At 40.0% G+C, this 72089-nt stretch overlaps 1 long non-coding RNA gene across 1 annotated transcript; it reads left to right on the plus strand.

The window, feature by feature from the left end:
* The first annotated feature begins 40294 nt into the window (after positions 1 to 40294).
* LOC147359031 (uncharacterized) lies at positions 40295 to 47508 on the plus strand. Its single transcript, XR_015140143.1, has 3 exons — positions 40295 to 41003; positions 46709 to 46825; positions 47210 to 47508. It is a non-coding gene; the product is annotated as an uncharacterized LOC147359031 (long non-coding RNA).
* The last annotated feature ends 24581 nt before the right edge of the window (positions 47509 to 72089 follow it).

Genomic DNA, 72089 nt, shown 5'->3' on the forward strand with positions numbered 1-72089 from the left:
CATGTGCTGTGAGTAGACGTGAAAAATTCACTCTGCAAGTGTGAGCTGAGCACCTATTATGTACAGTCACTATGATAGGAGCTTGCTGGGGCCAGGAGATCCAAAGTCAGGGTCTCTGTTCCCAGGGGAAATGCCACATGCTGCAGCAGCCACGTTAACCATGAGTAAGTACCCAAAGTGCTTGCCAAAAACGATAGCCCAGAGGTGGAGAGGGTGATCAGCTCCGAATAGCAGATTCCTGGATTGCATTTGAACTTGACCGTGAGTGTGGGAAGGGTCCCTAAGGTTGAAGGCCTTTATTTATAAGTTTGCACTTCCCAGGTGGCACTGATGATAAAGAACTCATCTGTCAATGCAGGAAACAAGAGACGGGGTCAATTGCTGGGTCAGAAGGATTCCCTGGAGGGCATGGCACCCCCTCCTCCAGTATTCTTGTCTGGAGAATCCAGTGGTCAGAGGAGCCTGGCGGGCCACACTCCATGGCGTTGCTTGGCCACAGTCTCAGTTTTCATTGCAGCACAATGCCATCATGTACTGCTCTAATCATTCCTAAAAACGTCCTTGAGATGGCTCAAATCTGCTTCCTCTCCTCCATGCATCCCACTTCTGTGGGTTCAGACGCCTTCCCATTGAATGACCAAAATAGGGCCCTAGATGTTCCTACCACTTCTAGGTCTTCCTGCTTATTTTCCAATATCTTCTCCCCATCAAAGAGCCACTCAAAGAACTTTCAAAAAGTGAACATCTGATTATATCATCCTTCAAATTTCACTGGCTTTTCATTGCCGTCACACACAAAAAAATCCAAAATCTGTATGGCATAGCTTGTCTGGTGTTTTATCCCATCCCTAAATGACTTTTAAACTTATTTCTTGAAGTTCCTCAACTTACACTATGTTAAACTTGCACAAAACTGCGCTCAAGGACTTCAATGATTCATGCTGCTCTAGATCTTTGCTCTTTCACTCCACTCCTTTCCTGACTAAGTCATTTGTCTCTTGGGTCCTTGTTTGGATGTTGCCTGATCTTAAAGGCCTTCTCTGGCCCCACACCTAGATTAAATTCTCTTTCTATGAATTCCCACAGCCCCTATAATTATCACTGTTGCACTCAAATTGCTCTGCATTACTTTGCTTGTTTACTTATCTATGTCAGACTAGGACTGTGCTCTGTGAAAGATGAAAGGAAAGAAGGAAGGGAAGAAGGAAGGAAAGCAAGAATTTAGGCAGTAGAAATTAGAGTCATCCCTCCTTACTGAGAAGGCAATGCAGGAATAATATAGCAGCAGTAGATGCTACATGAATGCACATCTGATTTAAAAAAAAAAAAAAAACACTCTCCTGTAGAGAAACATATTTCACTGGAAATTAGTTGTCAGGTCAGACTTTACATTCGAGGGTTGAGAGTGAAATAAGGGTAGATATGTCTATATGTGTTGGTTTCCCTGGTAGCTCAGTTGGTAAAGAATCGCCTGCAATGCAGGAGACCTAGGTTCAATCCCTGGGTGGGGAAAAATCCCCTGGAGAAGAAAATTGCAATGAACTCCAGTATTCTTTCTTGGAAAATCCCTTGGACAGAGGAGCCTGGCGGGATACAGTCCATGGGGTCACAGAGTCGGACACGACTGAAGCAACTAAACCACCACCATGTCTATATGTATAGCAGTAAAAATCTGCCTTTAATGTCTTATCTAGACCTTATGCCGTAACGTAGTATATCTCCTCCACCCCAAGAATAAATTTCCTAGCCCCAGTAGAGAGAACACTATATGGGATGACCCCTTGGTGTAAGGGCTTCCCAGGTAAAGAACCTGCCTGCCAATGCAGAAAACGTAAGAGACACAGGTTCTGATCCCTGATTGGGAAGGTCCCCTGGAGGAGGGCATGGCAACCCACTCCAGTATTCTTGCCTGGAGAAACCCATGGACAGAGGAGCCTGGGTTCTGAACACTGAACAAATTAGGGAAAAGGTATTTGTTTTTGGAGTATGTGCTGACATTAGATACAGTTGGTAGAAAAAATGGGACATTTATACTCAAGAGAAAGAAACTTGAAACTTAGATTAAGACCTGTCCTCTGCTGCTGTTGCTGCTAAGTCACTTCAGTCGTGTTCGACTCTGTGCGACCCCATAGACGGCAGCCCACCAGGCTCCCCCGTCCCCGGGATTCTCCAGGCAAGAACACTGGAGTGAGTTGTCAATTCCTTCTCCATTTATGAAAATGAAAAGTGAAAGTGAAGTCGCTCAGTCGTGTCCGACCCTCAGCGACCCCATGGACTGCAGCCTACCAGGCTCCTCCACCCATGGGATTTTCCAGGCAAGAGTACTGGAGTGGGGTGCCATTGCCTTCTCCGAAGATTTGTCCTCAGTGAAGCTCAAATCCCTAACTGGACAGTGGGGTATTTTCAAAAGTGTTAATATTTTAAGAAAATATTGAGAAACATCCACTCTCTGAGCTTTATTCATGGAATAGGACTGAATTTAGTAAAGTTTATCATCACCCATCAAGCAGATATTATTTTTTTAAAGAATCTTTCCTTTAAAATATTTGAACACCACCTTCGCTCTTTTCTTCATAGCATTTGCCTAAATTCTATGACTCTTTCATTGGTATCTTTTCGCATCTAGGATTCTAGGCCTACATTAACAAGAGGTTTGTGCCGGCTCTTGGCAGATTTTATTATGTAATGTTTTTTAACTACTCAGTGGCTTCAGCTTGACTAGAATCTTAGCAACCTCTCACTGTCTCAGTCGGCAATGCCTTTCATCAAGAATAAGGACATTAAAGGAGTAAAAAAAAAGAAAAAAATTAAATGAAACATGTGTTTTAAGAGATTTGAATAAGATATTTTAGTAAGTCAATTTCATGTCACCATCTTGAAAATTTACAACAGTCAGCAATGTAAACATGCACTTCACAAACGCCAGCAGTTGCAGACTGCAAAGTTCATCTACTCATTCAGTGAGGCAGATGTTTCATTTAATACTCTTCATACTATAGATTAGGATTATTTTTTTCTTTTCCTCTTTTTTTTTTGAAAGGAGTGGGAGAAAAAATTCCCTGACATGCTACTAATATCATCTCACACTGAAGGCCAGATGGCAAAAATGCAAAGGCTGCAGCTTGGTTTATGTACTATATTGTAGGGGGAAAGGAATTTTGTTTCAGAATGAGTTTCAGCTTGATCATTTGTTACTCTAATCTAAACACGAGTCAATGAGTAAAGTAGTACCAGCCAAACTTCAAAAAGTTCTTGAGAGTAAGTGCTTTAAAATGCAATACATCTGGAAAAAGCGCCTTACAGCATCTCGACCTACCCCATCCGGAAGAAACAGAACATAAAACTTGGGTGGCTGCTTTAGTGAGAACCCTTTACAGAGACACTTAGTCAAAAAAAATATTATGTTGTACTTTGGTCACTTTTTTTTTTTCTGACCCCATCCTGGAGCTTGGGGAATCTTAAGTTCCCAACCAGGGATAGAACTTACACCCCCTACAGTGGTAGCATGGAGTCTTAGCCACTGGGTCACCAGGGAATTTCTCCTGTCACTTGCCTTCACGGAAAATTTGGAAACGCTTCTGTTTATAACATTGTTTGCATCATTGGCATTTTGTGTTATGACTAACTTTAGAGTTACATCCATTTATCCACATTTGTGGTTTTTATTGGTCAGTCATTCAGTGGTATCCAATTCTTTGCAACTTGGACTTGGACCGCAGCACACCATGCTTCCCTAACCCTCACCATCTTCCAGGGTTTGTCCAAACTAATGTCCATTAAGTCGGTGATGCCATCCAACCTAGAGGAGGCAATGGCACCTCATTCCAGTACTCTTGCCTGGAAAATCCCATGGATGGAGGAGCCTGGTAGGCTGCAGTCCATGGAGTCACTAAGAGTCAGACACGACTAAGCTACTTCACTTTCACTTTCATGCATTAGAGAAGGGAATGGCAACCCACTCTAGTGTTCTCACCTGGAGAATCCCAGGGACAGAGGAGCCTGGTGGGCTGCTGTCTATGGGGTCACACAGAGTTGAACACAACTAAAGTGACTTAGCAGCAGCAGACATCCAACCAGCTCATCCTCTGTCAGCCCCTTCTCTTCTTGACTTAAATCTTTCCCAGCATCAGGGTCTTTTCTAATGAGTCGTCTCTTCGCATCAGATGATGAAAGTATTGGAGCTTTAGCTTCAGCATCAGTCCTTCCAATGAATATTCAAGGTTGATTTCTTTTAGGATTTACTGGTGTGATCTCCTTGTTGTCTAACGGACTCTCAAAAGTCTTCTCCAGCACCACAGTTCAAAAGCATCAATTTTTTAGTACTCAGCCTTCTTTAAGGTCCAGCTCTCACAACTGTACATGACTAATGGAAAAACCAGAGCTTTGACTATACGGACCTTTGTCAGTAAAGTAATGTCTCTGCTCCTTAATTCGCTATCTAGGTTGGTCATAGCTTTTCTTCCAAAGAGTAGGCGCCTTTTAATTTCATGGCTGCCGTCACCATCCACAGTGATTTGGAGTCAAGAAAATAAAGTCTGTCACTGTTGCCCCATCTATTTACCATGAAGTGATGGGAACAGATACCATGATCTTAGTTTTTTGAATGCTGAGTTGTAAGCCAGCTTTTTCACTCTATTCTTTCACTGTCATCAAGAGGTTCTTTACTTCCTCTTGGCTTTCTGCCATAAGGGTGGTGTCATCTGCATATCTGAGGTTGTTGATAGCCTCCCGGCAATCTTGATTCCAGCCTGTGCTTCATCCAGCATGGCATTTCTCATGATTTACTCTGCATATAAGTTAAATAAACAGGGTTACAATATACAGCCTTTTTTTTTTTTTTAAACTTTACATAATTGTATTAGTTTTGCCAAATATCAAAATGAATCTGCCACAGATATACATGTGTTCCCCATCCTGAACCCTCCTCCCTCCTCCCTTCCCATACCATCCCTCTGGGTCGTCCCGGTGCACCAGCCCCAAGCATTCAGTATCGTGCATCGAACCTGGACTGGCATCTCGTTTCATACATGATATTTTACATGTTTCAATGCCATTCTCCCAAATCTTCCCACCCTCTCCCTCTCCCACAGAGTCCATAAGACTGTTCTATACATCAGTGTCTCTTTTGCTGTCTCGTACACAGGGTTATTGTTACCATCTTTCTAAATTCCATATATATGCGTTAGTATACTGTATTGGTGTTTTTCCTTCTGGCTTACTTCACTCTGTATAATAGGCTCCAGTTTCATCAACCTCATTAGAACTGATTCAAATGTTTTCTTTAGCCTTGATGAACTCCTTTCCCAATTTGAAACCAGTCTGTTGTTCCAAGTATGGTTCTAACAGTTGTTTCTTGACCTGAATACAGGTTTCTCAGGAGGCAGGTAAGATGGTCTGGTATTTCCATCTCTAAGAATTTACCGCTGTTTATTGTGATGAGCACAGCAAAGGCTTTAAAATAGTCAATGAAACAGAAGTAGATGTTTTTCTAGAATTCTCTTGCTTTTTCTATGATCCAACAGTTGTTGGCAATTTACCTCTCATTCCTCTGCCTTTTCTAAATCCAGCTTGTACATCTGGAATTTCTTGGTTCACATACTGTTGAAGCCTGGCTTGGAGAATTTTGAGCATGATCTTGCTCATGTGAAATGAATGCAATTGTGCAGTAATTGGAACATTCACTGGCATTGCCCTGCTTTGGGATTGGAATGAAAACTGACCTTTTCCAGTCCTGTGGCCACTGCTGAGTTTTACAGATTTGCTGGCATGTTGAGTGTATCACTTTAACAGCATTTTTTAGGATTTGAGATAGCTCAGCTGAAATTCCATCACCTCCACTAGCTTCATTTGTAGTGATGCTTTCTAAGCCCCACTTAACTTCACACTCCAGGATGTCTGGCTCTTGGTGAGTGGCCACACCATCATGATTATCCGGGATATGAAGATCTTTTTTGTATACTTCTGTGTATTCTTGCCACCTCTTCTTAATCTCTTTTGCTTCTTTTAGGTCCATATCATTTCTCCTCTCTATTGTGTTCATCTTTGCATGAAAATTTCCCTTGGTATCTCTAATTTTCTTGATGAGAACTCTAATCTTTCCCATTCTATTGTTTTCCTCTGTTTCTTTGCATTTTTCACTGAGGAAGGCTTTCTTTTCTCTCCTTACTATTCTTTGGAACTCTGCATTCAGATAGGTTTATCTTTCCTTTTCTCCTGTGCCTTTAATTTTTCTTCTTTTCTCAGCTATTTGTAAGGCCTCCTCAGACAACCATTTTGCCTTTCTGCATTTCTTTTTCTTGGGGATAGTTTTGATCACCACTTTCTATATAGTGTTACGGACCTCTGTCCAAAGTTCTTCTGGCACTCTGTATATTAGATCTAATCCCTTGAATCCTTTTGTCTCTTCTACTGTATAATATTAAGGGATTTGATTTAGGTCATACATGAATGGAGAAGGCAAGAGCACCCCACTCCAGAGCTCTTGCCTGGAAAATCCCATGGATGGAGGAGCCTGGTAGGCTGTAGTCCATGGGGTTGCTAAGAGTCAGACACAACTGAGCGACTTCACTTTCACTTTCATGCATTGGAGAAGGAAATGGCAACCCACTTCAGTGTTCTTGCCTAGAGAATCCCAGGGACGGGGGAGCCTGGTGGGCTTCTGTCTATGGGGTCGCACAGAGTTGGACACGACTGAAGTGACTTAGCAGCAGCAGCAGCAGCAGCAGCATACATGAATGGCCTAGTGGTTTTCCCTACTTTCCTCAATTTAACTCTGAATTTTGCAATAAGGAGCTCATGATCTGAGCCATAGTCAGCTACAGGTCTTGTTTTTGCTGACTGTGTAGAATTTCTCCTTCTTTGGCTACAAAGCATATAATCAACCTGATTTCAGTATTGACCATCTTGTGATATCCATGTGTAGAGTCATCTCTTGTGTTTCTGGAAGAAGGTATTTGCTATGACCAGTGCACTCTCTTAGCAAAACTCTGTTAGCCTTTGTCCTGCTTCATTTTGTACTCCAAGGCCAAACTTGCCTGTTACTCCAGGTATCTCTTAACTTCCTGCTTTTGCATTCCAGTCCCCTATGATAAAAAGGACTTTTTTTTTTTTTTTTATGTTAGTTCTAGGTTTTCTCATGGTTAAAAATGATAATTAATTTTACAAACTAAAAAGCTAGTTGTTAAGCTCCTAGTTCATTAAACATTGGTACTTGAAGGGACCAGCTCCACTTCTTATCTTCAGGGTTAAATTCAGAGCAAAATTCAGTTAAATTGAAGAAAGTAAGAAAAACCATTAGGCCCCTATGGCCTAAATCAAATCCCTTACTATTCTACAGTGGAAATTACAAAAAGATTCAAGAGATTAGACCTGATAGAATGCCTGAAGAACTATGGACAAGGTTTGTAACATTGTACAGAAAACAAAGATCATGGCATCCGGTCCCATCACTTCATGGGAAATAGATGGGGAAACAGTAGAAACAGTGTCAGACTTTATTTTTCTGGGCTCCAAAATCACTGCAGATGGTGACTGTAGCCATGAAATGAAAAGACGCTTACTCCTTGGAAGGAAAGTTTTGACCAACCTAGATAGCATATTCAAAAGCAGAGACATTACTTTGCCAACAAAGGTTTGTCTAGTCAAGGCTATGGTTTTTCCTGTGGTCATGTATGGATGTGAGAGTTGGACTGTGAAGAAGGCTGAGCGCCAAAGAATTGATGCTTTTGAACTGTGGTGTTGGAGAAGACTCTTGAGAGTCCCTTGGACTGCAAGGAGATCCAACCAGTCCATTCTGAAGGAGATCAGCCCTGGGATTTCTTTGGAAGGAATGATGCTAAAGCTGAAACTCCAGTACTTTGGCCACCTCATGTGAAGAGTTGACTCATTGGAAAAGAGTCTGATGCTGGGAGGGATTGGGGGCAAGAGGAGAAGGGGATGACAGAGGATGAGGTGGCTGGATGGCATCACTGACTAGATGGACATGAGTCTGAGTGAACTCCAGGAGTTGGTGATGGACAGGGAGGCCTGGCATGCTGTGATGCATGGGGTCACAAAGAGTCAGACATGACTGAGCGACTGATCTGATCTGATCTGATCTGATAGGAGATGGTGATCAAAACTATCCCCAAGAAAAGGAAATGCAAAAAGGCAAAATGGTTGTCTGATGAGGCCTTAAAAATAGGGAGATACCTATTACAAGTGTAGTCTACAGAAGCCTAGAAGGGATAAAAGTCTGGCAGTATGTGCCATCTCTGGCAGATTGGAAAGTAAAAGAGACAGAAAACAATCTTTTCCTTTACCTGTAGTCTAGTATGGCCCTGAAACTCCACTGCTTTTCATCAGATTTTTAAATGAACCCCTGACTCTAATAAGATTGAGAATAAACAAAAGCCTACTTGGAGAAAGCAAGGGAGTTCCAGAAAAACAGCTACTTCTGCTTCTTTGACTATGCTAAAGCCTTTAACTATGTGGCTCACAACAAACTGTGGACAGTTCTTAAAGAGATGAGAGTAGCAGACCACCTTATCTGTCTCCTGAGAAACCTGTATATGGTCAAGAACAGTTAGAACCAGCTATGGAAAAACTGACTGGATCAAAATTGGGAAAGGAGTATGACAAGGCTATGTATTGTCATGCTGCTTTTTAAACTTAAATACAGAGTACATTGTCAGGGAATGTTTAACAGTGCGATTCCTGTGTGCTGTTTCCTATCTCTCTTGAGCCCTCTGTTCCTTATCAGTTCCTGATAGGAGCCAGCTGAGTGGCAAGCCACTCCTAGGACTGAGATCAAAGAGAAGGGATTCTTGCATAGGATTTCCTTCATTAGCTTTTCCATATGGTGAAAGGGATTATCTACAACCCTCTTTTGATATGGATTGTCTTTTGGCTTTATGGCCTCTATTACTCCTCTATTACTTCCACATCCAAGGTAAGAGAAATCCAAGTAAGACAGTAGGTGTTGCGAAAGGCATCAGAGGGCAGACACAGAAATCATAATTCACAGAAAACTAGGTCTGTCTAGTCAAGGCTATGGTTTTTCCAGTGGTCATGTATGGATGTGTGAGTTGGACTGTGAAGAAAGCTGAGCACCGAAGAATTGATGCTTTTGAACTGTGGTGTTGGAGAAGATTCTTGAGAGTCCCTTGGACTGCAAGGAGATCCAACCAGTCCATCCTAAAGGAAATCAGTCCTGAGTATTCAATGGAAGGACTGATGCTGAAGCTGAAACTCCAACACTTAGGCCACCTGATGTGAAGAGTTAACTCATTGGAAAAGACTCTGATGCTGGGAGGAATTGGGGACAGGATGAGAAGGGGACGACAGAAGATGAGATGGCTGGATAGCATCACCAACTCGATGGACATGAGTTTGAGTGAACTCCGGGAGTTGGTGATGGACAGGGAGGCCTGGCGTCCTGCAATTCATGGAGTCGCAGAAAGTCGGACACGACTGAGCGACTGAACTGAACTGACTCCTTGTTTCCTTGGTAACTTGTAAAGCTTGGTCTTTTGATCTTTATCTGAAGAAGCTACCTTGTAATATGGTATATATACCCACACAGAATTCAATAAACCACCCTTGTTCCACAGGAGACTTGGGTTCCCGTGTCCTTCTTTCTCTCTCTCTATCTCTCTGGTTGATTCCCTGGAGCACAGAGGCCTGCTGAGCTCATTTTCCTGCCTGGGCTTCCAAGACCTCTCAAGACTTCTTGAGAGGGCACCCTGAGCCTACATGAGTGGTATAAGCTCTGTCCAAGGGCTTTGTTGGTTTTCAGCATAACCCAGGGAATATTAGCCTCTTTCTTTTCTTTCTTTCACATTCTTATTGTCGACTCCGGACCACCAAGTTCCGGTCCATTGAAGGACCCCAACAGTACATCATGTGAAATGCCAGGCTGGATGAATAACAAGCTGGGAATCAAGATTGCCCCATAAAATATCAACAACTTCAGGTAGGCAGATGATACTACTTTAATGATAGAAAGTGAAGAGAAACTGAAGACCTTCTTTTGAGGGTGAAAAAGGAGGCTAAAAAAGCTGTCTTAAAACTCAAATTTCAAAAAAATGAAGATCATGGCATCCAATCCCACCACTTCATGGCAAATAGAAGGGGAAAAAGTAAAGTGTCACATTTAATTTTCTTGGGCTCCCAAGTCACTGCAGACAGTGATTGCGGCCATGAAATTAAAAGACGCTTGCCCCTTGAAAGGAAAGGTACGACAAACCTAGACAGTGTATTGTAAAGCAGAGTCATCACTTTGCCAACAAATATCAGTATAAAAGCTGTTGTTTTTCCAGTAATCATGTATGGATATGAGAGTTGGCCCATAAAGAAGGCTAAAGTGAAATCGCAAGTCATGTCCAACTCTTTGCGACCCCATAGACTGAAGCCTACCAGGCTCCTCTGTCCATGGGATTCTCCAGGCAAGAATACTGGAGTAGGTTGCCATTTCCTTCTCCAGGGGATCTTCCCAATCCAGGGATCAAACCTGGGTCTCCCGCACTGCAGGCAAACACTTTACTGTCTGAGCCACCAGGGAAGCCCAACGAAGGCTAAGCACCACAGAATTGATGCTTTTGAACTGTGGTGCTGCAGAAGACTCTTGAGAGTCCTTTGGGCAGCAAGATCAAACAAGTGAATCCTAAAGGAAATAAACCCTGAGTATTCACTGGAAGTACTGTTGCTGAAGCTGAAGCTCCAAGACTTTGGCCACGTGATGCACAAGAGTCGAATCACTGGAAAAGACCCTGATGCTGGGAAAGATTAAAAGCAAAAGAAGAAGGGGACAATAGAGGAAGACATGGTTGGATGACATCACCAACTCAATGGATGTGAGTCTGAGCAAACTCTGGGAGATAGTGGAGAACAGAGAAGCCTGGCGTGCTGCAGTCCATGGTGTTACAAAAAGTCAGACACAACTTAAGGACTGAAAAATAACAACTACCTGCATGTTTACTTTAGCTTTCCAAGAATGCTTTCATCACCTATAGGATAGGAAACAAACAGGTACATGTCAAAGGGAACACTATATTTTATCTAACTGAAGATTTTAGTTTAATTGGGAAAGTGGGGTGTATTTCCATTGTTTAAATGCAATCTTTCTTCTGGGAACAAGTTTATCCTCTGGGTCTTTACCTAAGTATGTGTCAGAGTGCATCCATTCAAGTTGATTGGGCAAGATGATATTCTGTCTTGATAATCTTATGCCCTAAACTACCAGTGCTTTTTCATTCTGTTTGATCTTATTCTTCTCACCTTTATTAGGATCTAGGAAACTTTCAATAACATACCACTAGCCTTTCCCAATTTCCCCCCCTCTCAATCCTAGCTATAGAGAACTGTGTCTCTTGCTACTCAGCACCCCCACACTCCTTTTTCTCTTAGTTGAGTTTTGGATTTCCTGGGGTGATTCTGAGTTTGTAATGCTGAATCACAAGAATGGGAAAAGAAGTACAGAAACAGAGAGAAAAGGAAAAAATGGATAAGAACTCTGGATGCTGAGTTTTGTCCAGACTTTGTTCTATTGAAAACAATCTGGATTATTGGAATGTAGAGAGGAAATTTTGAGGAGATCCTGGAGGCTAAAATGCCTTACATAATGAAAGAATAGGAATGGAAAAAGATAGAACCATGGCAAAAGTGAAAGTTCAAGTCACTCAGTCCAACACTTTGCGACCCCACGGACTATACAGTCCGTGAATTCTCCAGGCCAGAATACTGGAGTGGGCAGCCTTTCCCTTCTCCAGGGTATCTTCCCAACCCAGGGATCAAACCCAGGTCTCCTACATTGCAGGCAGATTCTTTACCAGCTGAGCCACAAAGGAAGCCCAAGAATACTGGAGTGGGTAGCCTATCCCTTCTCCAGTAGATCTTCCCGACCCAGGAATCAAACCGGGGTCTCCTGCATTGCAGGCAGATTCTTTACCAACTGAGCTATGAGAGAAGCCTGAACCATGGCAAGGTGTTCTGGAAAAATTGACAAGGAGCAGCTAGTGAGAAGTAAGAGAACTGGGGAGAGAAGGAGGTAGTTATGATAAATGCTGCTATGATTTTACACCATATTATATATAATAATTTTAAGCAGATGTAAGTAAAAATTGGAAATGTTTTTAAGAAAATTTCCTCTGGTTCCTATACTCTGGATACAACTCAGTATGAATACTAAGGCACATGGAATCCCACATCTAATGAGGATTTCATTTGTTCTTTTTTCCTCTTTGGTTTTGTTTTCAGTGTTGTGCACTAGAGAGAGATAATGTATAGGTGTCTTAGAAACAATGAAAGCCTGATATAAATTCAAAGTTTTATTATCAGCATCAATGCTAACTTTTGAGTGAAACATATATTCTTTTGAAATAATTACTCACATTAATTTCAACTCCCTTCACTGATAAACATATATGCAAGCATTATAGCAGTTTTATCAGTGGCTAGGAGCAGTAAGTCCCTTTCAAATTTGTGAGAAGTTTTATGAAAATGTATCTATTTCCCAATACTTCACACATTCAGGCTGGTTAAACAAAGTCAGGGGTCATTTAGGGCAGCAGTTTTCAAAGACTAGTCCATAATAAAATTTTTACTGACTCACAGTAAAATGTAAAACATATAGGACAGTGTAGGAAATGTATCCAAAAGCTAAGTGCATTCAATATAAAGAATCAGATAAATAGAGATTTTATAGTAAAATATTATTTCTTCTGTGAATGACAATGTTAATATTATTAGAGCAAAATATATGTTAATCACCCTCTTTTAAGTGGCACACATTCTTTGAAGCTTTTTCTGATGTATGAACCCCAGAAAGAAGCCTAGGAACTACCAATTAAGGGCTCCAAGGCTGTAATACCCTAAATGCTCCCTATAGACACAAAGGAACTTAACTTTATAACTTCTAGTCATTGACAAAGCTCTGGTTCAACAAATCACATTAGCACAGACATACAAAAATAAGGGAACTATTTTTGGTAGATAGATAGTGTCTTTCCTAAGTGCAGCCATAAATTTGGGGCATATGAAAATTTTAAAGAATAGTAAAAGGTTTTTGTATAGTTCATTAGCTGAACTGGAAGCCTATTGAAGGCATTTTCTTTGACTATTTAGAGTGCAGCCCAATGCTCAGAGGAGTACAGTTGTTCAGTAAATATCTATTTATTGAAAGAATAAACAAATGAAAACAGTTGACCTAGGGAACGTACTGGTGGTGAATGTATGGGAAAGATATAACCTGTGGATTTCATTAATAAGGTACTTTTACTATCAAAAATATTTAAAACATACATAAAGGAAACAGCAGACAGCAATTTAACAAATACCCATCTATTTAAAACAAGGAACTATGAATATTAATATTCTGCCTTATTTCCTTGAGAACTGGTTTTCTTTTAGAATTAAGAATAGGGCTTCCTGGTGGCTCAGTTGATAAAGAATCCTCCTGCAATGCAGGAGACGCAGGTTTGATCCCTGGGTGAGGAAGAGCCCCTGGAAAACGAAACGGCAACCCATTCCAGTATTCCTGCCTGGAAAATTCCATGGATAAAGGAACCGGGCAGGCTACAGTCCACCGGACTGCAAAGAGTCAGACATGACTGAGTGGTTGAGCACACACACACACACACAGCTGACTAACAGTGTTGCTACTGTAGTAATCCTTCTGAAGTGGGTTCTTTAGATGTCATTTAAAAATCTATTAATGTTGAATGTATAAATCTAGTTAACTCATTTTAACTTGTACAGAATATTCAGTAGTGCGCATATCTTTAGTTATATTACACATTGCCAAATTACTCTTCCAAATGTTTCAAAAATTAAATTTCAAACAATAGTACGTCTGATTTTATGTTTCCCCACATCTTTATCACTATTTATTATTATTGAAATTTAACACTTTTGCAAATCTAATTATTATGAATTTTTGTGTGTATTGCTTCCAAAGGTGGATAGAGTTTTACAGCATAACTCAGTCCTATTCTTGCTCATTTTTCTCAATTCCATAAAAGCAAAAGAGCCCCCAAACTATTTGTGGATCAAATCAGCTGTCAGAGCTCTCAATTATTTAGTTTAACAACTTGAAGATACACAGTAAATAATATCTTGAGGGTGGTTTTATGCTGTCTTGTTCTTTGTTGAAGCTGTTATAAACAGAATGCGCACACTTTTTTATATGAAAAGTGTAGACCACAGATAACAAATTGATTATTTTCTGTATGATTTGTAAGATAAGCTTCTAACATCTCTTTTTATTACTTGATTAAGAGATAATGGGCCAGATTACTCAAAGCAAGAATAGATTCTTTTCAGATTTTAATAAATAAAGTTATCTTAATGATGATTACCACATTTTATATTTGCAATAAAAAACAATGCATAAATATCAAATTGTACTATTATTAACATAAGCTTCAGTTTTCTGCCAATGTAAAAATCTGGTAATTATCACTAGAATCATTCTCTGAAATTAAGAAGTACTGTAGATAAATAGGGATTAAGAATGCCATTTATTTCTTAACATTCTAAAGGCAAATATATCCACCTATTATCCTTTTCAATAACCTGACATAATGACAATGGAATAAAAGGTTGTCACAGCATAATAGTACCTGACTGAAAAATTAATACTGAGGTGAAGCTGGAGCATTTATCAAAAATAAGTGTCGAAGTGGAAGGGAAATGGTTATTTTTTTCAAAGTAGGAGACATTGATCCTGTGATAATGTTCTATGAAAATAACTTTATTTCTGTTACACCAATTGACTGATTTTGACACAATTATTTTTAAAAAATAAAACTTGATGGGCTACAGCTCATTTCGTTTCTTAGGGATTTATTTGCTCACCTGTGCTTCTGTATAGGACCGACATGCATCTTCAAAGCCTTGAATGCAATAAAAATACAGCAGCCCTATGCATTCCTCACTCTTTCCCTATCCCAGCTCTGACCTTTCATCTCCCTTTATTTATAGTCACTGAGTTACACCGAGGAGCCCTAGGTCAGTGATGGTTTTCATAACGGACACCAGCCTGAGCATTTCCTATCCTTTTAGATGTTTGTGGATCAAAACAGTTGTCAAAGCGCCCAATTGTTTAGTTTACTTTAACGACTTTCAGATACATGCTAAGTAATAACTTAAGGCTTGTTTTGTACTATCTTGTGTCTCATCTATCAATTTCCAATTGATGAGGATTTGGAAAGGGTCAAGAGTTCCACACTCCCTTTCACGGTTGCCTCACTGGAGTCTGCAGAAAGGGCAATACTCTTCAGCTTCACTCTCACCCCTGTTTATTGTTACAGCTGAAAATGTAGCATCAGTTCAGTTCAGCTGCTCAGTCATGTCCAACTCTTTCCAAACCCATGAATCGCAGCATGCCAGGCCTCCCTGTCCATCACCAACTCCCGGAGTTCACCCAAACTCATGTCCATCGAATCTGTGATGCCATCCAGCCATCTCATCCTCTGTCGTCCCCTTCTCCTCCTGCCCCCAATCCCTCCCAGCATCAGTCTTTTCCAATGAGTTAACTCTTCTCATGAGGTAGCCAAAGTATTGGAGTTTCAGCTTCAGCATCAGTCCTTTCAATGAACACCTAAGACCGATCTCCTTTAGGATGGACTGGTTGGATCTCCTTGCAGTTCAAGGGACTCTCAAAAGTCTTCTCCAACACCACAGTTCAAAAGCATCAATTCTTTGGCACTCAGCTTTCTTCACAGTCCAACTCTCACGTCCATATATGATCACTGGAAAAACCATAGCCTTGACTAGATGGACCTTTGTTGGCAAAGTAATTTCTCTGTTTTATAATATGCTATCTAGGTTGTCATAAATTTCCTTCCAAGGAGTAAGTGTCTTTTAATTTCATGGCAGCAATCAACATCTGCAGTGATTTTGGAGTCCAAAAAAATAAAGTCTGACATTGTTTCCACCGTTTCCCCATCTATTTCCCATGAAGTGATGGGACCACATGCCATTATAGTTTTCTGAATGTTGAGCTTTAGGCCAACTTTTTTTTTTTTTGGACTTCCCTGGTGGCTCAGATGGTAAAGCATCTGCCTGCAATATGGGAGACCCAGGTTCGATCCCTGGGTTGGGAAGATCTCCTAGAAGGAAATGGCAACCCACTCCAGTATTCCTGCCTGGAGAATCCCAGGGATGGAGGAGCCTGGTTACAGTCCATGGGGTCGCAAAGAGTCAGACACGACTCAGTGACTTCACTTCACTTCAAGCCAACTTTTTAACTCTCCTCTTTCACTTTCATCAAGAGGCTTTTTAGTTCCTCTTCACTTTCTGCCATAAGGGTGGTGTCATCTGCATATCTGAGGTTATTGATATTTCTCCTGGAAATCTTGATTCCAGCTTGTGTTTCTTCCAGCCCAGTACTTCTCATGATGTACTGTGCATATAAGTTAAATAAGCAGGGTAACAATATACAGCCTTGACATACTCCTTTTCCTATTTGGAACCAGTCTGTTGTTCCATGTCCAGTTCTAACTGTTGCTTTCTGACCTGCATATAGGTTCTCAATATGCAACATTTAAACATAAAAATTGAGGGCCACTTCATATTGGCCAGCTGAAGCCTCCATAATTTGCCTTTTCTAAAAAAAGTAAGTAGTTTCACACAGACATCAGGATTTGTATACAGTATGTTTTCAATAAATAATCCTTCAATGAATGGCTAAAAGAATCATGTTCACAAATACATGAAAATTCTATTATTTTGTATGGTATCTGAGCAAGCTGCCTGGGATTCTGATCACTTCAGATTTTCCTTCCATGAAGCTGAAAATGTTTCTTCAGTTTGGGAATCTAGCCTAGGAAAACCTCTGGGTAAGATAGAAATATGTCTATTTTCTATAGAGAGGCTGATCTGTACTTGGATAATCCTTGGAAAGACTCTCATGGGAGTCTCAATTTAAATGATCCTTGTCAGTTCAGTTCAGTCACTCAGTCGTGTCTGACTCTTTGTGATCCCATGAATTGCAGCATGCCAAGCCTTCCTGTCCATCACCAACTCCTGGAGTTCACTCAGACTCACATCCATCGAGTCAGTGATGCCATCCAGCCATCTCATCCTCTGTCGTCCCCTTCTCCTCCTGCCCCCAATCCCTCTCAGCATCAGAGTCTTTTCCAATGAGTCAACTCTTCACATGAGGTGGCCAAAGTACTGGAGTTTCAGCTTTAGCATCATTCCTTCCAAAGAAATCCCAGGGCTGATCTCCTTCAGAATGGACTGGTTGGATCTCCTTGCAGTCCAAGGGACTCTCAAGAGTCTTCTCCAACACCACAGTTCAAAAGCATCAATTCTTTGGCGCTCAGCCTTCTTCACAGTCCAACTCTCACATCCATACATGACCACAGGAAAAACCATAGCCTTGACTAGACGGACCTTTGTTGGCAAAGAAATGTCTCTGCTTTTGAATATGCTATCTAGGTTGGACATAACTTTCCTTCCAAGGAGTAAGCATCTTTTAATTTCATGGCTGCAATCACCATCTGCAGTGATTTTGGAGCCCAAAAAAAATAAAGTCTGACACTGTTTCCACCGTTTCCCCATCTATTTCCCATGAAGTGATGGGACCAGATGCCATGATCTTCGTTTTCTGAATGTTGAGCTTTAAGCCAACTTTTTAACTCTCCTCTTTCACTTTCATCAAGAGGCTTTTGAGTTCCTCTTCACTTTCTGCCATAAGGGTGGTGTCATCTGCATATCTGAGGTTATTGATATTTCTCCCGGCAATCTTGATTCCAGCTTTTGTTTCTTCCAGCCCAGCGTTTCTCATGATGTACTCTGCATATAAGTTAAATAAGCAGGGTGACAATATGCAGCCTTGATGTACTCCTTTTCCTATTTGAAACCAGTCTGTCGTTCCATGTCCAGTTCTAACTGTTGCTTCCTGACCTGCATACAGATTTCTCAAGAGGCAGATCAGGTGGTCTGGTATTCCCATCTCTTTCAGAATTTCCCACAGTTTTTATTGTCCAAGATCAAGTGTAGTATCAAGTGTGTAATGACCCTTGTAGATAAGGGAAATTCCAACTCTATAGAACTTCATTTTTTATGTTATAAAAGGCAATTTTCTGAACACATGAGTTCATCATTATATTTGGTTCATTCTTCCCATATTTTTATTTTTTTAAAATACCTGCTGTCCTTATCAGTGAGGTTAAAAAAAATAGGGCTCATTTTAAAATTATATAACACAATTGACATTGTCCCAGTAAATCTTGACCTGTTTTATGTTTTATGCTTTACACTGACTCCTGTCCACCCACCCCCCCCGCCCCACCTCCCCACCACGAGCAAATGACATAGAAATGTACTTCTAGAATTCCAATTCTGATCTTTGGTTGCTTCTCATGAGTGGAATTTTAGCACAAATCATACAAAAGTAAGGGACAGTCACTGGTCTTATGAAAATACAATAAAAGTGTACAAAGTGTAGTTTACAGTAAGAGATTCACTGTATAATACTCCACCAGCCTTCTATCATATGTACCCAGTGGTGATCAGTAAACATTAATGAATAATAATGATCACTTGAAAAAGCCATTGAAATTGCTTCAAGGAATGAAACTAGAGTAAATGATTGGTATGTAAATTGCATTTCACCTGAGGGAGAAACTGGTAAACAAAGGCAATACACATTGCTTACAGGTGATCATCAGTTCTCTGCAGCTCATAAGGTGGTTTTCTTTCTTCGTACCATGGGGTTTAATATCTTGAGCCTCGCACACCACCCACCTCCTGTGTAAAATTTACACAAGCATTGAAAGATTGTGGAATATCCAAGGAAATCATTTTTCAGTCGATTGAGTTCTTAATGGAAAAAGCTCTCTGAATGCTGTCTTACAAATTAGAAGATCCCCTGCTTTCTAAATAGTTCAATTGAAACCAGCTTTGTATTTATCCTTCAGGTCATTCAGGCTGAAATGTTGTTAAGTCTTAAGACTAAAAGTCAGACTTTAAAAGGTAAAATGTCAAGTCCTTTTAGGCTTCAGCTGACCTTTTAAACCAGATTAGGGATTTGAAGCATTACACATGGATTTCTACATTTTATATCCCCATATTTAACAAATGATCAAATATAACTCCCAAGAATACTATTTTTACAAGTTTGACATTTCAGGTCTGAGAGGTGGCTGGCTGACTCTTTTTACATAAATTTGCTGGTGGGGGAATACTTTAGTTTCAGTGAATACTTTGGTTTATTCTACCCCTATTTCTTTGAAGAAACTTTGTATATTTTACAGTATGGTGGAGAAAAACCAATGCCTTAAAATAGTCACTAAAAGACTGCAAAATGGAGAGGTCTTTGTATATCTTTAGTTCAAGACCTAAAACAGTAATAATAGATACTTAATCCATTCTTTGCACTGATAATTAAGGTGAAAAAAACCAATGCATATCTCCAATCATAAATTTCTTGGGGATTTACTAATGTGTGTGTTCTCCACAGAGTTTTGCCCACCAATAATTTATAGAAGTAGTCCCCAAACATTTTGACACCCTGGACATATCTACCTTCAGCACAATGGCACCTAGCACATTTCAGACTGAAAAATGATTGCATGAACTGAAGTTAGTGAGAGGTGCAATTTCAAATAAGTAAAATAAGTAGAAACAAGCTAACACTGCCTTCCTTGACCCCTACATGGCTTCACACAACTCTGCTCACTCCTCATCTTTTCATGATGTCAAGACAATAATCACAGTGATGGATTAAGTTTTTGCAAGACTATAGAGGTTTTTTTTTTTTTTTGCAAACTTCCTTTTTACCTAAAACTGCAGAACAACTCCATACTGCAGATACGCTCCTGAATCTCCAGGAAAATCTCTCTCCCATAAAATGATTGTTATTTTAATAAAGGAGACTTCTGTATAAAGCATCATGGCCAGAGCAGTGTTTAAGGGTAGGAAATGAGTTTCAGTAAGGGTGAGAAGACTGTTGTTCAGTCACTAAATCATGTCCAACTATTTGCAACCCCATGGACTGTAGCACACCAGGCTTCCCTGTCCTTCACTATCTCCTGGAGTCTGTTCAAACTCATGTCCAGTGAGTTGGTAATGCTATCCAACCATCTCATCCTCTGTCACCCCCTTCTTCTGTCTTCAATCTTTCCCAACATCAGAGACTTTTCCAATGAGTTGGCTTTTCGCATCAATCAGGTGGCCAAAGTACTGGAGCTTCAGCTTTAGCAACACTCCTTCCAATGAATACTCAGGGTTGATTTCCTTTAGGATTAACTGGTTTGATCTCTTTGCAATTCAAGGGACTTTCAACTGTCTTCTCCAGCACCAGAATTCAAAAGGATCAATTCTTCAGCACTCAGCCTTGTTTACAGTCCAACTCTCCCCTCTGTATGTGACTACTGGAAAAACTATAGCTTCGACTATATGGACCTTTGTTGGCAAAGTGGTGTCTCTGCTTTTTAATACACTGTCTGGGTTTGTCATATCTTTTCTTCCAAGGAACAAGCATCTTTTAACTTCATGGCTGTGTCACCGTCCTCAGTGATTGGGAGCCCAAGAAAAGAAAATCTGTCACTGTTTTCACTTTTTCCCTTCTATTTGCTGTGAAGTGATGGGACTAGATGCCATGACCTTAGTTTTTTGAATGTTGAGTTTTAAGCCAGCTTTTTTTATTCTGCTCTTTCACCCTCATCAAGAGACTCTTTAGTTCCTCTTCACTTTCTGCCATTAGAGTAGTATCATCTGCATATCTGAGACTGTTGCTATTTCTCCTGGCAATTTTAATTCCAGCTTGTGATTCATCCAGCCTGGCATTTTTACATGACTTACTCTGCATATAAGTTACATAAGGGAGAAAGGAAAAGCTATACCCAAATGAATGCACAGTTCCAGAGAATAGTAAGTAAGGAGAATAAGAAAGCCCTCTTCCATGAACAATGCAGAAAAATAGAGGAAAACAATAGAATGGTAAAGATTGGAGAAGACTGAATTACTCACAGATGGCATTATTTCTTTAAAGGTAAATCAATAAAAAAGGGCCAGTTGTGGCATCCATTGAGTGTTTGTGGATCATTTTCTATGGCTATGGCCAGACTTCTGGGGGCTACTGAAAAGCCAAAAAAAAAAAAAAAAATCAATTGTTGGGAACCCAAATTATCTGACTTTTATTTAGTGAGGGTTTGAAAGGCTCTGGTTGTGTTTCAACTTCCTGTCTTGCTTAAGTCTCTGTCCTAGAGTATTGCGGACTTTTTCTGGGAACACTAAGTCACACCTCAAAATTCTTTTTGAAATGGGTTATTCATAATTTTTTGATGGAAAAAAAAACAGATATTCAAGTTTTAAAAAACACACGCACATTTGACCTGAATCTTGAAGAATAAAAATTAATTCCAGAGTAACATGCAGAAATGTTTCTTTACATTTCAGGGCATGGGATAACCAAAGATACTTAAAAGTAAAGTAGAGGACAAATTTAAGAAATAAGAAAACATTCATTTGTGGGGCTCTGGCTTAACACAGTAATTTAACAAACCGGAAGCTACAGAAAAGAGTTTTGTTTTACCTTGATGGACATTGTTGAACAAGTGTGAATTATTCTCTGTACATATTATCTTTAGAAAGGACTGAAGAGGTAATCTAGTTTGACACCACGTTTTTGTGAATAAAAATAATGCAAAAAATAATAATAAATGAAATACATATTGAGAATACTAGTTGATGACAAAAACCAAATGCAAAACATCTAAGTCCTGAGTTTACACGTTTTGGTTTTTCTTGTAATAGCCAATCTCAGAAAACCAAAATTGGCTATTTAATATATTTCTATGTTGAGGTAAAGAAGCATGCTTAAAAACTATTTTGAAAGTCATTAAAAATAAGTATTATAATTGGAAAATATCATAAAATCTTAATTTCTAGCAATAACAAGATGGAAAGAGCAACTCAACTCACATGAATCAGATAAATGATTTCAGGTCAATAATTACCTTCATTTTGGAAGCAATTCTCTTATGTAGTATTACTGATATCTGTCTCTGAGGAATGCAGCTACTTTGGTTTTTCTTAGCCTATATTCTTCTAAAGTTACAATAATTTGCTCATTTGAAATATACTAAAGGATTATTATCATACTCAAAAGAATATATATATGTATATACATATATATATATGCCAGTTATGCATCCTTCTTTCTCAATTTTCTGTTTTTCAGTCACAAGTCTTGTCTGACTCTTTGTGCCCCTTGGACTGCAGCCCACCAGGCTCCTGTGTCCTTGCAGTTTCCAGGCAAGAACCCTGGAGTGGGTTGCCGTTTCCTTCTCAAGGGGATCTTCCTGACCCAGGGATTGAACTCGAGTCTCATGCTTGGCAGGTGGATTCTGTTCCACTGAGCCACCTGAGAAGCCCCTTTTCGGTATACCTACTGCTATTTGTTGTTGCTATTGTTGTTTTTGCCAGACTCTTTCATAAACCTGAAAAAAATAGACATTTCACACACAAAAAAAAAGTTTCAAAAATATATTTGACGCACATAGACAGGAATATTGAATAGTTGTTAGTGATCTGTTTTTAATGGATGTTCAAAGCCGAAAAATAGTTAAAACAACATTCATTTGCCTTCAGTGGGACATGAGGATGGAAATCACAGGTTAAATGTAAATAATAACTTTCTGAAAGTTGGAGATAAACCAAATATCTGAGGGATTTTATGGAAATTTCTCTGTTAACCAATTACACACTCATCTTTCCAAGATGATTTACATACAGTCTTGTCTGATGGAATATTAGAACTTGAACTCTTGAGGTGCCTCTCAGAATAGCATTAGAATAATAGATGTTTCAATACTGTCATGAACTTCTACATCCTTTATTTTCTTTGACCAGTATTAAACTATATTTTAGATGAAAAACGAATATTGTGATTGCTATCAAGAATGCAAGTGCTGTATTAGTTTCAGATAACCCATGCAAAAGATAAAGGATTTCAGTATCACATAAAAATAACGTTGGGTATCTATATGTGGAAAAATTAACTAATAATTCTCAGTGTAATGTTTCCTGAGATAGGTGGTGGACAACTGATGGCAGGGAAGTAAAATAAGTCTTCGCAGTTCTCTACTTGTATTTAATGTAGTAATCACTAGGTAAATAACTATGCCTTTAACAGACAAAGCAACAGAAAATGGGAAGAATAACCAACAAATACAATCTATGCTCTTTTCAGTAAAAAGTATGAAACAGTAAACAGAGCATTATTTTTTTATTTTAAATCAAATTAAACAGTACAATGTAGGAGCCATGAGCTGTGCTGAGAACTGAGAACATAAAGTTATGTAAGTTACAGCTGAACCTATTGTGGTAATTATATCACAATGTATGTAAATCAAACCATGATGCTATATGCCTTAAAATTATACAGTGATGCATGTTAATTACTCCTCAATAAAACTGGAAAAGAATTTTAAATACTTAGGCTACATTCCTTGTTCTTAAGAAGCTTAATCCCAGTTGTTGTCATTTATCAGGGGGTTGCCAACAAGTAGTGGTATTAAATGTGATATTAGAAGCCCAGAATTTGAAGTTGGAAAGGGATGGCTCTGCTGGTCACTACACCGATGGCCATGGGCAAGTGGCTTCACAGCCCTGAAGCCCGGTGCCCTCATCTGTGCCACAGTTATGTGAGGAGACCTTTGCCACGGAGCTGGTACTCTTCTAGGAATCTCCTGTGTGCCAATCATTTCAACCTCACAATAACCTTTTCAACACCCTGATTTTTTGTGGATGAAGAACTCTCTAAACTTTAAGTAACTCATTCCAGGTAGGAAAGCTAGTAGGTGATTTAATTAATATTTGAACAAAAACAGTTTACTTCATACCTGCCCCTTTGGTGAGCATAAAAGAAGGTGAGAGCTCAAGTGCTTAAGTGCTTAGCACGGAGCTTGGCACAAAGTAAATACTAAACTCGATCTACTTGTGCCAATATTATTACTGTTGTTGGGGTTACTGATGTTACCATGATTTCTTTCACTATTGCTCCAAATAGCTTGAATATAGAAGAAAATTATGTTGTGTTACATATTAGTAATACAATTGATTTCACTGAGCACACACAATGAATTTTCTTATTAATTAGAGTGACATCAATTTCTAGCAACTAGTAACAACCAACATTTCAAAAGTTGATTTCTTTTTAGAAATTCTATTTTCCTTCAACACTTCTGTTTGGAGGCATTTTTATTTTAATAGCATTTTCACAGGGAAAAAAAAATTAAAGAGAGCTTGAAACAAGCAAGGATTGAATTGTGAAGTGGTCAAGACATAGCGAAAATTATATACGTAAAGAACAAACTCAGATATATGAGTTTGCTGATGTTTTCCAACTTTCAGAATAGCCAAAAGTTCAAGCTACATAAGGAAATGGCAACCCACTCCAGTACTCTTGCCTGGAAAATCCCATGGACAGAGGAGCCTAGAAGGCTGCAGGCCATAGGGTCGCAAAGAGTCGGACACGTATGAGCAACTTCACTTTCAAGCTACATAAAAAAATCACCAAAGTATCCAATCAGTTCAGTGAGAAGGAAGAATAATACCTTCCTCAAATTTGACATGAGTAATTTTGTGTCATTTAGACTCAAAAAAACTGCTTATTTCATTTATTTTAATTTCTTAGCTTGATAAACCTTATTTAGCAATAGAAAGAAAGGCAGTGGGTCTATTTCATTTTACAGTGATAAAAACTTGTGTAGTTAAGATGTTCAATCTTTCAGAAAAGCAATTTTTTACCTATAAAATGTAGCAAATCTCTCCTTCAAATATAGAAGTGGTGTGAATTTTAATTAAATAATATTGGATAAAATACTCTGAGATCTATGGAGGAAAGATGTTTCAGATACCAAGTAATTATTCTTTTATTATTATTATGTCCATCCTGGAAGACCTAAGAGGGTTAATTTTTACTTGTAATAATTTCCATTATTTCCAAATAATTGTTGGTTCAAACGTGCTGGCACCACAGTAAAATGTTACAGTCTGCTGGGAACCCTACTTGACACTTATGTCTTCTCTCTCTTTAGTCTTTAAGCTTCAGTCTATATGTTCCCTGCTGTTTGGGCATGTGATTCAGCAATACGAATTAAAGAATTTCATTTTATCTCTCTAATTAACATCCTACTTCACTTACTATCCTGACTAGTTTTTTTTTTTTTTTCCAGAAAACAAAGAAATTGCAATAAAAGTACCTGTTTATAAAATCTGTAGGAATGAAGATTATAATATTTGCATGAACTCGAAAGCTCTAGCTAAATGTGTGAGCTTGGGAGCAAAGGGGAAGGGATGTGTGGGACACTCAGGGGTGTTGGTCTTGGTGGTTCCCGGTACTGTAGGCTGAGGGACACAGTGTCTTTCGCACAGACTTGGGAACCAGATTCTGGGTTAAACTCTCTACCAGAGAATGAGATTTCCTTGAAAACTTAGAGGTCATTTCATTGGCTGTCAGTGTGTTCATTCTAAGTCACTTCAGTTGTGTATGACCCTATTCAACCCTGTGAAGGTAGGCTGCCAGGCTCCTCTGTCCAGGGGATTCTCCAGGCAAGAATACTAGACTGGCAGCCAAGCCTTCCTCCAGGGGATCTTCCTGATCCAGGGATTGAACCTACATCTCTTATGTCTCCTGCATTGGCATTGGCAGGCAATTTTTTTTTTTTAACCACTAGTGCCACCTGGGAAGCCCTCCATTGGCTATATTTGAAAACTAATATTTTTTTAAGATATTTATAAGTTTAAGAAATTTGCAGGCCATAAGAGATAAGCAAAAAGTAAACATCAGACTGATTCAAATTCAGGATATCCCATAGAATGGTTACGTTGATTTTTTTTTTCTGATACATTTTAAAGACAGATAATTCCAGTTATCTATATTGAATTTTATATCCATTTTATATCACTCTTTCACATCCATCCTCAAACCCCCAACTACCCCCATATCCATCCCTAACCCCACTCCACCCCACTTTTGTTAAATACATACCCAAGACACTATGTTCTTCTCCATTATTGCTAGGGAGAAAAGAAAACACTTTGCCTCCAAAACGCCATGCACCCTGTTAATGATGCCATGCAAGCCTGCAGTTAAATTCTGGTACCAGCAAACCAATTTACAACTTGAAAGTCACAGCACAATGGGACATACAGTAACACAAAGAAAATGTTCTGTGTAAGGAAACTCTTGTGAAAAGAACAAAGTGGTTCTAATAAGCCAAGAAAAGAATTTCTATAACTTAGGAAATTTCAGTCTCTACTAGCAAGGTATTGAGTATTTACACAAATGAATTATGCATTCAGAGAAGCACAGATACTGGAAATGCCATCACAGAGATTTAAGACTGCAATCTGATGAGCCAAGACCCTGTTCTCCCCAGTTTTCTACCATAGCTTTGTCTTCTTGAAGGTTTGCAAGAACTGAATGCAGATGCTTGACCGAAGAACACAAGGGCCGTCATGGGCCATATGCGACCTCATCATGACTGCATACCATGGTTTTATTTTCATCCCCTTCAACACTTGTTTTCTGATCTCATGTGAAACCTGAACATCTTCTACCTTATTTTTCCTGTGGCTATACCCTTTCTCACTGGGTTTCTCTGTATGACTTTCATGTATAGATGGAAAGAATACTGATCAGACGATAGAAATTATCCTTCAGTTCACAAAGAACTGAGGCAAGGCTGCAGGAAACTGTTAAAAAGAGAGGAAAAGCTTCTGCCAAGGTTTCTGGGATTTCCATTGACTGGAAGGATGTCTCCTCATCTATAACAATGATGACGCATATTCTAACTTAAGTAGTGTTGTCAACTTAGACCAACTCTGCCTTCCAAGGAGTAAAGTACTTTACTCCCTTAAAGTACTAGATCTCTTGTCTGTTGGGGTAAATTAGTAGACGCAATTAAGGAGTTTTCTAATTGTATTTGATTTCTTTTTTTGCCATAAACCATTCAAAGAAATCATGTTCATAATTATTATTCATGGTTTATAATATAAATTAGTGATGGCTTTACACATACACATAATACATCCTATACATATGTATATAATTCAAGAAATTTTTTAAAAGCCTATTACCAAGAGATTTGAGTGTCTTATATATGTATATGTGCATAAACACATTTTAGTCAAGTTTTATGCTAACAAAAATAAATCATTTAAGTAACTCTGGAGGTGGGAGGTTCTAATTATTACCTGCTTCAGAAAACTAAAAGTTTCATTTTTAAGTCTCACTTAACTACATGTGTTCCCTGAGACATGGAAAAGAGTTGTTTCCTCAATGCTTCCCATTTTAATACTGACATAATGAAGTTGTCCAAATAACTGACATGCAGTCATAGATATTTGAAACTTAAATAACAACAAAAAACTGAAAAAGAGAATTTATAGAATGAGCTCCAACAGCCATTGATATGTCAAAGTAGTTCTATCAACAATATTTGTACCAGAAAAGCACAAATATTTAATCAGAAAAGACAAACAGTCACAATACACAAATTTCTAACTTGACTTTAGCAATCTGACTTTGCTGTGTCATTCAGGATAAAATTCTTTTTGGGTGAAGTAGATGAATAATGTCACATGAATAGGGTAACAGACGTCACTCTAAACTCCACAATCTGGATTCAGCCTGATGTATTGTAGTCACTCAAATAAAAGCAAAACAGTGTAAAAACAAAAAAAACAAAAAACAGAAATTGTGGAAATAAGGTATGCACTGCAAAGCAGCATACATAACTTAGTAATGGTGTTTGTAAAATTAAAACTATGACATTTTCAGGAAGATTGGCTGTGATTGATGGCTCAACAGTTTGGCAATGACTCTGACTATAGAAATAAGACAGCATAAGAGGTGAAAATGTAAACTCCGTGAGCAGGAATTCTGTCTTGAGAATCACTATGTCCCCAGAACCTATTTGAGAGGTGCTTAATAATTGTTTAATTAATATATGAAAATATTCACACCAAATTTAGGTAACCTTTCCTGTTTAAGTTTTAGAGTTGTACCATGGTTATGTAAGACACGAACTTAGGGGAAGTTGGGTAAAGGATATGTAAGAGCTCCTTGTATTATCTGCCCATGTGTGTGTACATGTGCTCAGTCTGGGCCTACTCTTTGCGACCCTTGGACAATAGCTCGCCAGGCTCCTCTGTCTTTGGGATTTCCCAGGCAAGAATACTGGAATGGGTTGCCATTTCCTCCTCCAATTATCTGTGCAAATTTTCTGTAAATTAAAAAAAATATATTAAAAAAGGTTTAAAAATAAAAGATTTTTTTTTTTTTTTAAGTTTCACTGTGGAGAATCATGAGATGGTCTGGGATAGTGAGGGTAGGGCTACCTGCCTGGACACTTCTCTGGAGACTTTGTGATAGTGATAACGACTTTTCATGAAAACTGCAGAAGCAGCCAAAGGAGCTACAAAAAGTGAAAGTGTTACTCTCTCAGTCGTGTCTGACTCTTTGCAACCCCAAGAACTGTAGTCCAAGAGGCTCCTCTGTCCATGGAATTCTCTAGGAAAGAATATTGGACTGGATTGCCATTTCCTCCTCCAGGGGATCTTCCCAACCCTGGGATCGAACTTGAGTCCCCTGCATTGAATCTTTATCATCCGAGCCACCTAGGAAGTCCATAAGAAGTGAAATTAAAAAGCAATATCAGTGAGCTATGTTCATTCTCTGAGGATGTTCAGAATATGAAGGAAAAGGTTTAATTTTTAAATGAAATAAGATGGTAGATTAAGCCACTTTTATTACTTATTAATATATTTGGATGATAATATAACGATGGCTCTGAATAGCTAAGAAATCAGAGATTCTCAAGTTGTCATAACTGATAAATGGGCTCTACTCCTAGCGTAGAATGTGGCTTTTGGTTTACTAAATGTAGGAAGAGTCAACTTTATTGTGAAAGAAAAATCAAAAGAAAAAAGGAAGGCAGAGGAGGGAGAGAGAAAGAAGGGGAGGAAGGATGGCAGAAAGAAAGAAAGAGGAAAAGAAGAGAGGGGAGAGAAAGATAAGAGAAGTTCCATTGTATTCTTTCTAATAAATGATACACTCAGCTCTAGCTCAGAGCCGAGGAGGTAGCAGGTGTCATCTACAAGGCCTTCAGCTGTAGGCCATTCGTATAAAGACTTTACACCTCAATGTGGTTTCAAAAATAATGTTCTAAACACAGTGATTTTTAAATCATGTAAACATGTGTATGACTTTACAGATGTGGTTTGTGGGATTAAGGGTGGAGCATTCTTTGTTAGAAAGGACTCAGACAAGTGATACTAATACCACTGGGGAAGACACTGCTGCCCGTGTTTATTTTTAATATGGTTTTACAGGCATAGAAGTAATTCAATATTTGGATTTATTTGTTTTATTCATTCTAAAGGGTAATTTTCCACAGTAGTAAATGTTTTACCCTTAAAAACCAAATGGGGTTTGTCTACCAAGGGTCATTTATTTCTAGAGATAGGAAGTTTAGTTCACACTTTATTAGTTCTTTGTTTACTATTTTCCATTATTATTGATACTTTACTTTCACCATATCCTTAGACTGCTTATTGTGTTATAGACAACAAGTATGTGTATGTGAATGTTAAAAGTTAGTATAAACTTTATATTGATTATACTGAGGGTTTGGGGTGTTTTTGTTGGTTTCTATATCATTTAAAGCAACATTTATTATTACTGTTCAAAAACCTTAGGCTGCACTGATAATATAGAAACTTAATCACTTCAGGGAAATACCTCTTAGAACAGATGAGTTTGTCTAAACAATGGAGGGTGACCCCAAATAAGAAAAGCCTGGCAGCCAAAAATAAAAAACAACACAATCAAATAGAACAAGAAGAGAAAGAAAATATCCACTATATACAAGAAGGTATAAGTATTAAGCAAATCTGAGGAGGGCAGAGAAGATGGAAGATTGGAGGTAGTGCACTGTGGAACTGACTTCCTTGAAAAGGAAAATGGCTTCACTTCCTCTCCCGGGTTGCAGGACTATACTCAGCTTCCGCCTGCCCCACCTCTCCGATTCCTTGCCGCTCAAATCACAGTTTAGGTAGGTGGGTTTTCCCTGTGGAGACATTGCCGATTCCGTAAATAAGGGATGAATCTTTGCTGGCATGACAGAGAGATTGAAGAGAAGGCATGACTTTCTACCAAAGATGATTTACGCTGTGTTGGTGCCATCTCACTGTGCGAGCATTACCCCTAAGGCCCAATGACTGCAAACAATGACCGTTCCTTTCCTTACAGTGTTTGTGAGTCATGAGTCAGCGCCTGACCTCACTGGGTCCCTGAGGCTCAGGCTGTCTCACAGGGAGTGGTCCAGACATCAGTCCGAGCTGTGATCATTTCAGGCCTTCCTTGAAGGACATGATCCACTTCCAGGCTCATGGAAAGATTCCAATCAATTATCTGAAGGGGATTACAGGAAAAAATCATATAAAAATGCACTACAGAAAAAAGGACAGGGAGCCAAATTGCTTGAGGAAGAAGGTGGAGGAACACACAATTTACACTCCCAAAATGCAGCGAGTCCTAATGCAAAATATTTGGTAAAGAAAAATAATTGGGTATAAAATAATTTTTACAAATATTTTATCTAGAAAAAGTAAGTATCCTTGATAAATGAAGTAAAGGAAGTTAGTTAAGTTGCTCAGTCGTGTACGACTCTTTGCGACCCCATGGACTGTAGCCCACCAGGCTTCTCCACCCATGGGATTCTCCAGGCAAGAATCCTGGAGTGGGTTGCCATTTTCTTCTCCAGGGAATCTTCCTGACCCAGGGATTGAACCCAGGCCTCCCGCATTGTGGGCAGATGCAACCCCAGTTTAATTTTCTGTGAAGCTAGGGGGAAAAAAATGCCTAAAACTATCTTGCATAAATTAAGTCTGACAATAGGTTAGAAAGTACCGATGGTAATAGTTAGTGATTAACTTTTAATCATAAATCTTGAACTCAAAAGTTCAGCACGTTCCCCATTTTAGAAAGAAAAACACTAAGGTTTTCAAATCTGAGAGCACAGGCACATCAATTTTAGTAGCTAACTTCATTAACAACATTCAGTTTAGTTATACTTTCTAATTTTGCATTTATTTTTCCAGATGGTTGTAGAATATTTATATCACAAAAGTTTTCCTCCTAATAATAATATGAGCTTATTGTTTTTATTATAATTCTCTGTGAAAAAGTAAAGAATTTAAATGGAAAAAATTTCAAAATGAATGTAAACTTCAAGACCAGCTTGGAGGAAAAAGTTTTATTGCAATGAGTTTCTTAAGAAGGATGTTGTCAAGGAGCCTCTATGTTTAAATATGGTTTGATGTCACCTAAGTAATAAAATTCAATTTGCTTTTGTGCTTTAGTACAGCATTGGAGGATTGGAAAGCTTCCCAGACTCACTAGGCTGGATATGAATTCTCACCTCCCTCAAACTTCTGTGTTCAGGGAGTGCCTTTCCCAATTATAGCTGCATTCTGACAGTAACTAACCATTACCCTGAGTGACAGGCAAAGAAAGCCAAGAGCCTTGAGGCTGAGAGAGAGAAGTGAATGTGATCTCCAATAACACAGTCAAAGAGGGTTCCTCCTAGACTTGTTCTCATGCCTTCTCATTCAGCGGCCAATTGGTGTGTATAAACTTGCACATATGCATCATTGGGACACAGTGAATACATCATAGCTACAAGGCGAGGTGATGCAAATGAGGTCATCATTTGCATTTGATGACCCCATTTGTTTTGCTATTATATCAAAACAGCAACAAATAATTCAGCAGTCAGATAATTTATTAATACAGTGGCAATTTCTCCATAGTAAAAGCAAATTAGCGATTATGAAGAAAAGGTCTACCTCTATTTTATTGACAGTTTTAATAATACTTTTCTAGGTAGTTAATTTTTCTAAACTTTTTTTTTAGGAGTGGAGAAGAAGCTGAGGATTTTTGAGTTCAGTGTTAAATTTTACACTTTAGGAAACATTGTTATTTGCAAGGGAGAAATTTAGAAAAGCAAAATACTGTATATATTCAAACTGAAAAATTCACACAAAAATGCTAAAACTAAAGGTACACTCAATTCTACTTCATCCTAAGAAACTGCCTTTAAACATTAAAGTTGTGATTTTTCCCATCAGATTCACACAACACACATGCACACACACACAAGTTACCGATAATGAACAACATCTAATTATCTGATCTATGAACTAATTGAGCCATTAATAGATTTTGGAAATATAATTGCATTTGATGTGTGAATCTGACCTTTATAATCATTTCTATACCTAATCCTTTAGTTTAGTTATTAGCTTTTTAATCACTTAAAACTTTTTTTACAAAACTACAGAAAGCCAATCTAAATGAACCATTTTTCCATTTCAGTTCTTTGAAAGTTTATTTCTGAGATAATTGTATCTTCCTTGAACCTTTTCTCCACCGTTCTTCACCTGACCTGTAAAGTTAAAATCCAGCAAGAGGGGACTCTTCTAAACTAGGTTTTCCCAAAATGTGCTTCACAGAACATTTGTCCCACAAGATGGTATTAGATATTCTGAATTTAAATATGAAGCAGAAAAGTAAGATTAAATAATATTGACTAAGTTTCTTCATTCTATTGCTCTTTAGAACTTTTTTCTTACAAACGCTTCTTATGAATATCCAGGAAGTGAGGACTTTAGATGATACTTCATAAGGATATTGGGAGCTTCTCAAGTGGTGCCAGTGGTAACAAACCAGCCTGCCAGTGCAGGAGAAGTAAGAGACATGGGTTCAATCCCTGGGTTAGGAAGATTCCCTAGGGGAGGGCATGGCAACCCACTCTGGTATTCTTGCCTGGAGAATCCCATGGACAGAGGAGCTAGTGGGCTACAGTCCATAAGGTCTCAAAGAGTCCAACACAACTGAAGTAACTTAGCATGCATGCATACACACACACCAGGATATTGGTTATGGGACTTTTTTTAATTGAACATTTTAAAGGATTAGATTTTTTTGAGAAACTCATTCAGTTCAGTTCAGTCACTCAGTCGTGTCTGACTCTGCAACCCCATGAATCACAGCACGCCAGGCCTCCCTGTCCATCACCAACTCCTGGAGTTCACTCAGACTCAGTCCATCGAGTCAGTGATGCCATCCAGCCATCTCATCCTCTGGCATCCCCTTCTCCTCCTGCCCCCAATCCCTCCCAGCATCAGAGTCTTTTCCAATGAGTCAACTCTTTGCATGAGGTGGCCAAAGTACTGGAGTTTCAGCTTTAGCATCATTCCTTCCAAAGAACACCCAGGGCTGATCTCCTTCAGAATGGACTGGTTGGATCTCCTTGCAGTCCAAGGGACTCTCAAGCGTCTTCTCCAGCACCACAGTTCAAAAGCATCAATTTTTTGGCGCTGGGCCTTCTTCACAGTCTGACATCCATACATGACCACAGGAAAAACCATAGCCTTGACTAGAGGGACCTTTGTTGGCAAAGTAATGTCTCTGCTTTTGAATATGCTATCTAGGTTGGTCATAACTTTTCTTCCAAGGAATAAGCATCTTTTAATTTCATGGCTGCAGTCACCATCTCATTAGGTTCAGGAATTTTTTAAGTGATATCTTAGGTAGCCAGAACTTGGTAACTATAGCAGAGCGATGTGTCTGATTAATAGGAACAGAAGCAACCCTAAACACAGATCACAGCAACTTATTGAGAATAGTGTGTGAAAAAATGGAGGGTTTTTTTTCTTTCAATTTTCGTACAGGCATTTCACAGAAGAATATGTTCAAACAGCAAATCAATATATGAAAAAGTTCAGAAAGGAAATGCCTGTCAATATTAGAATTGAAAAAAAAACCACCAAAATCCTGTAATATATTCAAATAATGAAACACTCTAAAGTAATAAAAACAAATTACAGATTTATAAAACACTGAAAACAAAATCTCAAAAACTTAATACATAATATAAAGATATATTTATGATCTAATTCATGCAATATCCAAAAATCATATTAACCCTTTTTCTGGAAGAGGGATGCTTGCTTGGGTGTTAAAACCATAAATAAAAGCAAAAGACAAAAATAGTTACCATGACAAGCAGAATTTTGGTCAGCTGTAGTAGGGAGGGGGCTTCCCAGGTGGCGCTAGTGGTAGGGAACCCCCCTGCAAATGCAGGTAACATGAGATGCAGGTTCGAGCCCTGGGTCAGGGACATCCCCTGGAGGAGATAATGGCAACCTATGCCAGTATTCCAGAGAAGGCAATGGCACCCCACTCCAGTACTCTTGCCTGGAAAATCCCATGAATGGAGGAGCCTGGTGGGCTACAGCCCATGGGGTCACTAAGAGTCGGATACGACTGAGCGACTTCCCTTTCACTTTTCACTTTCATGCATTGGAGAAGGAAATGGCAACCCACTCTGGTGTTCTTGCCTGGAGAATCCCAGGGATGGGGGAGCCTGGTGGGCTTCTGTCTATGGGGTCGAACAGAGTCAGACACGACTGAAGCGACTTAGCAACAGCAGCAGCATGCCAGTATTCTTGCCTGGAGAATCCCATGGACAGAGGAGCCTAGTGGGCTGCTGTCCGTGGGGTCACATGGAGTCAACCACGACTGAAGTGACTTAGCATGCACGCATGCACGTAGTAGGGAGGAAGAGAAGGATGACTACTGGGAAGAGCCCCATTGGATGCTGGGGGAAGGAATCTGGGATGCTGGGAACGTTCTTTCTTTTCCTGAGTCATAACTGCTGGGTGTTTGCATTGATATAAGTCTTAGTGCTGCACTTTTGTGTTTTTTATTTTTTCTAAGTGAAAAGAAAAGAGCAATTCATGTTGTTTTGAGGTCAGAGGGTTCAAAACTTAGGTCCAAACAAATTTACTTCTTTTCCAAGCCAGTTTTGGAAACTCTGTGTTATCTCTGAGTATGATCATGCTATAGGAGCAAGAAGGAAACAAAGCACCCTCACAAGTCAGACTGTTCAATTTCACTCTCTTCATAAAAGATCAATATATGTAGTGACATGTAGGAAACTGCAAATTAAACAATAGAAATGATGGTTCTCCATCAACATCTCTTTTGTCTCAACAGTTACTACCTTCCAAGCACTGATAACAAGCAACCTCTACAAAAAGGACATCAAGTTGTCAGCATGGTTTCCAAAACCATTCCAAACGAAGGATGGTCACAGTCATGGAAGGTTAACATCTATCTTTGCATTTGGCTGTTGCTGCTGCTGCATGGCTTCAGTCGTGTCCAACTCTGTGCGACCCCATAGATGGCAGCCCACCAGGCTCCCCCATCCCTGGGATTCTCCAGGCAAGAACAGTGGAGTGGGTTGCCATTTCCTTCTCCAGTGCATGCATTTGGCTACTCTATCATAAATTGCAATAAAGAGGAAAATGTCATGACAAGTCATTAGTAACTGAATAGAATAAAATTAAAAGACAAGATCATAATAAGATTTCAGGGTTTGCTGATGCAACAACATCTACAAACAATTTTTCTCTGCTCCAGAGGCTACCCACAACAATTTCACTAGACTCCTACAACTGAAATCGCGTTTCTTAATTCATCCTTTATAAAGATTTAAATCACGTCTGCTCTCCATCTCGGGTGTAAGAAATCAGAGGTCCCTAAGTGATTTTCAGAGAGTCAAATGCCATGTCATTTATAGGGTGGCAGCCAGGATTAATGACCTTTAATTTGAGCTCAGATAACTTTAACTCCCCATGGGGGTAAAGGGAATGGAAAATCTGGACAATCAGTTCCCTAAACACACTTTGGTGAGTCCATGCTGCTGTGCTTGTTGTTGCTGCTAATGACATTCCTGATAAGATATTTTAATGGAAAATATTTTAAAATTATTTATTGAGTGCTTACAGAATATTAAGCACTTTATTGATCCCTTTGCTTGAACTATCCAATCATCCTTATAAAAATCCAGGGAAGGGGTTTTATATCCCCATTTTACAAGAAAAATTGTTTTCTCTAACTTGGGCCTTTAATGTCAAAAAGTTCTAAGATGTTGGAAATAAAGATACAAACATGCAGTAATTCATGTAACTATATTTAAGGTTGAGGTCGGTAGGGAAAGAGCAAATTAGCCAACATGGCATGGTCAGGCTCTCTTGCCCCACAGCCTCTCGCTCTTGCCCCACATTTTGCAAATAAAATGTAACAGCTGAGATCAATTATGGCACTGTGCATGCACCTCAGGAGGTACTCACTTGGCCATGGGCTACTTTTGTTATATAAGCTCCACCTGGAAAGCCCTGGGGGCTACGTTATGTGATGTTACGGCTGCTGCTACGGCTGCTATGCCAGACAGGAGAGAATAAATGTGTCTGCAGTTCCTACTGCTCCTTGCGTCTTCTTCCAGCCTTTTAACTCACTCCTCTCTTACCCTGGGTTCAACAAAGAGTGCGCACAGTGAGAAACAGAGACACAGTCGGTGCTCTGAGCAGGCTCAGCGAAACAAGGTGGCATAGGTGGCTTTGAAAGTGCTGGCACTCTTGGCAATAAACCCAGTGTGCTGTTTCTCAAACTGTGGTCCTTGGACCAATTGCATTAGAATTATCTGGGGAAACTGCTGCTGCTAAGTCACTTCAGTCGTGTCCGACTCTGTGCGACCCCACAGACGGCAGCCCAGCAGGCTCCCCCGTCCCTGGGATTCTCCAGGCAAGAACACTGGAGTGGGTTGCCATTTCCTTCTCCAATGCATGAAAGTGAAAAGTGAAAGTGAAGTTGCTCAGTCGTATCCAACTCTTCTCGACCCCATGGACTGCAGCCTACTAGGCTCTTCTGCCCATGGGACCCTCCAGGCAAGAGTACTGGAGTGGGGTGCCATTGCCTTCTCTGATCTGGGGAAACTAGGAGCACACAGATTCTATGTTTCTTTCGCAGACTTACTAAAGCAGAAGTTCTGGGGTATTAGCTAAGAATCTTCATTTTTAGCCAGTTTCCTAGGTGACTCATATGCAAGCTGAAATCTGAGAACTAGTCGTCTGCACAAAAGAGGCAGTGAAATGGTTAAACAGTCAAACCCTGAGCAGCTGCCTTTAAAGAAGGGAAGTTTAATATTGCTTCACAGAAGGCATTGCAACTTCTTTCACTGGAGCAATGGAAAAGGGTTGTTGTTTTTGATATCAGATTCAGTCTAAAAGATTCTACCAGTCCAAAGCTGATGCCCACCGCTGCAGTGTTCAGGAATAAAATGAAAGAAATATAGAGACAGAGCTAACTCATCATTCAAAAAGAGTGGAGCTCAATTTTTGCAATGTAGTAAAATATACAACTTAGCAACTAAACAGCAAAAACAACTGATATACAACTTAGGGGCAGTAAATGGAGATATTGTCTGTTGAAGTAGAGTCTGTGATCAAATACTGGTTGCGCTTAGTCTTTCCCCAGCTGGTACTGATCATAGCCAGGTACAGTGTTCAGCTAGTTCCTTTGAGTACACCTGGGTAAAACTTCCACCTGTTCCTAATGGTGAAGCTCGGCAGTTACTTTCAGAGCCAAACTCTAATTTTTGTATCTGCTGTGCATTATTAATTATGCTGAAGCTCAACATTTACTAATTTGTACAGAGCTCTTATTCCAATCTGGGTCATGGGAAATCCACAGTCATTTTTTTGGTCACCATCCTACAGTCTGGAGTTGGAGATCCCTTCAAGGGATCCTGGTGAAGATAACTGGGCCAGTTAGTTCCCACAGCTCCATCCAGACCCTGAGGGTCAAGGAGGCAGAGTAAGTCACCAGCACCCAGAGAGATCAAGTCCTAACACGTTATTTCTCCCAATATTATCCTCTCTTTTACCAACAGATCTCAAAAGACTACAATTTAATTCGAGGACAAAGTGGAAGGAGTAGCTTTTTCTAATTGAGTGAAAAGTTCTGTGACTAGATTCATTCCCGTGTGGTTCTTAAACCCTGGATTGTATTTGTGCTACATTTGATTTCCCACCCCAGAATGTAAGAAAACAATTGTATTAGACACTATAAAAGCATTGTTCCGTTCTGCAACTAGATGGTGATGTATGGAGAGCATTGTGAACATGCTTAATGCCACTGAATTATGTACTTTAAAGTGATTAAATTGTGGATTTTATGTTACAGATCTTTTACCAAAGTAAAAAAAATTGATAAAAAAACCCAGAAAGCACTGTGTTACATTCAGGCATGAAAAAGCAAATGGCACTTGCTTCTGATGGTGTCTAATAGCTTCCAGCTTGACCTCTGCATGCTGGAATGGTTACCTAGTTATTCGTCATTAGTTTTTATTTTTATCTAGTGACATTATAAAATTTTTACTTACATGTATCATGACAAATAACTGAATTTCTATATATTCATTATTTTTATTCATAAAACAAGTGTCCATTGAGATTTACTGTAAATGAGACACTGTACTAGAGATTGCTATAAAGGCAAAGATGAGTCAACAAGACCCCTGCCCTCCTGAGATTTGCCTTCTAACATTAGTGAGAAAATGTTTGCGAGCCTTCCATACGCCAGGCACTGCCCAGGCAGAAGGAAACAAAATGTAAGACACAGTTCATGTCTTTTTGGGGAGTTCAGAGTCGAGTGTGGAGAGAGGATTTAACACATATTCTACCAGAGCGGGAGCGAAGGCATTTGAGGACACAGGCTTTAGATGGAAAAAATCAGGGATAAAACTGGTTTCCAGACATCATGGCCTGTATTGGGAAGCGCATGCAACACACAAACATTCACGGCTTTAGGCGAACCTGGACGCCAGCAGTTCTAGGCTCTGTTCCCTCACTCAGTGGTTTATACAGACCCTGGGAAAATGCAAGCACGATGCTCACATTTTTTTCCCCAGATTACAGTTCTAGTTAATCCAGTTAGCACAGCACCAGTTATCTGACATCTCTATATATTCAGTAACAAACCCCAAGGGCTAGGCTATTCTAGGACTTCTACACACCCGTCCATTAACAGGACTAGCTCTGTGACCTTGTATGAGTCATTTCTCTTTTCTGAGTTCTAAAACAATGGAATCAGGTGCTGCAAAGATGACTATTTCTGTACTGATGTATCTTTCCATGTGACCCAATACTTTAAATGTAAGGATTTAGAAAAATACTTGATACAGCTGAATGTTTCTTTAAGATTAATAATAAAAAATCAGCTCTGCTACACGGAAACTTGAGTGCCAAGGGATAAGTGGTATCTAATAATTAATAAAAAGTGGTTGTGAAGCATTTTGCAAATATAAAATGCTAGATAATTTATAAATATTTAAATAGTTATTAATTTAAATAGTTATTAATAGTTATTCAAGTATGAAGGAGAAATCAAAAGCTTTTCAGACAAGCAAAAGCTGAGAGAATTCTGCACCACCAAACCAGCTCTCCAACAAATACTAAAGGATATTCTCTAGACAGGAAACACAAAAATGGTGTATAAACTCGAACCCAAAACAATAAAGTAAATGGCAACGGGATCATATTTATTAGTAATTACCTTAAACGTAAATGGGTTGAATGCCCCAACCAAAAGACAAAGACTGGCTGAATGGATACAAAAACAAGACCCTTACATATGTTGTCTACAAGAGACCCACCTCAAAACAGGGGACACATACAGACTGAAAGTGAAGGGCTGGAAAAAGATTTTCCATGCAAATTGGGACCAAAAGAAAGCAGGAGTCACAATACTCGTATCAGATAAATTAGACTTTAAAACAAAGGCTGTGAAAAGAGACAAAGAAGGTCACTACATAATGATCAAAGGATCAATCCAAGAAGAAGATATAACAATTATAAATACATATCCACCCAACATGGGAGCACCGCAGTATGTAAGACAAATCCTAACAAGTATGAAAGGAGAAATTAACAATAACACAATAATAGTGGGAGACTTTAATACCCCACTCACACTTATGGATAGATCAACTAAACAGAAAATTAACAAGGAAAAAAAAAAAAAACAAAAACATGTATCTATAAAGCTCACTAAAGCAAAGCACAGTAAAATGAGGTATGGCAATAAAAGGCATTAAATTTATCAAATAAAAAATAAATAAAGTGCTGAAAAATTAAAAAAAAAAAAAAAAAAAAAAAAATAAATAAATAGTTATTAAATTTAATATGAATATTACATAGATTCCATTTTGATTTTCTATGCCACTTTATTGCCTCAGAGTGCTTCACTGATATTAATTATGTTACTGTTGGTGTTATTGCTGTTAATTGTATGGTTTCTGGAGGGGTATATCCCAGGTAAAGAAGAGAGGGAAACAGGGGTGAATAAATTAATTGTAGGATTTTATTGCTGGAAGGAGTTATTCTCTTCTGTTGCAGTATATTTGAGATTTGTCAGTTAAGGGCCTGGTTCATAAGTTTCTGTCGTTACTTAGATCTGGTTTTGACTTTGCTTCTTCTGATCTTATTTGCTGAATTATAAACTCCTCCAAGTCACACAAGACTTTATTCAGCTTTGCATTCCTCCAAAGCTTCTTAGTGCAATGTCTACTTGACTGCTTCAAAAAATACTTGCTAAACCTTGAAAGAGAAGAAAGCTAACACAGTAAGTGCTCACAGGTCCTAGTGGCTCCACTTCATAACTCGGGCAATGTTCACACATTCTCAAGGAGGCAAATCATCCCATTTAAGAGATGAAGAAACTGATACCATGGCTGACCAAGGAGAGTTCATAAACGTATCCACCTGGTAAGTGATGGCTCTAACTCCATTTGATGCTAAAGTGCTTGCCTTTTCTCATCGCTTAATATGTCCACAGAAACTCAACAACTAATGAAGAAGTGGAGTTGTTGGGAACAGGAGTTTGTAAGGAGTTATTTCATTTTAAAACATCATTCTTAATTGAGGGTTAGAAAAGGCTTTGGAAACTTGACAAAGGAAAGAAAGAGGAAGCAGCAATGAAGGAGAAGGGGGAAACAATAGACCCTGCAAAGCAAGAAAACATTGAAATACAAGGAATGCTGCGAACACTTGGCTGCAGAAAAGAAGACAGACCGGAACTCACAGACCACTTCAAGGTAGTAACTTGTGCCTGGTTGGGAGGGAAGATCATCAGGAATAGGATTTACCTAATACCCCAGAGGCTTAGTTGTGGAGGTGTGGTGGAGTCTATAAGCAAAACCACAAAGCAAGCACAGGAGAAAGTAATTGGCTTTGCTGATAAGAGGCGAGCAGGAGAGCTGGCTGCAGGTGGGCCCAGTGATAAGCAGAATGTATGATGCTGTGAAGCCTTGATTGGAATAGTTTAATAAAAGCATGTGACTTGCCAATTAGAAGCTAGAGGTAAAATATGATTCTGCTGCTAATTTTGCATCCAAGTAGAATTATACTGTGATCAGGCTAATAGAATGGCATTGAAAATCCATCAGCACTGCATGGGAGACCCACTATCTAGCAAGCAGCTGAACAGAAGCAGTAAAGCATCACTATCTCCACCTTACCTGGCCCGTGAGCGGCTCATGCGGAAACAAACTTGTGCAGAGGCAGCTTGAGAAGGGGAATAGAGGATCCCCAAGGTACACAGGAGGGTTCCCAGGTGGCACAGTGGTAAAGAGTCCACCAGCCAATGTAGGAGACATGGGTTCTATCCCTGAGTCAAGAAGATCCCCTGGAGAAAGAAATGGGAAGCCACTCCAGTATTCTTGCTGGGAAAATTCCATGGACAGAGGAGCCTGGTGGGCTACAGTCCATGGGGTCACAAAGAGTTGGACATGACTGAGCATGCACATGAGGTGCGCAGGAAAAGGGTGCAAGCCTCACCACCCAGTCCCAAAGAATCCCTAGCCTGCTGGGAACTGGGTACCTCTGGATGCACTGTGCCCTGAGGGGCTCCTGGGGGACTCTAAGAGCAGTTCTTCTGCAGCCTTCCAAGTGTCTTGCCCTGCAGGAATCCTGTGCCTATTGGAGGCCCCTCTGTGAAACGAGGTCCTAGTGTTTCAGACCAGGAAGGTCCTGCTGGAGATTTCTCTAACTAGGGTCAAGCTTCACTTTAACTCCAGTAATTAAGAAAGAAAGAGAGCATTCAACAATATAGAGAGAAACTAGTATCTGAGTGTACATATAAGTGATCCAACCTGATTTAAAAAAAAAAAAACAAAACAAACAGGATATTCTTTTCTCTTCTTTGGCACGAGTTAGGATTCTCTTTTCTCCTGACTCCCACCACTGCTCTCTTCTGTACTGTCCACACTGGGACCTGGATTAAAAGCTGATTTACATCTGCTGTGTGCCCTAATTTCCCAAGAGCGTATGCATGAATTTACAACAAAGGAGCTCTCCTTTTATTTCCATGAAATGCGGTGCACGGTGTCATTCAGCAGCTAGTGACATGTGGGCTAGCAATAATAAGGCCTTGCCTTTTGAAATAATGTGTGGAGTCCATATTTAACCGTTCTTCCTATTCAAATGAATTCAGATATTGAGATCATACTGTTGAGCATCTGAACTCTTAAAGCACCATGCAACCTGAGGTGCTATCCTGGTAGAGAAGCCACTGCCTTTTCTTTGAAACAGAAACTACTTAGCTGGTACTGAAAGAAAGATTAACACGATACAAACCACACCCAACCCACAGGCCTCCTGAGGCTTTGTACTGATACTGCTTTTCCAGTCTCATTCTTTAAGCCAGGCAAATACCAGCCTAATTTCCACTCTAGTATTCAAATCCAAGTAGGTAAATTAACCCTGCTGTTTCTCCCAAGAGGTGATAATACTTGCTTGATTTGGAAATACCGAAGTGAAGACCTTCTCATCCATTAAACAAGAACACTGAATTTCTTCTTTCACATCTCAACAAAACTGAAAATAGAAAACTTTTCTTTTTTTTTTTAATCAGAGAGCATGCTGATTGGTTCAGACTGTTTTTAGCTCAAGTACATTTACTAGCAACAGAGATGTACGACATAGGAGGACCATACTCAAGTCCTTGAAGTGTTCTGACAAGGAACTAAATATTTGAGTCTTTATAATAATCGGATGCTGATGTTGCAGGCCACACCTCTGGCCAGTTCTTGGGAGGGGTTGCCAAGTGAGGGTCCTTGACTTGATGCAGAAAAGAATTTGAGAGCAAGCCATAGGAACATGAAAGCAAGTTTGTTTAGAGAGATACACATTCCACAGACAGAGTGTGGTCTGTCTCAGAAGGTTAGAGTGGTCCTGAAATACAGGGTGGTTAATTTTTATGGGTAAGTTTATAGGGTAATGAGTGGGGGAAATAGTCTAGCTATCTTGGAGCAGGGGTGAGAGTTTCCAGGAACTGGAGTGACCCAGGAGTGACCCAGGGTCACTGCCCACTTTTTGGCCTTTTGAGGTTGGCCTTGGAACATCCATAGGTGTCATTCAGCATGTGCTATTATATCACAGTGAGTGTCTAATGGGCTCCAGGTCTACTAAAATGGAATCATCCCCTGTTTGGGCCTAGGAGGTTCTACCCAGTATTTCTGTACTATCTTCAACAGCTGTGTCATCCTGCTCCCTTCCCTCCTGTCTCATTAATTTGTACTTTATTGATTCTGTAGCATAATTGACAAGAAAGCTAATATGGTTAGTTCAAGAGGTCTAGTTGCTACAAAAATGCTTACTGAGTAAATGAATGAATTAAAGTAATGCATAAAATAAATGTTAAAACAATACAAATTCAAATGAGTACTCCTCCACATAATCTTCCCTCTTATATTTTATGGAAGTAATAATTGTAACCATTATCACTCTTGATAACTGATAATTCTTGATAACATGAGCATTCCTCCATATATATTTTCTAACATATATAATAGGTCTCTCAAAGACATGCATGATGTTATTCAGTTGTGTGTGATTCTTTTCGACCCTATGGACTGTAGCCTGCCAGGCTTCTCTGTCCATGGGATTCTCCAAGCAAGAATACTAGAGTAGGTTGCCATGCCCTCCTGCAGGGGATCTTCCAGACCCAGGGACTGAACCAGCATCTCCTGCAACGCCTACATTGCAAGCAGATTCTTTACCCCTGAGCCCCCAGGGAAACCCCTCTCAAAAATATTCATGTCCTAATCCCTGGAACCTGTGAACTTTACATGGTAATAGAGATTTTGCAAATGTGATTAAGTTAAGGATTTTTAGATGAGGAGATTATCCCTGATTATCCCAGATGATCTGGATCTACCAAATTAATCACAAGGATCCTTAAAAGTGCAAGAGGGGGGCAAGAGAGCCAGAGTCAGACAGGAATTTGAAGATGCTACACTGGTGCTTTTGAAGATAGAGGAAGGGACCACAAGTCAAGGAACTCAGGCAGCCTCAAGGACAGAACCGACACTCTTAACCCATCATATATGAGTCTCTAATGCATAATGGGTACATGACCCATTGTGCTAACATTCTTTATCAGGAGTTATATTACTGAACTCAGGTTCAGCTCATCGCTGCTCAAAAGCCAATAATTAAGAGGCAAGTGTCAGTAGAAAGGAAAGATGCTTTAGTCAGAAAGGCCAGCAGTCTGGGGAGAAGGTGGACTTATGTCTGGAGATCATCTCTGCAGATTCTGTCCAGTTATTACCATTTTTAAAGGGAAGGTGGGGGAAGAGAATCTCAGCGAATCATCCAGGTAGAAGGTTGGGTTCTGCACTGTTGTCTATTGTGTGCAGACTGGCTAACTCTTCAGCTGTTATCTTCCCCATGTGATCTGCCTGCAGGATTGCTTAGGGTGGCTGCTGGGGGTTAGAAAGCTAATCATTCTTTAACTACTTCTTTCTTCATTATTCTTTTTATTTAGGGTAAGAATCAACAGGTTAGACAAGGCATGGTGTGCATTCAGGGGAATATTAGTCAGGAGTTAGCTTAAATTGCCTGGTGATCTCATTCCTCATAATTAAGTTCTTTCAAGGTTAGAGGGAAGTAGAAATGGGCAAACAAGCAGGGAGCAGAGGCACTGCTCTCAGTTAATCGGCCACAACTTATTTGCATGACATGTGGGGTGCTTGTTCATATTAAGGTTCCCTCCATTCCATCACAATTGTCTCTTTGAAACCTTCTCACTGATAACAATAACTCACATCCTAATCTTTATCCCAGAGATGGTACATCTACAGCTATGCAGTGTCTATGCAGCTATGCAGAAAAACAGGGGGCAGAGTCAGGGTTTCACTTGTCTCTAAAGGAGAGAAAGTTTGCTGCAAGCTGTCGCACCAAGAATGACTTCATTAAGTCCTAATTCAGGCTGAGTTAGAGTGCTGGGTGCCCTAGTTACTGAAGCAAAAGTTATTGTGGACAAAATTAGGTTGCAGATACAAATCTTGAGTTTAAATGTAACAAACATTAAAGAACAAACAAAAAAACAAATGGTTACAAAAATTAGAATGAGCTTTCAATTAATTCTTCCCTTGATTATGAGATCCTTCATTGTAAGGATTATGTTCAAGTTTAAAATTCTCAGAAGCTAGTGCAGTTTACTGAATTTAATAGAAGTTAAATGTTCATTGTAGACTGGTCATTGACTGACTATACCATCAGAAATATCTCTCTTATGGACATTGTTTCATTGCTCAGCAGTCTCTTTTGTAGGTTCTGGGATTTTTCCCATTAGTCTTGACAATATAGCTCTATGACTCTCTCAGATGACATTTTCAAGGCCAGTAAACTGACTTCTGCAATTTTCTTTCTTAGAAGATAATATTAGCATGTCTTCATGAGTTAATGTCTTTTCATAAGGATCCTCTAGGATAGAGCAAATTGTTCAATTTGGTTTTAATAGAACAATAAATAAATTAGGAAAAAATATCCATGATAAATATAGCAACTGCCCCAGTATCCAGAATACTCAATCAGCAGTGACAAGAATGGCCTTCTAAAATATAAGCTCTTTCTTATAAACACTTATAAATCAACAAAACTCACAGAAAATTATTAGAGCTCTCCAACATAAAACTTCTTTTAGGAAAATCACCATAACATTTAAGCCCGCAAGTGTACAGAAGGTATTAAAGAATTAGCAGGCAACCATACTAGATCCTGCTCTTAGCTGAATTTTATGTCAACTGGGGCACATTTTCTAAAAGTAAATATCTACATATACACAATGGAGTATTACTCAGCCATTAAAAAGAATACATTTGAATCAGTTCTAATGAGGTAGATGAAACTGGAGCCGACTATACAGAGTGAAGTAAGCCAGAAAGAAAAACACCAATACAGTATACTAACGCATATATATGGAATTTAGAAAGATGGTAACAATAACCCTGTATACAAGACAGCAAAAGAGACACTGATGTATAGAACAGTCTTTTGGACTCTGTGGGAGAGGGAGGGGGAGGATGATTTGGGAGAATGGCATTGAAACATGTATAATATCATATAAGAAACGAATTGCCAGTCCAGGTTTGATGCAGGATACAGGAAGCTTGGGGCTGGTGCACTGGGATGACCCAGAGGGAGGGTACGGGGAGGGAGGTGGGAGGGAGGTTCAGGATGGGGAACACGTGTACACCCATGGCAGATTCATGTTGATGTATGGCAAAACCAATACAATATTGTAAAGTAATTAGCCTCCAATTAAAATAAATAAATTTAAAAAAAAAGTAAATATCTATCAACTATCCCTGATTTAATATCAACAAAAACAACGTGTGTGATCAGCTGGAAATAAAAAGTTCAGTAAGTAAGACATAGAGCTTAGGTCAAGTTTCTGCTGTGTCTTCTTCTTGTCCATACTTTACTTGAAGGAGTCCCTCTATGTGGTTTGACACAGGTTACGAATGAGCAAGCCAGCAGGCTTGAGAAATTCTGAAGACGTTTCACATAGGATCCGTCAATTGCTCAGAGGAATGATAAGCCAGGTTCAATCGTGGGGCTGCAGAGAGTGGAGGTGAAGGCCCACTGAAGTCCTTCTGCGGTGACACTCTGCTCTTCCTCTTAGATTTCCTCTCTCAGTTCGAGTCCTATTCTCTTTCTCCTCGGTTCTACTTTTCTAATCCACTCTCCTTCTTTTCATCACTTTTCTTACCCTTCTTTATTTTCACATGTATTTTTTTTTTTTCTGTCTGCTTTTCTCTTTGTATTTAACTGGACTTGACCAGATGTTGATGTATATTTTTATGACATGATATTCATGCAATACAGGTTTAAATGCTTTGCTTTTCATCTTGTCAGTGGGCAAGTTGGACATTCTATGTATGTTTTTCCTCTCTAAAAAATTATTTCATTTTAAGTTCTTCAACACTGATCATTTTCTGTATATTGTTCTTCAAAGACTGGGTTTCCATTCTGCGGTCGACAAATGCTCCAGTGTGCAAGCTTTTCTTCAGTTCCCGCACCTGCAGAGACGTGGCCCAAGTGACCTAGTATTTCAGAGGGAGAAGGAGAATGTGGCAGAGAGAGAAAACTGGTCTTCAAAAGGAAGCCGTCGTTAAGCTAAGATGCACAAAGAGCAATTGTGAATTTGTGTTTAGGGACCTAGAATTCTCACCACTACCCTGATGGAATATAAAGGTGAGAGGTATTTTACTGATGTGCTTTTCCTTTAAAATAAATTGCAGTGTCTAATGCTAATGTAAAAACATGATACACATTTTCAACTCCATTTAGATTTTTTGTTACTGACAAAAATAGAAAACTCACTGATGCCCTAAAATATCTCCCTGTGGTTCAGGCAATATCGTCTAGGATAAGTTTTTCATTATGAATTTCAAACTCTTGAAAGCATTAAAGACAAAGGCCCCTCTATTCCAATGGGAATGTAGAAAATATGAATAAATCATAACACTCTGATGTTAAGGCATTACTAGAGGTCAAGTGGACTTCAAGCTATGTGGCAGCTTCTTTTCTGATATTTTAATAGAGTTTCATTTCTCCTAAGAAGGATAAAAAATTTTGCATCCTGTATTATTTTCGGATGAGGGATACTCATTTGAATTAATATCAAGATGCATCCCACACAGAATTTTTTAAAAAATCATCAATCTGCCATCTTATCCACATTATTTTGTACCTTCGGGCTCTTGATGTAGTTTTTATGAACAGGATTCAAATAAATTGGCTCTTTTTCCTTAGTGGTTTCTTTAATTACTTTGTTATTATCCAAGGAACTGGCTTAATTTAAATGAACATTGTGTTCCTGCTACTACTATCCAGAGAAAACACAGACTCAGAACATGCTGTTTTGTAGTTAAAGTGTATTTCTCTGCATGGGATGCCAGAATCTGGCAGTTCAATGGCATCTTCCTGTTTTATATAAAGAGCAAATTCAATCCATCTTGTGAAATCACTGACTTCCCCCAAACACCTATTCATTTCACTAGCTACAATGAATAAGTAGTAAATATATAAAGCAATGCCTTGCTTTAAGTAAATCAGATAACATTTCATTCAAGACAAGCAATCCAGCAAGTGTATATAGCTTTTTTTACCAAAAACATCTGTATAGGAGGTACTTTTTAAAACTAATTATGGGCCGATGTTATCATGAGTGATCCAATGCCCCTCCCCTCAACTTCCCAGATTTTGACATTACACAGACTCTTATTGAACATGTATTTGGAACCGAGATGTTTGCAAAGGTGCAGGATTCCCTCCCTCTTCATAGCTTCGATCCAACAAAAGTATAGAACAAGTTTCAGAGGAACCTAAAATACATATACATATGTATATAAACATTAAGATGCTATAAGTATTTTACAGACACCATGAAAATGTAAAATTGCATTTCATTTCCTGAAATAGTTTTCAACCCCAACTCCATCTCTTTAACTAAAGCCATGTGTGAGGAAAGCAAGGTTAATCTTCGGAAACATTCGGTTTGGGCTATTGACTAAGCCCCTACAGAAATCATGGCCTTTCCCCTGTTGCAGGTAGAATGGAGATCAGACATGCTCATTTACCAGCAGGAGAGCCAGAAAGGGAGCAAAGTAAGGCGGGTTCCCTGCCTGTGCCTAGGCAGCAGGCTCTTACTGTTTCGTTTCATATCTTTCACCTGAGACTGTACACATCCGTCATACCATGGAGAATGGAGTCTTATTTTTTAATATGCAACAAGTAAGCTAAAACATGACCCTTTGCCAGAGGTGGCATTTCCTGTGACGCCAGGAGAGTTGGTACATGCCCTTCAAATGATGGCAGGGATGGCTATTGGAGGGAAGAAACAGTGTCACTAATTGTAAGCTTCAAGGTCGGACTAGAGTGATTATAAAAGCTCACCTTCTGAAATCAAATACACCTAAATTTAAACGTTGTTATGTGATCTCAGCTCCTGTAGGCGTTACTTTCCTCATTTCTGAAATGGGGATATGTGCAGTGCCTGCCTCTTCAGATGGTATTGCGGGAATTCAACATGAAAAGGCACCTGAAAGCTTTGGCATGGCTGCTGGCATATACTGTTCAACGTCATCACCATTACTAAAGTAGGCTCGGAAACTTCTCGTCATGCCCTGAAGCAAACTGTCTGCTATATAAACCCCAGGCATTTATCTCCTTAGTTGCTGCTGCTGCTGCTGCTAAGTTGCTTCAGTCATGTCCGACTCTGTGCGACCCCAGAGATGGCAGCCCACCAGGCTCCCCCGTCCCTGGGGTTCTCCAGGCAAGAACACTGGAGTGGGTTGCCATTTCCTTCCCCAATGCATGAAAGTGAAAAGTGAAAGTGAAGTCGCTCAGTCGTGTCCGACTCTCAGCGACCCCATGGACTGCAGCCTACCAGGCTCCTCCGTCCATGGGATTTGCCAGGTAAGAGTACCGGAGTGGGATGCCATTGCCTTCTCCGATCCCCTTAGCTAGTGTTTCTCAAAAGGTACTTCTAGGACTGCCTGTATCAGACTCTCTTAGAGTCTGTACTGTTGTAAACAGTACAAATTTCTGGCCTCTGCTCCAGACCCCAGAGTCTCTGGGTGTTAAGTTGGGACACTCCACTTTTAACAAGCTTGCTAAGTTTGAAAACCACTGCCCTAAATGAGGTCACCTCTCAGCCTGTTCTCCAAAGCTTATGAGCTTGACACCAAGCGCGCTTGACCCAGACAGCTAGTCATTACGGACACCTGCTGGGTCCCTTTTCACACGAGTACTTAATTCAGGCACGGACTTAATGAGAAAGCAATGTTAATGGAACAAGCTCTACTAAAGTGCTGTGCCCAGAAACTCCTGTACCTTCCTCTTCCAGCCTTCTGTAGCTAGGTCATTTTACGTACCCACCTCTCTTTCCTTCTCTTTGCCCGTAAATCCTGCAAACCCTTCACATCTAGCTCAGGGCCATTTCTTCAGGGAAAGTGGCCTGGCCACCACTCCTTTCTTCCATGTTTGTATTCCTCCACCAAATAGCACCTGTAAACGTCTGCTGGCTATTAACCATGCGGTCCCGTTTGTACCGTTTTCTAAAGCTGGCACTGTTACGTGTGCATGCCTTCTGCATATCTTTGTCTCTCTCCCTCTCTTGTGAGGATATAAATCTCTTAAAGGCAAATGCTCTGTGTTAGATTTCTTCGACTTCTCAGTTGTCTTTGAGGACTGTGCATAGGGCTCTGAAATTCATTTTCTGGAAATATCTGTTGAATGGGGAGGTGTGTCTCGACATGTACACACTTCAGGTTTTCCTTGCAAAGTGTTGAGAAATGGAAGACCTGATGTTTCCTCTGATTAATCTTAACAATAATAAGTAGGACAGCCAGGTAGCACGTTTCCTGATATAAGGACATGGGCAATCTACAGCATCACCTACAAAACATCCTTGCTTGAAAATTTGAACGTGAGTCTAAAAAAGTCTCCAGATTTACCAGTTTAGAGAAAATACAAGGGACGGAATAATAAGGTAAACTCCACCATACAAAGTTATCAATCAAATTCAGAGAATTGGAGGTGCTGTGACAACTGATAAATCAATGACATAGAAAAAAAGTTTGGGGAGGAACTGCTAACAAATAAAAGGGACTTTACAGAGACACACTACGGGCAGTATGCTAAACTTTTAAGATAATGAAGGAAGTTTAAATGTGGACTGGGCATTTCAATGAAATGAATAATTGCTACTAAACTTTTAGGTGTGAAATGGTATGGTGGCTCTATTTTTATATGCTTTTGTCAGTTAGATATGCATGCTAAAATATTTACAGGTTAAATGGACTAGTGTACTTTAAAATATTCCAAAGGAAAACGTGGCGGGGACAGGTGAAGCATGATCGGCAAAGTGTTGATAGCTGTAGAAGCCTGCTGATGCGTACATGAGGGTTCATTATTCTAGCCTCTCTACTGTTGTATGTGTTTAAATAACAAAAAGCTTCAAAAATATTTGGGCAGAAACATACCTCATACTCACCCTTTCCAATGGAATGAGAATAGAAATGCTTGTTTTGAATGTAAAAGGTCTTGCTTTCAAAACAGAGAGAAATTTTTTCAGAATATTTAAAATTTATTATTTATGTTATACATTTATATGCTGACTTGTTCCACAAAGGATTTGAGAAGGAAAGTTTTTGGAACGGATATAATTGCTGCAGAAAGCATTGTTTATGCATTCATTCATTTAGGTCACTTAGAGGAGGTTTCAGCACCAGGGGTCTCTGGTTGCAAGTACAAAGAGAAGATAATAATCTAAGGGACCCCCTCACCTGGATGATTTTCCCATGTCAATCAGGCAAAAGCTTGATTGAACAGATGGGCCTTAAGCTGTGCCCTGAAGGCCAGCCGACTGTGTCAGAGCAGAGGGCAAAACAAACCAAGTCATATGCCTTCCCTGCAAGATCTTTTCATCCTGGCAGAAGCACATCAGTGAAGTACAGGCATTAAAGCCCTGGTTGGCTGATTAAAAATTTATTTCACTGCTACTTCCAAAGAGGATTTGAAGTAGTGTCACAGAAATATATTCTCTGGGCCTCCTGCCCCAAATCTGGGGGTGGGTGGGGGGAGTAGGGGGAGTGAGCTACATGACCACAGGAATGCCTGAGCTATGTAGGCACAACCAGAAAGCCAAGATCTTTCTCTCGCTCCAAAGCACCGGAAAATGCTTCAAATATTGAGAGTCAAGACAAGGTTGAGCTGTTTCTTAAAGGTCCAGAATCTAGACTTGATTAGTTTCCCAGAAATTGAAGAAGACAGCTCTGAGCAGCTACTGTTTTAGAATAAACCATTTGAAATTCCACTATTTGACCAGGTTGCCAAAGAAAGACAATTTCACGGGGCTCCACTTAAGAATATAATTGTCAGATGGATTATGGTATGATTGTTAGGAGAAATAAAGACAAGAAAAGACACAAAGAAGAACTAATAGGAAATACTGATAGTAAGAGAGAAAACAGACTGTCTTTCTTTGTTTTGAGGCTGGGTCCTTGGAACTATGATTAAATCATTAACAGAAATTAGAGAAGAAATCAGGACTGAGATGAATGGGATAATAAATTGATTAAAGATATGTTGAATTTGAGATGATAGCAAAATATATAGGTAGAAACATTTCTACCTACATATTTGGAGAGATGAAAAGTAATTCCTATTTATTTTATTTTTAATTAGAGGATAGTTGCTTTACAATATTGTTTTGGTTTCTGCCATACAACAATGTGAACCAGCCATAAGGATACATATGTCCCCTCCTTCCTGAACCTCCGCTCCACCCTCCCACCCCATCATACCCCTGCAGGTTGTCACAGAGCACCGGGTTGAAGTCCCTGTGTCACTCAGCAACTTCCCGTTAGTTATCTATTTTACATATGGTAATGTAAACGTTTCAGTGTTACTCTCTCAACTTGCCCCACCCTCTCCTTCCCCTGCTGTGTCCAAATCTCTTCTCATGTCTGCATATGGGTTCATCTCTACCATTTTGATAGACTCTGTATGTGTATGTGCTGCTGCTGCTGAGCTGCTAAGTCACTTCAGTCATGTCCGACTCCTAGCGACCCCATGGACTGCAGCCCACCAGGCTCCTCCGCCCATGGGATTTTCCAGGCAAGAGTACTGGAGTGGGGTGCCATTGCCTTCTCCAATGTATGTGCTAATATATGAAATTTGGTTTTCTCTTTCTGACTTACTTCACTCTGTATAATAGGCTCTAGTTCATCCACCTCATGAGAACTGACTCAGTGTTTTCCTTTCTATGGCTAACTAATATTCCATTGTGTATATGTACCACAACTTCTTTATCCATTCATCTGCTGATGGAGAAGGAAATGGCAACTCACTCCAGTGTTCTTGCCTGGAGAATCCCAGGGACAGGGGAGCCTGGTGGGCTGCCGTCTATGGGGTCCCACAGAGTCAGACACGACTGAAGCGACTTAGCAGCAGCAGCAGCTGATGGACAACTAGGTTGCTTCCATGTCCTAGCTATTGTATAGTGCTGCAACCAACATTGGGGTACATGTGTCTTTTTCAGTTATGTTTTTCTCAGAGTATATGCCTTGTAGTGGGATTGCTGGGTTGTATGGTGGTTTTATTCCTGGTTTTTAAAATAATCGTCATACTGTTCTCCACAGCGGTTGTATCAATTTCCTCTCCCACCAACAGCACAAGAGGGTTCCCTTTTCCCACACTCTCTCCAGCATTTACTGTTTGTAGACTTTTGATGATGGCCATTCTGATCAGTGTGATGTGATATAACATTGTGGTTTTGATTTACATGTCTCTAATGAGTGATATTGAGCATCTTGTCACATGTTTATTGGCCATCTGTATGTTTTCTTTGGAGAAATATCTATTTAGAGCTTCCTCCCATTTTTTAATTGGGTTGTTTGTTTTTCTTATATTGAGTTGAATGAGCTGCTTGTATATTTTGGAGATTAATTATTTGTCATTTGTTTCATTTGCAGTTATTTTCTCCCATTCTGAGAGTTGTTTTTTCATCTTGTTTCCTTTGCTGTGAAAAAGCTTTTAAGTTTAATGAAGTCCCATTTGTTTAAGTTTATTTTTTATTTCCGTTATTCTAGGAGGTGTGTCAAAGAGGACATTCCTGTGAATTATATAAAAAGGTGTTTTGTCTATGTTTTCCTCTAAGAGTTTTATAGTTTTGGCCATACATTTAGGCTTTTAATCCCTTTTGAGTTTATTTGTGTGTGTGGTGTTAGGAAGTGTTCTAATTTCATTCTCCTACATGTAGCTGTCAGTTTCCCAGCACCACTTATTGAAGAGTTGTCTTTTCTCCATTGTATAACTTGCCTCCTTTGTCAATGATAAAGTGTCCATAGGTACGTGGGCTTACCTCTGCACTTTCTATGCTGTTCCATTGATCTATATTTCTGTTTTTGTGCCAGTACCATACTGTCTCGGTTACTGTAGCTTTGTAGTATAGTCTGCAGTCAGGAAGGTTGATTCTTCTGGCTCTATTTTTCTTTCTCAAGATTACTTTGACTATTTGGGGTATTTTGTGTTTCCATACAAATTGTGATATTTTTCTTTCTAGTTCTGTTTAAAATGCCGTAAGTAATTTGATAGGGATTGCACTGAATCTTTAGATTGCTTTGGGTAGTAAAGTCATTTTCACAATATTGATTCCTCCAGTCCAAGAACATGGTATATCTCTCCCTCTGTTTGTGTCATCTTTAATTTCTTTCATCAGTATCTTATGTTTTTCTGCATAGAGGTCTTTTGCCTCCTTAGCTGGGTTTATTCCTAGGTATTTTATTCTTTTTGTTGCAGTGGTGAATGGTATTATTTCCCCAATTTTGCTTTCTGATTTTGCATTGTTAGTGTATAGGAATGCCAGGAATTTCTATGTATTAATTTTGTATCCTGCACACACGCATGTGTGTGTATGTATATACATACATATATATATTCATTTTATGTATATATATGTGTGTGGAAAATGAAAAATAAAAGGGAACAAAATAATAACAAAGAGTAAAAAATAAAATAAGTTTAATAAGCTAATAGAAATAGTAGAAAAAATAAGAAAAGATAATAATTTGAAAACAAGGGAAGTCAGAAATAAAGCTGGATGCCAATAGTTAAATATGACGATATTCATGTATGTTCACCAAGGAAAAGAATCTAAGAGAAAAACAGAATTCCTGGACTAAAGCACAATGAGTTAGAAGTGGAATTCAGAGAATGAGCTTAAGAAAGAAGATTCAAGGAATCAAGAAAAGATCATATCATGGTGACTATTGAATACAAAGCTCATAATACACAATATCTCCAGAGAATCCAAGTATGTTGAATAATGCAGTTCAAGGTCAGTTATTTCCCAGTTGACTCAGTCTGACCTTCTTGCCTTCATGATTAGTTATAATTTGTCTATTTGTTCCTGTGAGTATAAAAGTACAACTAAACTGTTTCAGCTATAGCATTGGGGGTTTCTAGAATCATTCTTAAAGTAAATGTTTTCTCTCTTAATTTGTCTTTCTTTCTTTAATTTTGCATTCTTTCTGGACATTAAATGCTATATTTTTTCTTATGAGTATTTCTAACCCTATGGTAAGTAACATATAGCAAACTGAGTTGCCAAGAGGAGGTGTTTGCAGGCCCTTCCTGCCCTACCCTTCACAGGGCATGGTTGGTTTGGAGACTGTCAGCTATATGCGGGGCTGAGCCACTGAAGCCTCTGGGACATCCTGACCCTTTCATCATCTGTGTATCTGCATAGCTAGGTCTCAGCAGAACTTCTGTGATCATGATAGCCCTCATTTTCAAGGAAAGTTTTCTGTAAGTTAGAACAGGGCTATGGCATCTGGTCCCATCACTTCATGGCAAACAGATGGGGAAACAATGGAAACAGTGACAGACTTTATTTTCTTGGGCTCCAAAATCTCTGCAGATGGTGACTGCAGCCATGAAATTAGAAGATGCTTGCTCCTTGGAAGAAAAGCTATGACAAACCTAGACAACATATTAGAAAGCAGAGATGTTACTTTGGCAACAAAGGTCCATCTAGTCAAACCTATGGTTTTTCCACTAGTCATGTGTGGACGTGAGAGTTGGACCAGAAAGAAAGCTGAGCACTGAAGAATTGATGCTTTTGAACTGGGGTATTGGAGAAGACTCTTGAGAATCCCTTGGACAATAAGGAGATCAAACCAGTCAATCCTAAAGGAAATCAATCCTGATTATTCATTGGAAGGACTGATGATGAAGCTGAAGCTGAAGCTCCAATACTTTGGCTACCTGATGCGAAGAACTGATTCATTGGAAAAGACCCTGATGCTGGGAAAGATTGAAGGCAGGAGAAGAAGGGGATGACAAAAGATGAGACAGGTGGATGGCATCACTGACTCGATGGGCATGAGTTTGAGCAAGCTCTGGGAGTTGGTGATGGACAGGGAAGCCTGGCATGCTGAAGTCCATGGAGTTGCAAAAAGTCGGACATGACTGAGTGACTGAACTGAACTGATGCAGTATGTACAGTGTTTCCAGCCCTAGGAACTACTTAAGTCCCAGAAAAGATACACATTTTGAAGATTCCCTAGGTTTTCATCATGATTTAGAGAGATGCCATTGCTTAGGTTGTTACTAGTAATTTGAAATTCTCCTTTGCTTGCCTCTTGCTGCCAGGACACAAGAGGACAAGAGAGAACAAAGGGCAAAGACTTTGCTTTCATTTAACTTGACCTCTAATTACAAAAGGCCCAGCAAGTCTTCCTGAATGACTTAAGCTGGCTTCTCATTCCACCTGACCTCCCAGCAAGAAAGATTTCTGGTTGAACACCTGGACCTGGCCCCAGCAGTTCTGGGCCCAGTCCCAGCCCTGGCACACCTCTCAGCTGCACGTGTCTTGAATTCTGTTCTCTTTTATATAAATATAACCACCCAAACTGGAGAGAGAGGCTGGAATGAGAGGAAACTAATGGGCCTTTTGGAGTCAGTGGTTCTCAGGATGCCTGGGAATTGTGTTTGCCTAATTAGTTCTGCCCCATTATCAGTGTGGATAACCTAGAGAGCATCATGGTTGGTTTGACAAAGTTAATGGATGATCCGCCATGAAAGCTTGATCACCAAGGAGCCAGCCATGGTTCCAGCTGGAGGCTGAACTGGGCTTCAGCCTTTCCACACATCATCCCACAGTTCTTGTGCCTGTGCAGTAATCCCTCTTGCAGGAGTCTTGAGCTTCTATGCTCCACAAAATATAAGCAATCCTCATTTTTCTCTGTTATGCTAAGCTCCTATGGCCTACAGCTAGCTAAATTTGGAACAAGCATCACATTGGTATTTCAAGATTCCCTCTCCCCCCACTCCCCAGCTCCTATTGCCAGATAGACAACAGACAGTTAAATATCATTTAGCTTCAGGCCATGCCTCTGAGATTTGTTCATGACTTTAGTGTCTGACACAGTAAGAGACAGTGCTTCCCAGATCAACAGTACCCTAGGATCCTGTGAATAGGGGTGGCTTAGAGAGTTCACTTCTGTGAATTCTGAACTTTGTTGGATCTTGCTACCTGGCTCCTCTGGACTTGTTTGTGGTTATGAGTGTGACTGATAAGCATATCAAACAAATGCCACACAGATCCTGGGGTAGCTCTGTGGTAGCAAGATGATAGAGGGAGAAAAAAAAATAGAGCGATAGAGCAATGGATGTCTACGAGCAACACTATTTTACACATTTTCTGCTTATTCCATCAGCCAGCATTTATGGAATACATACCCTGTGCCAGGCACTAGTCTAGTTCCTACAGATAAAAAAGTAAGCTAGAAAGAGCACTTTTCCTGAAGGAGATTTTATGGTCTAATGGGGAAAGCAGGCCCGTGTCTTATGTTTCTGCCATCCCCTCTCCATTATTCCAGACATACCATTTACGGGAAATGGAAGTAGGATAAGAAGTGGCTCTGGTTTCTCGACACACAAAGGAAAAAAGATTCTCTGCTCAGTTTTACTCTGGCAGACTGTCTGGAGCGTTCAGCCCTGGGATAAATCATCTTGCAACCATAGTGGCCAGGCTGTGGCTTGCATTTCCACCCCATGTCTCTAGCTTTGATGTAACTGTATACGAAGTCCAAGCACGGTGTAACAGCTCCAAGAAGAGACTATCACCGTGTCACCAGGCATGAGGAAGATAGACCTGAAATGGTCGATGCTCTTCAGAGGTCTGGAGACTCAACTCGGATTGACAAGGGCAAACGTAGTTAATGAGCTGAAAAGGACTGAGGCGGTGTGGTCCAGTCACTGTTGGGATATAGGAACTCAAATGATGTTAGCAGTCTTCAGAATGTCTATATCCCTTTGTCCTGTAGTCCTTCATATTTACTCCATTTTTGAGCAAGATCCCTAAACCACTTGAGGTAAGATGGCTGCTAACAGCTCCCACCTTATATCCTTCAAGTGCCAAGTCAGATAGAAAAAAGTTTCCTGCAACTCATCCTCAGCAGTACTTTGAACAAAAGTTTGATTCTTCTCTTATTGACATAAATTTGGTAACACTCCTAAACCTGAGTCAATCATTTTGTCCAGGAAATTGAGTATATTCATTTACTGGGTCACATGACCAATATGAAGGAAGAGCTGTTCTCAGCATCATCCAAAGCCATGTAGAATAGTCTCCCAGAGGAAAGTAAAGGTACCATTTTCAGAAGAAAGAAGGATAAATATTTTGAGGGAGGAAACACAATAAAACAAAAAATACCTATAAATGTCAACTCTAAGAACTTTGATTAGGTGTATGCCAAACTGGATTTTCTGTGCTTATTTTATTTCCCCAAAGCAGGAAATACATGGGATATTTGTGTAAATTGAAAAATCTCATCAGAAGAGAAGCTTTTGTTTTTTTTCTCAAAAGAAAAGGAAGAGTTGATATTTCAAAATTCATGATAGACTTTCAGAAACATGAAACCTAAGGACAAAAGAGAAGTTGTACATTGAGGGCAGAAGCCCTCAGTCTCAGGAAGACCTGAGACAGGTCACTGAGGCAGGCTCAAAGCAGGGACCCAGTAAACAGAACTGGATTGCCAGTGAGGCTATCTCTTAGACTCAGCCTAAATGTCAAAACTAGATCATTGCTTTGTCACTGACATAAGTGTGATGAGGGGCTGAGAATCAAAGGGAGAAGGTCAAGGTCGGTTCTGAAAACATCAGTGGGGTTCAAACAATGTATAGCTGACAGTTGCATTTCACAGTTTTATTTGATGCACATCTACTGGAATAAGGACAACCCAGAGGGATGGGGTGGGGAGGGAGGCGGGAGGGGGCTTCGGGATGGGGGGGACACGTGTACCTGTGGCTGATTCATGTGGATGTATGGCAAAACCACCACAATACTATAAACTAACTGTCTCCAATAAAAATAAAGTTTGAAAGGAGACGATGTAAACATATGCACGCATGTATTTCTTATATAACTCTGATTCAGTTTTTCTTACAGCTCCAGTGGGGAATCGGAGGTCTAGGCCTTTGCAATTGATGAGACACAGACTCTTAAGTCTGAGTCCAAGTCTATGAAAGCCTTCTGGTAGGAGAATCCTACTCTTTCTTCTCAGTGAGATGTGATTGGGATCAATTATCTATATCTGAAGTCAGGGATGACCTATCAGCAGGTCACAGAAGTGCAGAGACCTAGTTCCAGGCAAGCAGTATATAAGCTTCAATAAGAAGAAACTTCCCATGTGACCTCAGGAATGCTGCTCCTGAGGGCAGTGGGCACTTGATCTGACAATAATTCACAGACAGGTTCTACTGGCGGTGGAGGCAGCCATCTGTCCCAGAATCGTCAGCAGCCACAGTTTTCTTCTGTTAGCAGCCTTTGCATTGTCCCTGGCTCTTTCATATCTCAGAAAACTAAGAATAGCATCCAGCCCTCAACTGCCCATTCTTGTCTCAGGCTCAAAGCTACCTCTGAGAAAAGTTGAGTCCGTTTCTCTTAGAGTTCTGGTAGCTGGAGGATGCAGTTAATTCCCCAGTTCTATGTAACACAGGCATCAAGTCAAATCAAGCTGTGCCACCAATCTTGGGTACTCCATACCATCCAAGGCATATCTTTAAGCTAACTTATTAAAGAGTACCTTTGAGGTCATTTTGGTAGTATATGGCACTGTAAAGTCATTTGGAAAATGAATCCTCAATAAAGAAAATAAATAATGACAAAATTACTGATAATATAATTTTCACAGGATTTTTCTCTTTTTCTCTTTCTTAGTCTCCCTAACTCCCGGCCTCCCCACACAAATATTATTTTCTCACTTCCACCAAAACAACCTATACAACACCAGGGAGCAGAGCCACAACTTCCAATGCCATTTTTACCATCACCTCTTGGATATGACCTCTGAGGTGAGATACCACCAATTCGACCCAGGAAACTTATTCCAATTCTCCAACCTCATAAAAACCTAAAGCTGGTAGCAAATTAAAACCTGCTGAAGCAGATCAGACGAGGGGCCCTTCCTATAGTTAGTTTCTGGAGCTTTGACTCGCCCACTAGTCTCAATTCCTCTTTAAGGTCCAGCTGCGAATCACCTTGAAGAATGGTTTTCCCTCACATAGATAAAATCTAAAACAAAATATAAAGTGCATTTTGGATGCGTATGCCTATAAAACTGCTTTTTATTTCATTTATAGTTCAGGGAAGAGTATTCTCTGAAGTTAGTTCGAGAAATATTTTTGGTAGTGAGTTGCCTGTGAAACTCTCCCCAGGACCAAGTTCCTTTCTGATTTATGTAGACACTGGAGGAAGAAAAAGATGAGGGCTCTCAGCAGTGCCAGGACTGGCAGCCATTGAGGGTTTTGTTATCCACCTTGGGAAATAGTCAGCTGTGTTGGCAGAGGGGAGAAAGTTTTTTTAAAATTTTGATTTGTTCAGCAACTTCTGCTAAGTGCTAAGTCACTTCAGTCATGTCTGACTCTTTGCAACCCTCTTGACTCTAGCTCTCCAGGCTCCTTTGTCCATGGGGTTTCTCTAGGCAAGAATACTGGGTTGGGTTGCCATGCCCTCCTCCAGGGGATCTTCCCAACCCAGGGATCAAATCCGCATCTCGTGTGCCTCCTACATAGGCAGGTTGGTTCTTTACCACTAGCGCCACATGTTGGCAGGATTGGAGAAAGATTTTTGTTTGTTTGTTTGTTTGTTTGTTTTAAATTTTGACTTGTTCAGCAACTTCTGAAAGTGAAAGTGAAGTTGCTCAGTCCTGTCTGACTCTTATCAATCCGGTGGACTGTAGCCCAGAGAAGGCAATGGCACCCCACTACAGTACTCTTGCCTGGAAAATCCCGTGGACAGAGGAGCCTGGTGGGCTGCAGTCCATGGGGTCGCTAGGAGTCAGACACGACTGAGCAACTTCACTTTCGCTTTTCACTTTCATGCATTGGAGAAGGAAATGGCAACCCACTCCAGTGTTCTTGCCTGGAACGGGGGAGCCTGGTGGGCTGCCATCTCTGGGGTTGCACAGAGTCAGACACGACTGAAGTGACTTAGCAGCAGCAGCAGGACTGTAGCCCACCAGGCTCCTCTATCCATGGGATTCTCCAGGCAGGAATACTGGAGTGGGTTGCCATTTCCTTGGTAACATCAATTCAAATGTGGTTCACTAATTTAAAAAAGATAAATGCCAGAGTTATTATGTAATCTATCAAATGAGATCACACACTTCTTCCCTTTTCTTTATAAAGAAGTCACACAGTTGATATTCTCTAAATCTCTCTTTTCTCACTTTGATTGAAAAACGAGAGTATTATTTTGCCCTCAGTGAAGTAAACCATCATCCAGCCTGAGATGGTTAGGTGGGATAGAATGAACAAGTAACTTGCCATTGTGGCCTAATTATTTCTATCTTATCTACCCTCAATCACTACTATACTTTAGTACTTGTAGCCAATGCATTAAAATAAAATCTGTCATTTTCTTAAACGGTAGACACCTCCAAATTATAAAGGTAGGTTTCCAAAATGTAATAAGGTATTCAGATTAGGTTTCTATCATAGTCACTGAGAAAGTTCCCAGATTTAATAGTTTCTGACGCTGAGTAGGTATTTGGGAAATATCTGTTGAGTAGTTGATCAGCCACAGTCTCAATGTCTGGTGAGCCATGGAGGGACTGCTAAGAGTATAGTCTCCTCAACAAGGCACTCCAGAGGGTGCTTGATGAAAACTCTCTGCAGAGGAAGCTTAGGAATCATTTGGGGAAAATCAGAGCATCAAGGCCCCATAATGGCAGCCACTTATTACTGTAAAGTCTCTCTAATTTCACCCCAGACTGGTGTGGCTTTAGAAATAATGGGCTGCAAAAGAAAAGAGATAGAACGGACCTTTCTTCCTCCCTACCAATAGACAGGTTGTCAAAGACATGTGTGTGCTATGCTGCTTCAGTCATGTCTGACTCTTTGCAGTCCTATGGACTGTAACCAGCCAGGCTTCTCTGTCCATGGGATTCTCCAAACGAGAATACTGGGGTGTTCTTACCATGCCCTCCTCCAGGGGATCTTCCCAACCCAGAGATCGAACCTGTGTCTCTTACATCTCCTGCATTGGCAGAGGGATTTTTACCACTAGCGCCACCTGGGAAGCCATCAAAGATACTTTCTGTTGTGTTAAACAAACAAACAAACAAACAAGGTAGATATGTGTCTGCCTCTTCTCCTGAAACACTGGAATAGTCAGTGCCCTCCCAACCCTACCCTGGTAGCAAAGACTGGGATGAGGGCTGTTTGGGCTTATGAAATACCATAATGGTGTTTTCCACTTAGCGATCTTCATTTATCTTCTTACCTACACCCACCAAAAAGTAAAGGCCAGGTCTGGTATGCAAATGTGTCCAATTCAAAGCCTGCCCTGTGAGACCTTCTATGCATTTAACATTTCAGAAAAAAAATGCACTTAACTATTTGCTAACCATTTTGAGCATTTAATTTTCAACTTACTAGCAGACACCTACCATAAGTCCTTAATGAGCAAAGCTTTTGATTTCTAATGATCAAGCGAGTAGAGGCACATCAGATACTGATCTTCTTAAGTCCTACTTGACATATTACAAAAAGCAGATACAGTTCTTCTGAAACCATAGTCTGTCTTTCAAGCTCACCAAGGAGTGAGGCTCAGCCAATGAAAGTCATCGAGGAAACTATAGAGTAAGAAAGAATAGGAGAGTAAGAAGAGAGGAATCACAGCATCAGACTTACTGGACATAATCTAAAGCAGAAACATTTTCCCATACCTGGAGAAAATGCCTCACTTAAAGGACCCAAACTGTGGTCACAGACACATAGATTAAAATTTTAGGTTCCAACACTTTCTATTTTTGGATCATTTGTCCAATGGCCTGCTTTTGGCTGGACCTAGCTTGTCAGAAAAAGCCTTTTACACCCCTCTGTTTAACCTGTTTCAGCATTTAAGAAATAATAGTAGTAAAGTTTTGGCTTAGATCTAAGTGGAAGCTCTTTAGTCTGTTTAGAGGCAAAGTCGGAGAGGGTGGGCACGAGTGGGTGACCACGATTGGAGCGGGAGGAAGGTGGTGCAAAATGAACCTTAAAGGTCGGAAACCTCAGGAATTGTCGGTCTCAGACACGTGCTGTGCCAGGTTGGTGACGCGTGCACCACTCAGGACAGTGGAAGGACTCCCAGTGAATCACCACAATGGCCTCAACGAAACCCATGCACCCTTCTGCGACGCGCCTACCACCCTCTCGTGTTATTTCCTGCCACGAAAGGGCTGGTATAGGACAAGCTTTGAAAAATCATACCGTTGTTGTAGAGAGAATACCGTGGACAAGAAATGTTAGCGCTGCGGGGAGGAGGGGGCAGAGGGGAAACATCTGGGGGCCATACCTGACGCCGTGGTGGATTTATTCCTCACTGAGCCTGCTGCTGTATCACTTTACCCTTCCCGAAAATGGAGATAAAGTGCTCACTTATTATACCTCACCAAGGCAAGCTTCATACATTAATGTAAAATATTTTGAAAACGTCACATAAAATCTCTTATAGAAATACAGGATGTTACTAGCTATTCTTTCTCTGGCAAAGATATATTAGACGGGGGATAGTCTCCAATAGGAATGGAATTGTAGTTTCTAGCCCCCCTTGCTGGACAAGCAATGTAAAAACATCAATTCCTTCACCTTCCAGCTGCACAGCAGATGTTAGTGGGAGAAAATTTGGGGCAGAGCAATTGGTCTGGCTCAGTGTTAGAACTGTTGCTCACAGTCTTATTTTTGGAGACCTCACCGGGCCCCCATTTCTGCTGTGGATACTTAGGCGGGAAGACAGCCCTGCTTTCCTCCAAGTGAAGAGAAGAGAAATAATTAAGCTCATTGATAAACAATAATATATCACAAATTTTTAAAATGCACCGTGGTATTTCCACCACCACCCCTCCCCCATGGCATTTTTACAGTTTGTCTGTGAAATTTTATAACCACATTCAAAAAAACAGTCTCTACTGGGATGGCAGCTTGAACACAGTAGAAGGAAAAGGATGGAAGGCAATCACGTCTAACCAAAAACAACGGGGGAGCAGTGAGTGCAGTCAGCAGGACGTAATTACTGGGACGGAAATGTGTGGCGAGGATGTTGCACCTTACCAACCCACGTGATCTTAGAGGCCCTTGCCTCCCATCGTTGATAATGACGCAGTCACACCCGGAAAGAGAGACTAGTATAGGATGATTCTAACAGGGGCTCTCCTCTCTTCTCTGCCACCTTCTCGCATGTCTAAAAGAGGTTAGCGAACCACACCTTTGAAGGACGTTTGGAAGGCAGCGGACGCAGCTTGAATGTCAGGTTGTTGTTTTTTAATGGACTTGTCAGCAGCCATGCTCATTTGCAATAGAATTCCTTTTCTCCCTTCCCCTCTCGAAGGCTCGTGTTTTCCCAGTGCTGTGCCAATGCTGAATAATTTACAAGGGTAGAAAAAGAAAACTGTCACTATCGCAGTCCCAGGGCTCTCCACTCACTCAGCTGTCACATGGTCAAATGTCACCGGTGCCATTATTTGTGAGGGGTGAGATTAACGCCGTGCGGCGCCTTGCCTCCTTCCTTTATCTATTGTTAATGGTACTGAACTCCAGTGTGTGTGTTTTTTAAAGAGCTGGTTGCCATTTCTTCAACAAATGTCCCACCTAAGGAAATCCAAAGAACCGACTCCTCCTTCCATCTCACTCTTTCATCCCTGTTCATCTGTTTCCTCTTATCTGGCATTTCCACCCACAGCATAAAAATACAAATTTAGTTAGAACTCTATTCAGAAAAAAAATGCCAGTGTTCAAAGTGATCCCAGTTGCTTTAGTTCTGTTCCTTATTAGGAAAGAGAGAGAGAGAAAGGCCCTCCGGTTGCAGTGATCGGGAGTCTCAGAGAATAACAGAAGGAGCCAAGGAAAGATCCCCTGCACTTTGCAGAAGAGGAATCAAGGCATGGCTCTCCAAGGAATTACCGCAGGGCAGAAATAGGAGGATTATCATATTTTTTTCCTTACCAAGAGGGTAAAATACCAGCATTAGTTATATACTACAAAAGGAGGAGAAAGTATAACCAACATTTAGTTTTAATGTAATAGAGAAAATAAATACCATATAGTTAGAGGCTGATATTTACCTGTGAATAGTTATTGCTGCGTGCTAAGCAATGGTCAGGAGGGGACCTATCCCTGATTGAAGAGAGGCTTTGAAAAGAATGATGTAGACATTTTAATAGTTCCTATCTTTCAGTGTCTTGAATATGAATATACCGAAATACTAGTGATAGTTAATTCAGTACTTAATGAGTGCTCTAAATGTATTATTTCTCTTAATTCTTGTAAATATTGCTGCTATCATTATCCCCATTTTATAGATAAGACAATCATGACACAGTTTAAGTAAAGGATTAAATCATATATGTGGTGGTAGACCTGTGATTAACCCAGAGAAGAGGACATTAAACTAATTTTTTTAATGTGTATTTATACAACACTGAAAAATTGGAGAAAGGCTAAAAATTATAACTTACTCTTATAAGCTTGGGTCACGTGAAAAATCTTACAAAGACTACACCATTTGTTTCTGCCTCTCCTCGTTTGAGTGCCAATTGACTGAATTAAATGTTTAAGAATTAACTTGCTCCTGGCCTGTTGAGTGAGCTAATTTGAAGTGACTACAATTTATCTGCTTCCTGCTCTTGTTCATGACGTATGATTGGATCGTGGCTCTGGTTAATTAACAGGTAGGCTACAGGCACAAGTTATCCTGTCCCAAGTTGTCTTCTCATCCTTCAGCACCTCTTTGCACTCCCTTTTGGTTTGCTTTGGGGGAAACCCTGATATCCTATCTCCTATGATACATTAGAACAGTAGATAAAAACACAAAACAGCTCTGACTGCATTAGCTGCTTTAGAAGGGCAGAGAAGAACTGAGGAGATTTGCTATTTCATTTACTGCCAGCAGATAAGTGCTCTCAAAGAGCCACAAAGGCAAAATCCCCAAGGAACCTACAATAAAGAAACTTGGGTCATCTTGTGAAGAGATTCAAGTTGAAACTCAGGAGCTGTTTTGTGAACACATAGAGTCATCTAGAAAAATCAGGCTTGACCCCCGGACACACAGGTCACTTTTTCCAAATGCCAAATAAAAATCTGGAGTCTCAGGGTAAAGCTCTGGAACTTTCTATCTCTTCCTTAAAGGAAGAGAGATTGACAGCAATACAGTCATTTGGGATGTTATCAGGTCTACAAATAAATGGATCCTGCAGGCTGAAAGGGAGACTGCAGGGGACAGACAGCACAGGGACAGGACCACCCCAGACGCAGACATTTGCTCCCACTTATCTCGATGTGCTGACCGTGAAACAATGTCACCAAATCTGACGGGAAGTTAGCACTGCACAGACACAACTTGGGATGGATACAGATGTGTGGGAATTAGACAAATGCTGCACACTGGCTGTTCCTTCACATTGAACCAATCTTTCCTAATTCCAGATACTTAGAGCACCAACAAAAGCTTGGGAAAAGTGGTCGTGCAGTCATTGTACTGCTGCTAAGTCGCTCCAGTCGTGTCCGACTCTGTGCGACCCCATAGACAGCAGCCCACCAGGCTCTGCCGACCCTGGGGTTCTCCAGGCAAGAACGCTGGAGTGGGTTGCCATTTCCTTCTCCAATGCATGAAAGTGAAAAGTGAAAGTGAAGTCACTCAGTCGTGTCTGACTCTCAGTGATCCCATGGACTGCAGCCCACCAGGCTCCTCTGTCCATGGAATTTTCCAGGCAAGAGTACTGGAGTGGGGTGCCATTGCCTTCTCTGAAAGTCATTGTAGGAAACCACAAATGGTTGCCCTTAAGATAGTAATGAGTGCAGGTGTTCTTGGAGGGAAAAGGAGTCCATTCCTACAAAACTGATGATGACTGAAACAGTTTTTGAAGTGCCCCCAGCTCTTGAACAACAAAGATGGGCACCATAGGCTTCTTGGATTGACTCACTGAAGAATGATCCTTTGCAGTGTCTTGGGCAACAAAACATTAATGCTGTTAAAACTCAGCCAGAAAACGCGAGAAATCTGGAAGGGCTCTTGGAAGCGGAAATTCCAAGAGCACGGAATGAGTCTGGCATCTTGCTCCATCTCCCACAGTTTCTTTTTCTTCCTGACTTCTGTTTCCCTAGATTGCTTCTTGGGACTGAACTTTTCTGTTTTCTAAACTGTTAAACATGAACTGATAGGGCACTGATTGAGGACACATTTTAAAGAACCCGTATTGAAAATCATTTCAGGTGATCCATTATTGGCATCATTATCCAGCAGAATCTTAACCCTCTGATGCCTCAGCATGTGGTAATAATTCTTTGTCACACTGAGAAAATCCCAGAAAATTGCTAGTGAAGCCAACACACTGATTCATTCAACAGTGATTACTGTTGCCGACGTTCTGTGTGAGGCACTGCGTGATACACTGTGACTAGAAGAACAAGACCCACCCTTAACCTCAGGAGGACTGAAGTCTTCCAGGGAGGAAAAGAGTCACAAGATGATTAAAACAACATGTTGCATAAAATGATGGAAACGGACCCAAGCTATTATGGGAAACACCAGAACAGATATTTTCTGTGATTTTGTTGTTGTTGTTGTGGTGGTGGGGTTGGGGGAACTGAGCTACTTGCCTTTACACCATGTAACCAAAGGTATCATTTTTAAAACAAATATAGCCATTTCTGTAAAACACCTACTTCATAGACAAAATATTTTAAAGACCCTTAGCATGTTCATGTTGGCAACAGATGTGGCTTATTAACAGTTAAATTTATAATTCATTGAAGCAAGCTTGAAAAGAATGCTAATTTAATAAAGTACTATAATTTATTACATAAATTTATATAACTCATACTCTTTCATTAATTCAAACACATTTTCCTACAAATTAGTGAAGTTGTAATACATACTTGATTTCTTAATTCAGGCATCAGTGAGTAAGGATCAGCCTACTCAGGTATGCAAACATTTTTGATCAAAGAAGTCCTAAAAATAGGCTTTTGCAGGTAATTGTATCACTACGAAATAACTTGGGAACAACTGAATTATAGGTTTTGTGTGGCTCTTATAAAAGGTTTATCTGTATTTATAAACACATATGTATAATATATATGTGTATTCACAGTGATCCCACAAACGGTAAAGCTTAATATTTTTATGTGCTGTGTTACCATAGTTCTCAGATCCTTCAATCTATGTGTTCTTTCCCATTGTCAGACTCTGAGCCAGCAAATATGTACATAATTGGAGTTGCAAATGTATAATATGCATTTCCAGCTATATATTGATCTATTTAGTATTAGGATTCTTTCACTGTAACAGAACAGGAGCCAACTTTATTTAACTGAAGAGAGAAAAGGATATTTATAATTAAGGCTCAGAATTTATAATTCAGGCACAGCAATATTCAAGGAAACCAGATCCAGGGACTGAAAATCATCCTGAATCCAGGCAGCTTCTCCAGAAATTTGCCTCATCGTTTCTTTCTGATTGTTCTTCTTTGCTCTGCAGTAGTGTGTGTGAATTTATGATGGCACCCTATAGCTCCCGAGTTTAGGACTTTGCTAGTCAAAAGACTTAGGTTGAAATAGAGACTTTTGTTTCCAGTTCAGCATCCCTGGAAGAAAAGTCAGACTGGGTGAGCTTTGATCTGATGTCTTCTTCTAGTCCAAATAAACTCTGACCAAAGGAGTACAATCCAGAAGAACAAATATGAATCCCGAGGCAGCCAGTTATGTAAACTCAAGAAGCTATTAAGCAGCAATATAAGATATGCAGACCATCTCACACACGTGCCTATGACAAATAACTAGCACTTTTAGCGTTATTTTATAAAAGTGTCTTCATAAATATTTTCGAATTTTACCTCATTTGCTCTTCACAATGCCCTTCAGTATTTATTCTTATTCCTATATTTTGGATAAAGAAATAAGAGTTTGAAAGACCCTGTAGCTTGCCCCAAAGCTCAGAGCTAGAATGTCCAAGAGTAAGAACTAAGACTGATTTTCTGATTCCAAATTTAGTACTCTAGAACAGCAGTTTCTGATTTGTAAGTCTGTGGATAAACTTGAAGAAACATGTTTCTTGTTATCATTTTTCTTAAAACAGGATTCTAGTCTCTTCCCTGAGCAGCTTCCCCTCCCCACCCCCTACTGAATATACCTTGGCATCCTCGAACAATTGTCCCCCAAGTGCTCGCAAAGCAGATTACCAAACAGACTCAGCATGAAGTGTCTGCTTTATTCAGCTTTCCCTGCTGTTTCTCCCCCATCAATTTCTACTGTCCTTGAAGGGCCTGAAGACTCTCACCGTTGCCTCTCTTGGTAGGACACTTCCTGGGGAGGCTGATGGTTTTCCAAAGGCGTTCTATCTGCTGTTTTCAAAGCTGCCCCTCCTTGAAGCTGGAGAGCCATGCTGAGATCCCTGTGGATGAGATAATGGCCCTCCTGTCTCATCACACTGCCTCACCCAGGCCACAAAGCAGCTCTGCTGGAGCCAAGTCCCACAGAATTCACTGAGAGCAAGTTTCCTTTTCTCACCCTGACCCCTCTCCTAAGCAGTTCCAGTAAAGTGAAAGGGGACGCAGAGACGGGGACACGTTCAGGACATCCCTTGCACTTCTCTTTCTCTTCCATTCACTACTTCTTTTTTATCCATCCACCCTTTTATCTGGCCATTCATTCAATGGCACTTATTTCATTCCTATTATATGTAAGAGGGTGTGCTGGGTGTTAGAAGACACAGTGGTCATGGGAATCTAGGTCTTGCCCCTCTTTGGGCTCACTTCTGATTAAGGGAGGTGAAAGGAAAACAAACAACTGAACAAATCCATCAAATGAGGTCAGAGAGTGCGGAGTTTGAAACTGGAAAGGTAACGGGGGCAAAAAGATAGGAGATCCTAGAGACCCCTAAGTTCAGCCTTTAACCCAGTGTCACTGAAAAGTCTTAGAGGATTTTAATTGAAGAGTGAATGATCGGGTTGTCAGATCTGTGCATTAAAAGGCCACTGTGATTTCAGGGCACAAAATGAATTGGAGAAAAGCAACAATACAGGTCAGGTCAGATGTTGTTTGCAGTAAAAATCCAGAGCAGATAAGAGGGTGACTTGCACAACAGTTAGTAGCAGTAGAGATATTAAAGAAAAAAATCAACCAGAGTTAATGATTAATTGGATGTGGGGCTGGGAGAAAGGAGAGTAGGCTCAATACTGTTAAAACATCACACTGCCATAAATTTTTCATGATGACAACACGTAGAGTTTTAATACCTTTCTGGTTGTTATTAATTACCATTATTGGCATCATCATTCTTATCACTTCATATTTTATTATCTCATTGAGACTGGCTGAATTCATGTTATTTAGAGAGACAGTATGATATAGTGAAAAGTGCGGGGACTTGGGAGACAAAAGAGAGATGGTTATGCAATTCTGGATATTTCCCATAGTAGCATGTGAATTGGGGCAAGATATATGACCTCTCCCAGATAGTTTCCTTACATTTTATGTGAAGATGCACTGTGTCTCTGCTAGTTGTGTAGAATAAGGAAAGTTCATATTAAGTGTCTGACTTAGTGCTTCATTGCCTGACAAGGAGTGGGTGCTCCATTAATAGTCGCTATTATTATAACATTCATACAGCACTTAATTTGACAAGCCAAATGACCATTTAGCTGGTTATTTTTCACAGCAGTTTTATGAAATAATGGAAGAGGTAATGAAAAGAGATGAAGTCGTTAAGGTGGGGGATAGAGGGATTCATATTTTTGCTTCTACCCTGGTCTGCCAAGGACACTGCACAGTATTGGCCATATCCATGAAAGTTCAAGAGTCATGGGCAGACTGTCCTGTCCACGAGTAAGGGATAATTAAGCAGTGTGTTAGTGGGTGTTTCATGAATCTTTAAACCCAAGTTTTGTTGTCAAGTTTAAGAAATGCTGGGCTTTGTTAACCCAATTTCTCTTCTGCAGAATTTACCACCATTTTAATATTCTCAAGTGTGCTGTAAATCTCCAAGAAGGGAGATCAGATGCAGCATCTTCCAAACTTCCTCGATGAAGGAACTCTTTTGAGACTAGTTTTTCACAGAACACAAGTCTGGGAAATTTTGCAGCAGACTGTATTTTCTTGAATATCTGCATCTTGTATGTATGCTATCTTTACCCTAATTTAGAAGTAGCCACCATATCTGAAAAACAGTAAAAATCATTTTTCATGACTTAGGAAAAGAAAATGTTAGAATCATCTGAATATAAGATTATATTCCTTCACCTTGTCAGAAAATAATAGAAAGGAATAAAAATAAAACTCATGGAAAATATAGAAATATTAACCATTTCTGTACTATCTTTGTGTGTACATAAAATAAGTTAAATGGTTCCTACCATAGCAAGACATTACTAATGTAAGGCATAGAGAAGCTTTTCCATGTATGTATTTAAACCTTGTGTATACTATGAAGATACCAAAGCAATGAATAATAATCTTTAGAAGTATGCATCCATCCTCAACTATTTATTTGAAAGAAATCAGGTATATATAGAGATACATGTCGAAGTAACATTGCTAGTTGCAAAAATATACAAATCATATTGTAATATCACAGAAATCAGAGTAAGCTGAGCAATAGTACCCAGGGAAAAATGCATCAGTGGCTGGCTATTAAATTTTATTTTTGAGTGACACTGATATTAACATCAAACCCAATACCTGTCATTGAGAAAGAACTGAAGAGTCTGGTCCAGTCAGTACTCTGATTCGTCTGCCATCCCATAATACCTTCGAAGGTGGCCCTTGCTTTCCTCCTTGGTCAGTAT

The sequence above is a fragment of the Bos grunniens genome, chromosome 14 (genome assembly GCF_055505025.1).
Source record: "Bos grunniens cultivar Pamir isolate PY7600 chromosome 14, Bosgru_T2T1.0, whole genome shotgun sequence".
NCBI classification, from domain to species: Eukaryota; Metazoa; Chordata; class Mammalia; order Artiodactyla; family Bovidae; genus Bos; species Bos grunniens.